Source organism: Prunus avium, chromosome 7, assembly GCF_965620075.1.
Source record: "Prunus avium chromosome 7, drPruAviu1.hap1.1, whole genome shotgun sequence".
Taxonomy (NCBI): domain Eukaryota; kingdom Viridiplantae; phylum Streptophyta; class Magnoliopsida; order Rosales; family Rosaceae; genus Prunus; species Prunus avium.
The window spans coordinates 2,270,199-2,342,287 of record NC_142290.1 but is presented as its reverse complement, the minus strand read 5'-3'; the positions used below and the strand labels follow the sequence as shown (position 1 = coordinate 2,342,287).

General features: G+C 36.8%; 3 protein-coding genes and 1 pseudogene across 3 annotated transcripts; 2 read left to right on the top strand and 2 right to left on the bottom strand.

The window, feature by feature from the left end:
* Positions 1-36,506: 36,506 nt before the first annotated feature.
* Positions 36,507-37,128, top strand: LOC148292810 (uncharacterized; annotated as a pseudogene).
* A 746-nt stretch (positions 37,129-37,874) lies between these two features.
* On the top strand, positions 37,875-38,730 carry LOC110753585 (blue copper protein 1a-like). Its single transcript, XM_021954516.2, has 2 exons — positions 37,875-38,055; positions 38,147-38,730. Exons 1-2 carry the CDS (start codon positions 37,890-37,892, stop codon positions 38,449-38,451), a joined length of 471 nt encoding a protein of 156 aa, XP_021810208.1. The 5' UTR covers positions 37,875-37,889; the 3' UTR covers positions 38,452-38,730.
* A 5,798-nt stretch (positions 38,731-44,528) lies between these two features.
* On the bottom strand, positions 44,529-46,572 carry LOC110773566 (uncharacterized). Its single transcript, XM_021978091.2, has 2 exons — positions 46,423-46,572; positions 44,529-45,051 (listed from the first exon to the last, which is right to left on the bottom strand). The coding sequence occupies exons 1-2, from the start codon at positions 46,514-46,516 to the stop codon at positions 44,702-44,704; spliced, it is 444 nt and encodes a 147-aa protein (XP_021833783.2). The 5' UTR covers positions 46,517-46,572; the 3' UTR covers positions 44,529-44,701.
* An 18,289-nt stretch (positions 46,573-64,861) lies between these two features.
* LOC148292809 (inactive protein RESTRICTED TEV MOVEMENT 2-like) lies at positions 64,862-69,918 on the bottom strand. The gene is made up of 3 exons (XM_088256056.1): positions 69,861-69,918; positions 66,237-66,290; positions 64,862-65,310 (listed from the first exon to the last, which is right to left on the bottom strand). The coding sequence occupies exons 1-3, from the start codon at positions 69,916-69,918 to the stop codon at positions 64,940-64,942; spliced, it is 483 nt and encodes a 160-aa protein (XP_088112182.1). The 3' UTR covers positions 64,862-64,939.
* Between the last annotated feature and the right edge of the window lie 2,171 nt (positions 69,919-72,089).

Below are 72,089 nucleotides of genomic sequence, written 5' to 3'. Positions count from 1 at the left end.
TCTGGTGTCACCTGTCCTTCTCACTCCATTTCACTGTTCTTGCAATTTAACCCTGAATATCACATCACCACCATCATATATGACATGAAAATTGTTGTGTAGATTTAGCTCCACCAAAATGGATTAAGCTGCATCCTCAACTTGTGATACTCGCAAGTGCACGAACCGTTGGTAGTATAGCATATGTAAGTGCGAGGTCGATTCCACAGGGATTGGTGATTGAATGATCCAATTTAGTTTCCCTACACAAAATAGAAACAAAAACAAAGAACATAAAACAAGGAAGAAAGAAATAAGTAACTCAAGCAAATAAGTTCCCAAGTTCAATTAGATTAATTGATTGATTCTAGCTAAAGTATGATTAAGCCATGGTGTGTGGTCATAACCTTGTGTTCCTAATTCCCTAATTTGATCATTTGTTGTCTAACCTAAAATTAAGCATTAGAAACCCATTAAGCATAGAAGAACAATTTAAACAACCAAGCATGTATCTAATCCCTGTTGTCGAATGTCCATACATACTCTTCCTATTCATAGTTCAATTCGAATTAAAGCATGGTGTCTACTCTTAATTCAAACCAAGATAGCTAACATGCAAGCCTAAATGGTGATCAATCATTCAAACTAGCATATTAACTTATAAGCATAATGAATAAGAACAAAAACCATAATTGAAACTTGGAAACTAATTAAACTTGAATACTTAAGAAAGAATGTACATTACAAGAAAAATAAATTACAACTAAGAAAACATTAAAGAAAGCTAGAATTGAGAACTAGAAAGCAAAACTAAGAGAATTTGAGGGAGAGAAGGGAAGGGAGCTCTAGAGAAGTGTTTGAGAGCTCCCCCCCTTGGGGTGTGTTTACAAGCTTAGAGAACCTCCCTATTTATAGGCCTAGGGGAAGTGAAAATCTGAATTATACAATTGAATTTTCTAAACACACTAACTTCACCTAACACACAACACTTAATTCATCAACTTAACCTAACACACAATTGCATTTGAAAACAATTCTTCTTGTCATTAAGCTTAGTGTTGCATCATCCACTTCAACATCTTTCAATTCATTTGGCTGCTGCAAAATTCCACTCAATTATAGGAATTGAATATGCTTCACCTAACTTCCCCACAATCAATAACACCTCATGCATATGTCAAGCATGACAATGCATTGCAGTCTTCTTTTGGGCTCGTTTTGGGCTTGTTTCTCCATCCATAAAATTCTGGAAAAATATGGATCTTGAAGATCTTTGAATTATCTTTCCAAGCATATGCAGCCCAACTCAAGGAAAAATCCGGAAGGCCTTCAAATGTGATTTTTGGCCCAGTAACGCAGATGCTGCCGAATTTGACCTTAAGTTGCCAAAACATGTATAACTTTCTCTAGAAGACTCGGAATCATGAACCGTAAATTTCTACAGAAAATAGACTTCCGTATCTTTCCAATGATGTATGGCTCATCATCTGGTTCTTCTTGAGCAAGTGCAGTCCAATCCGTGAAGTTGACTGATCTGCAGACACCGTTTTGAGCTAACTTGTCTCCAAAATGCAATTAGTGATTCTCAAGCTTATCACACTGAAATAAACACAAAACTTATTAAAAGCACAAATTTAACTCAAAAACATAACCAAATCATAAATTAGAAGGGTACAAAATGATATGTAAATATGCACCGATCAAAAATCACTCTCTGGACGTCAACCCTAAAAACTTTTCATCTTCCTCAACCCCTGTTTCTCCCGCGCTCAAGGATTTCAAAACCTACACAGCAGAACCACAACGGTACGGTCATCACTTTCCAACTCAACGCTAGTTTTGACGTTGTTCAAGGATTGACGTATGTTCCGACCCCAAAAACCCAACCACAAAGATGAAATTATAAAATTCAAGATTCCTTTATTTCGCCTGAATGGGAAACCCAGAAAAATGAAGGTACTGTTTATGTGTTCTTCCTCAAACCAAAAAACGATTAACAGGGGGCACTCTCTCTCCAGTGTTACAATTCTTCCTCAATCAAAGTTGATAAAAAAATGGCATCCTCATTGAACTGAGCAAACAGCTGGTTTGGAGGGGACGTCTGTTTTGGAGGGGACATTTTGGAGGGAGGAGAGAGAAGAAGGCCTCGTTCTAATACAACACTTACACTTACAATTGCTTTTCATACAGCCATTAGATTAGATCCAACGGTGTTCACATGTTATGTTCTCACATAGGCGTTCTCACTAGATCCTCGCCCTTTAGTGAATTGGCCCCACTAATCCTGGGCTTAACCAACACACATATACTAATATCATGGACCCTACAATGGTCCTTAATTGCATTTTGCAAAGGCTTTCTACCTGCACCCCTTACGTTCCAATAGAGAATGTTTAACATAATTATTGCAATTACGGGTATGGTAGGACCAACAGAATGGTCAATTCAAACCCACAACCTCCCCCGATTAAGCGAAGGCATGGCAAGAGGTTCCATCCCCATTTTGAATAATCAATTGGCCTTGACTCATCGCAAGTTTCTATTAGTGTATAAATTAGTGAACTAATTAGTGTTGTCATCTGGGCTATATCACTACTACAAAAAGGGCAAAAGACGACCAGGAAACAACGACGGTAGATCAAAAAACCATCGTCGTTTTTTAAAAGACGACGGTAATAGAAACCCGTCGTAGAAACATAACTTAAACACCTAAAAAACCGGTATACGCATAGATATTTTTAAACCACGACGCACCAAATTAAAAAAGCGTCGACTTATTACAATGGTTTTGTTCTGAGTTAAAATATGAACCTAAAAACAACGACTGCAGCTATGAAATCACCGTCATAGAAAGTAAAGATGACGATCAAAAAATAAGACGCCATGTTAACTCATAAATAAAAACGACCCAATTTTCTTAGTCAGCGACGCATAAATTCAAAGAAATCTACGACGGTTAATTACAAAAAAATTCGCCGATTTAAATTAAGTTACCACGACTGTAAATATAAATTTATCGACTTTTTAATCACAGTATACTACGGCGGTATCCATAACTCTACTATCCGCATAATTGTACTAACCACAACGATTTGTTAAATTAACGACGTACAAATTTTTTACCACTCCGTGGAATTAAAAATACCATCGTATTAATTGACTTTATACGTCTATCATTGTCTATAAACCGTCATCTTAATTTTAATTGCTTTTTAAGATTTATTTATTGGATTTTTTTTCCTACGGCGGTAGATAAACAGTATGACAAGATTTGTGATTACCCACGACGATTTATATAGGAAATCGTCGTCACCATCAAAGGCACACACACATCCACATCCAAAACTTTTGCTTTCAGAAAAATGACGACCGCAACAGAAAGACAATTTTTTAGATGATCTGTGCATGTTCGTGTCTTTCATATACACAAACGCACACACACATCAACATTCAAACTGAAAAATGAAAGCGAGGTGAGACAGAGAGGTGATGTGCCTCCAGAGAGGTGCGACAGAGCCAAGGGCAAGAAGAAGTTGAAACCCTAATTGAAAAATGAAGATGAATGAAAGATAGAAAAACCCTTATTTATAAACTAATCTTTTATACCACGTCAGTTATATTAAATTATCGACGTTTGTATGAAAACATAAACGTCGTTTAAAACTAAAATAAGGTTGTATAAATTAATTAACAACAACGGTATATAAAAAAACGAAGTTGTCATTTTTTGGAAAACTAATTTATTGTGTAATTAAAAAAGTTACACGTCGGTATGCGTAATTAAAACGACGTGCTATATATTTTTCACGTCGTTATTATTGAGTATAAGGTCGTTGGGTAAATTTGAAAATGACGGGATAAATCTTTTTGAAGAAAAATGCGTCGTTTAATTGGAAATAAAAACGTTGTTTTCTTAAAACTAGGTGTCGTGGAAACTATTGTAATAGGGTGGTATAAACCTATAGCGCCATATAATGTCGCATACTAGGACGCATTCTATTAATTGCGTCGTTTTATAAAACGGTATGTTAATATTTTAAACTTTTCGCCTACCTGACCTACACTTGCACTGTTTCCGAACCCGAGAAAAACTTTCAAGCTTCTCTCATTTTTCATTCTCAAAGCGCTGTTTCTGTATCTCCGAGAGAAAACTTTTCATCTTCCTCTCCTCTTCATCTTCGTCTCTGAACTGAAACACCAAACTCCAGGAGAAAACTTTCATTGCACGCAAAGGGTAAGCATTTCTCACTATTTTTGTTCCTGTTTTGCATGCGCATATCATTTTCGTTTTTTAAATCTTTTTACTTTTTTTCTTGCTAAAATCATTTTTCTTTCCAAGTTTGATAAAATTTGCAGACAAAGAAGGAAAGTTCCCAAGTTTGAACACTACTCTGTTTCTTTTACTTCAACTAAATAAGACGACGGTGGCTTCTTATTTACGTGGTTAGATTTATAGACCACGACGGTTCGTCAGTCATCCTAGCATCATGTGAAAGTGTTCTACGTTGTTTTTTAAAATGATCATCTTTTTTTGTATTTGATTTTTTAGGATATATTCATCGCAGGTTTGATTTCTCTGAACAATGATTTTTGTTTTGAAAATCTTTTTAATTTTTATGTTGAAAATCATTTTAATTATTTTTTTGTTGAAAATATTTTACGTTTTTCCAAATTTGTTTTTCTGTTGTAGAGACGACGATATATTATTATTTACGTCGTTTTAATTGCAATACCACGTCAAATGTTTTTAAAAACATCGTTTTAGTAAATGAAAATCCAAAATATTTTCCCCTGAAGGTGTGAATCTGGAATCAACCCTCTGTTTTTTGTAATTATATCATAAGACGTCGGTTGTTTATTATTAACGTCGTTCTAATATTTAATCACGTCGGTGGTTAAGTACCGTCGTGAAAATGTATTATTACGTCGATTGTTATGTTCTTATGTCGTTTGAAATTTTATAATACGTTGGCTTTTATAAATAATCGTCGTGTTTTTTCTTAATTTCACTGAAATATTTTCACTTGCAGGTTTGATTTGTCTGTAACCATGGTTTCTCAATCCCAAAGTAAGGACTCTGGCTTGAAAAAAAATGAATGTAAGGAGCTTAAAGTTGTAAATCCTCAAGCCAAGTCCTCGAAGAAGATGAAGTTTGTTTCATCTGCTGAGATAGAACCAGGCAGCACGACAACATTTTCTAAGGAGCCAAAGTCAAATCGGGGCATAAGCACAATGCCCCGTGTTGTGAAGAGAAAATTTCAGAAAATCAAGCCTGTTGTTGAGTACAATAAAAGGGGGAAACCATGTGGCCCTACACATACTGAGATGCAGTCCTATATTGGTGTGTTGGCACGCTCCAGAGTCCCACTTCTGGACAAGAAACGGGCTGAAATATCCAAGGATATAAAAGAGCAGATTTGGGAAGCCGTTGACATGGCTTTTGTGGTTGGTCATGGGGGCAAGAAACTGGTGTTATCTTCTGCTGCCAAGAAATGGAAGGATTTCAAGTCTACACTAACAAGGCATCATATCCTTCCATTCATCAAGGAGAAGGAGAAATTAAGCCAACCCCCTGAAATATACAAATTCATCCTCATATGGACAACTTTATCTGTTTTTCAAGTGATTAAAATAGGTCAATTAAGACCACCACTTATATTTACCATATTTACTACAACGGTTTGAGAATAGAAGACTATTTCTTATAAAGTTTAGAATTTCATGTTGTCAACTAATTAGCGAAAATTGTTAGGTGTTACACTATTTCAACTACTTTTTTTGGTTGTGTTCGGTAATTTAGAATCACTTCACTGTTTGCTCGTGTACCACACCTTTATCGTCACAGTATTATGAAATTAAATTCAAACCAAGCAAACTATAAGTAAGAATGTGATGTTATTTATTATCCATTCAAACATTTAACGAACATATTGGGAGAACATAGGATTTTTGGTGCACATCATAAGTATATGATATATATTGATGTATCAAGTAGCACTGATTATGACAAGACCCAACCCAAATTCCAATTTGGAATCCGAGCCGAACCCTGTGCATGTCCGACACCTGGCAAGTGCCGGACACAAATGACCTAATTGCCCTTCTAGTCAAATTTAAAAAAAAAACTAGGGTTTGACTTCTGCCGAAAATTCAGCAAAATCTCCCCTGTAATTAGACCAATCCCAAAAATTACACCTGTCAAACATACATATAAATATGTACACCAACTGCAAGCATGCAAATAATTACATTCCAAAAGTTAAACATACGTTCTAGGGCAATATCAAAGCTCTACACCGAATAGATTATGAGTAAAATACAACTACACAAGATCCTACATTGGCAAATGATGTTGGGAAAGGTGTTCTCGGCCCGGTGGTGGTGCACTGACGCACGACTACTGTCTGGGGGCCCAAAACATTGAAAAGGTGAGTGGACAAAAAACAAAGCTTTAGAAAATAGCATATGAACATACTAACCCCTCTGTAAAAACTGTTATAAAACTAAGTCATTTTCTTATTTATACTCGTACTGAAATCAGTGCATTCATATTTATATCTATAGAATCAATCATACACTTAATCAAACATTAAATCCTTGAAAGCATTGAAATCCCGTCAAATCTACCACGTAGGTGTACCCATTTATTATTCCATCAATTCCTTATAATCCGTCAATTCCTCGTGTCACCGTAGCAACACGTCCTCGCAGGTCTCGGGAAATAGAAAGTCACCCAAGCTGCAACCCTCGCAGGATTCAGGGGACATATAGTTGGCCTGATCCGCATCCCTCGCTCCCACGGTCCCAGTACCCCTAGGACTCGCGGGGCCCTAGTCAAGCATGCTGACATATCCGAAGGCAACCATAATTTATTCCGAAGGCAACTTTATTTCTGAGGCAACATTTATTATATCGAAGGCAACCTTAATTAATCTTGGGTACCTATGGTGGTTTCTAAGAAAATATAATTTTAGAAAAGTTAATGAGAAATAAAATGAATTCTTATTTACTTCTGAACTCTACTGCCATTTTATCTGTTAATTAACTAAAATTATGGTATGCCAAAATCTCTAGGCACTCTCAACTCGGCAGCATATAAAATAAAACATATAAAAGCAATAAATCAAGCTATTAAAACTCTGATCAATGAATAACTTATTCCAAATCAAATAATGAGACTAAATTGCATAAATTCATTTATGAAAACAAACGGTCCACTCACAGATACTTTGAGCTAGCTAGACCCTTTGAAGGTCCCTCATGCGGGTCACCTGGTCCCGGGGCGCCTGAATAACCATCATAATATTTTATTAATAAATCTGCTCAATAAAATAATATTGAATTAAAAATCCTGAACCCCGGCTCCTAAAAGTGCGTGCATCACTTTAAAGATCACTCCTATGCCCACATTAGCTTTCCTCTCAATAGGCATGATTTAGGAGTAACTCGGGACTCAAAAGCGATAAAACCCAAAAAGTCAACCCGGGATCCCGTGGGGTCCACGACCTCCAAATTCCGATCCGATCACTCCTAGAGGTTCCAACATGCATAGGACATATGTCCCGAGAGTTTGGTCTCGATCGGACGGTCGGATTGCTCACGATCGCACGATCTAACGGACAAACGATTCTCCGTAATACTAACCCTATGGTTGTCCTTTTCGGAGTATCCAGGACTCTGATTCACGATCCGTCAAATCCTACACGGTCCTGAAATTACCTAGATCAACATACTCCAGTTTGACTACGATCCAATGGTTCAAACGTATTGAACCCGGAAATCGCACACTATGCGAGATCCGTTCGGGGTTCAAATGTTATCCGAATTAAGATCCGCGAATTCCTACGCACTCGTGAGAACATGAGGTTCGTTCTAGGATTGAGAGTGGTCCATGATACCTGGCTCATGGGCCGCCCACGTGCTGCACGTGGGTGTGCATAGTAAATTCCGGCGGCCAGAAATTCTCCAAATCGCCGGCCCGAACTCCTGTCCTAGGTAAAACACCTAATTTGGAACCACTTTTGTTCTTGGACTAGGGCAAAAAGTGGCCAGAAGTGGCTGAAACCAAGCTCTCAAAACTGTCAAAATTTCATTTCAAAATTTAACCCTTCCAACCTCAAAATCTCACAAATCCTATGCAACCATCAGCTAGATTGTGAAAAATAGCTAGGAATCCATATGTATTTTGTCTAATTTGGTGGCTGGAGGAAGAAATCGGCAGCCCTAGCTCTGTTAAAAATCGGCGAAAAACTCGAGTTTTCTGGCCAAACAACGGCGGCAGACGGTTGGGGAAGGTGTCGGGCTTGACGGCGGGTCCTGGCCAGTCAGGTCTGGGCCGGTTCGGTGGCTGTGGCGGTGGATGTGGCGGAGGTTGCAAGGAAGGGGGGTGTCGGGGCTGGTTGGTATCTGGGAGAGAGAGAGAGAGAGAGAGAGAGAGAGAGAGAAAATCAGCTTTAAAAATCTGATTTTCAAAAATTACAATTTTGCCCTTTTACGTAATTTGCTCATATTTTCTTCGTTACACCTCGGATTCGAGTCCACTATGTGTCTACGAACTCTTTTCGTTGCGCTCTACACAACGGTACAAGCGGAATTCCCAAATTCCTTCCCGGTCAAAAGTCAACTTAAAACCTAATAAATTATTTAGGGGTATAATTGTCTTTTTTCTCTATGAAATTATTAATTAAGGTTTGGGTTATTACAGACAATGGCATTTCCTTCTGTGCTTGCAGGTGTGTAGAGATGTCGTGAGGAATGAACTTCAGTATTTCATCTGGTTGACACTTACACCAACCCTCGATGCATGAGCATTGGCTGCATTCAATAGATGTTTGGCACGGATAACGAACAACTAGACCCCTTGCTTCGACTCCAAATTGCACACTTACCACAAGTATTATGGCTGAAAATATCGATAATTGTTAGGTTAAAGTATATAATTTTAATGATGTATCAATGAGATATATACATTTTAAAAATAAGTGAAGTCAACCACGTTGGAGAAAAAAAAATTCTTATATGCAGTTGTATTGTTCAAAGAAGTCAGCCCTTGAGGTTAGCCTAGGTTGTTACGATTAACGTTCGGATTATAGTATGTCAAGAATAAATTTCTCTTTCATTGTAACAAAAATAAAAATTGAGAGAAATATTTTACCATTATATGATACAAGAGAGCACAATGAGAAAAGCTGACTTGAATGAACCTTTCTCCATATCTTTTCAATTTGTTGAAAGCTAGAAAGGATTATAGGTTTGTACGTGCTATAAAACTTAAATTCGAAGTCACTAGCTTTCAAAAAGACTACAAGATATATAGGCGAATTTGAAAACTATTTTCTATTATTGCACATTTTGGTGAGGTTGGATTCAATGAATTGTTCATGCATGAATTTTGTAAACAAATCAATTTATCGAACTATAACGGTAAATATGTTAGCATAATAAGATTGCGATTTGATGCCTTGTATAATTTGGTTCATATTCAAGCTATAAAGCTTAATTTCTAAGTTATTTGTGCTCTCCAATCCTAATATTATACGTAACTTGTTTTTTGTAAATGCATGTGTAGAAAAGGATAGGATAAATAAATTGTGTATCCATGAAAGAAATTATTATTTTAAGAGTTGAATTTGCTCGACCAGAATGGTAACTAAATTAGCAGATTAGGTTTCAAGCCAAAACGATTACGACCTAAATTCAAAGTGTATATATTCTATTATTGGCGTTATTTGTCTGTACAAAAGTATGACTTTTAGCAAATCCATGATGAACACATTGGATTCAAAGAATTTTTCATGTATGGATTTTCTAAAAAACATCAATGTATCGAACTATAATGGTAAATAAATTGGCATAATAAGATTGCGATTTTATTCCTTATATAATTAGTGGCTTAAAATTATTGAAACAGTTTAACTTAATTTCTAAGTTATCAGTGCTTTCCAAATCTACGATTATATGTAACTTATTTTTCACATGTACATGTGTACATAAGGATAAATCCAATAAAATGTGTATTCATGAGTGGATTTTTTTCAGAGATTAATTTGTTGAACAAAACGGTAACTAAATTGACATATTATGTCTCATGCCATAAATAACTTGGCAACCTAAACGAGTACAACTTGCAATTAAAGTATATATGACTCACAGGTTGGCGTTGTTTGCTGGTACATAAGTATGAATTTTAGTAAATCTATGATGAAACCATGCTAGATTGGAATTTAGATTTCTCAATATTATCTTACTAAAACTAAGGCCAGAATCCAATCCCAATATGTTATCGAAATAATGGACCTTGATGGTCTATTTTTTTAAATACAAAACCGCTACGTGGCCGAACTTGTGTACCAACTTTTTATATGCGAAAGAGATACTGGTTTTTTTTTTCAAACAGAGTTATGTGGTGATCAAATAAAATAAAAATGACAACCAAAGCGATACTAGTTTTTTTTAAATTTAAGTCTTTTGTGTAATTCGATGGATCGATGATCCAGGAGGATCTACCAACAAAAATAAACATAATATAATATAATTATAATTAATTATATTATATTATTTAATTATTTAAACCATAAAAACTAATGGTTTATAACGAATTGTTATAAAACATAAAAAGTTGTTGGGGTCTTTTTCCGTTGGAAGGCTCGTTCGGGCTTGTCGATTCTCGGACCGCCTGTTGAGGCCCAAAAAATCCATGGTTGGGCCCGAATAAAATCCTAGCCCAAAATGATATATTATTGGAAAAAGACCCGATTTGAAGTGCACAGAAGTCTGCCATGCACAAGCCACACCCTGCACGCCATGCCAAATAAACTGAGATTAAAATTATGAGGATGCATTTAGCACTGCAAATTCATGCCAATTATCCTATCAAGCGTTATACTCAAAAGCATGCCAAGCGGGAAATTATTATCCCATAGCAAGCTTAAGTGGGCCCAAGCCACTCAAATGGCCGGGGCTTGCTTGAGTGGGTTGTGGTATGGATGGTAACAAGTTGTCATGGGGCCCACCCATGGGTCGGGAAATAGAAGTCTCGGGTCGCTTGGGGGCCTCGGCACTCAAGCCCATTTTCTTAGGCCCAAATGTGGGTAAGCACAAGAGAGGAAATAGCCCATTGCATCAACTAGGGTAGCCCAACCAAAATAACCCATTACTTTAGATAGCCCATAAAACCCAAATATTTGGTGAATTTAGCCCACTTATTAAATGACTTGGTTTTCTATATTAAAAGGCCCATACCATTTGAATAAAAAGAGTCTAAGGCCTTCAGCTCTTGGCTGAAGCAGAAAGCCACGAAAGGCCAAAGGATCCACATAAAAAAGGGGCTGCTGGGAGGTTACACATGGAAGGAGCAAGTTCCAAGTGAAGGCAGTAAAAAGACCAAGGGATATTGGCATGCAAGGGAAGGTGTCGTCCTCTGAACCAGCATGCATACCCACTTTCCTTCCTCCATCAGATATTGGCCATGAAAAGAGGAAGAAAGAAGAGGAAAAGATGGGTGAAAGTAGAAGCTCCTCTCTGAAGCAGCCGCTGGAAGAAGCCTGGAGCACCCAAAATCTCTGATTTTGTGGGATTGGGCAGAACTGATTTTTGCCACCATGAGGTAAGTCAAGAAAGAGGAGAGGAAAGGAAGAGGAAAGCTTAGTTAGATTGGGAAGAAACCATTAGGGTTTCTTGGAGAAGACCCATTCCTAGCAGCTATAAATAGGACCCCTTCTACCCAACACAACACAACCCACAACCTTCAGAGAGCAAGCTTTCTCTCTCACTTGCAAACCCAACAATTTTCGTGCTATCCTTGCCCATTTTCCCTTATTTCCCCTGTTTTGGCAGATTGACAGAAGCTTTGACAGAGTCACTGTCAAGCTGCCGGAAGCTACGAAAATCACCCAAAACTCTCCAACAATCCTCCTTAAAACCTCTCTTCCCTTCCATTAGAACCTCTATCCTTCATAGGAACCCACAACTCTCTCCCTCTCATAAAGTGCTAAACTCATAATAATTTTGCTCCCATGCCACATGCCTCTCATGCCAAGCCCAAAAGTTTATCTGTAAGCATGAAGAAATTATCTGTAAGTTGCTATTGTTTTGGTTGGTGAAGATAACCAAAATACTTCCTAAGGCCTTGCTGCCCTTTCGAAGTATTTTGGGGCTTAATTTTCGAACTCAGACAAAGGGGACAACTTCATCAGCCCAACCCACTTGCGGCCAGAAGAAAAAGACCCCTACACCGCCATAGAGTGGTGGATCAAGCCTTCGTTGCCCCTTTTTCTGAGTTAGTGAGGACTAGGCCCAAAGCATCCCGAAGGAGAAGTATGTACCAGGGGAGTACTATGTTCTTCTTCCAGCGGCTGCGTGTTTTGTGCTGATGTTTTCGGCAGCTTAACGAAGAGTTGAAGATGACTTGTTGTTGTTGAACTGAGATTGTGTGAGCTTGGCATGAGAGCTTGGAGTGTGAGAGCTAAAGACCCACAAGTTTAGCAAATGAGAATGCATGTGCTTAGCTTGGTATGGGATATACTTGAGTTTGGGTATTGATAATTTGTTGTTTGTGGCTATGACTATGGAGATTTAAAAGTTTCAAGAGGAAGATGGGATGAAAAGCTTGAGATTTGAAGGCTATGGTGTTTATAGCTTGAAAGGAAGGAAAAGCTTGGGGTTATGCTTGGTGAGGCTTTATGGATTTAAGAGTTTTAAGAGAAGGAGGATGGGAGGAAAAGCTTGATGTTTGAAGGCTATGGTGTTTATAGCTTGGAAGGGTATGAAGAGGAAGGAAAAGCTTGGAGTTATGCTTGGTGAGACTTTATAGGAAAGATGGAGGATTTCAAGGGTGAGAAAGTAGGAAACATGGTTGTGATGGTTGAGAAATGGCTGGGATGGAACCAGCTTATTTCCAACGGTTGAAAAGGAGTACTGGGGCACGTTATTTTCTAGTAGGTAAAACTAGGCATTGGAAAATGACTATTTCCTATGGGTAAAAGGGAGTGTTGAAATTGGCTTGTTTCCAGCGGGTAATAGGGAGTGTTGGAAAAGGCTTGTTTCCAATGGGTAAAGCTAGGTATTTGGAAAATGACTATTTCCTATGGATAAAAGGAAATGCTTGGAAAATATCTCATTTGCTTACCCACATTGGAGAACTTTAAATAATGGGCTTGGACTTTGGTGCTCCCAAGTAGCTAGCCCAAAGTCCCCATTATCCAAGAGCTTCCGTGGGCCTTGTGGACCTCCGTAACCTTCCACACCACAATCCCTCACGCAAGCCCCGTAACCACATGACTTGGGTTCATGTGAGTTTGATAGGTGATTGACATATGAAAAATGTATTATTGGCTTCGCATGGCATGGACACTATTATTTATTTAATGAATTAATTCCAAAAATACAGCTTGGATTAACGCATGACCAAAATTATATGTTATATCGGGCCTTAAACGTCTTTGGGCTTCCCGTGACTTTTTTGGGCCTCAACAAAATTTAATGGTTTCAAAGTGAGTGAGATTTTAGGCCATTCATTCTTTATGACTTAAAATAATTTACTATTTTAGTTTAGTTAATTTTAGCAACTGAACCTTGTATAAATATGTAAGTTAGTCATTGAAATGAATCAAGCAATTCTGAAAGCATAACTCAAAGCCTTTCCTTAGCTTCTTCCTTTTCGTTTCTCTAATTGTCTTAAAATTTCTCTTGTTCCCTTATTCCTATAAACTAAGAATTCATACTTCTATTGACTAGAAGTTTTGGATCAAGTGGTATCCGAGCACCAGATCCGAGAGGGTGACGGTGGTTTATGGTCTCAACTCGCAACCAAGTAGATTTGAGTAAAATTGGACATAGGAATGACTAATTTGTTTTGACTTCTCAAGTCAAACAAGTATTTTTTGTTGACGACCCGATGCATCGTGATTGGTTGGTAGTGTTATCAATGCCTAATAGAGAATATAATGATGTTATTGGTGATGATGTCTTAGGTGATGTGAGAATTGAGTGTGAGCCATTTACTAGAGGGATGCCAAATGTTGACACATTTGATGAACTGGTGGGTGAGTTTGGGAGTCAAAATATTCAAGATGGGTGTGAAGATATATGGATTGAATGATGCTCATGTAATTTATGAAATTACTTATGCCCTAAACGGCACTACTGTATGACATTAATTTTGTAATAAATTATAATGTGTTTTCTTCACTTTCATTATGCAAGCTTTGGCCACAAAACAATCAGCACATAAAATACTGGTTCAATATTATAAAACGATGGTCCTGATAAAAATGTGAAAAACATACGTCTGTTTTAATAAAATTGTCATTAAAAAATGATGTTTTGGAGCATTCAACGACGGCAATGTATTTACCGACGTCTAAAAGCAACGTAAAAATGAAGAACCATGACGGTATTGTGAACCAGTTATTAACGATATCATGTCGGAGAAGCCTAAAGAGCCGACATGTAATTACAAATAACATGACTCCAATCCCATAATACCGATGTCTAAAAGACGAGATATCTAACATGAACGTTACAAAAGACGACGTCTTAGATCATGAACTCGTCCTTAACAACTCCAAAATCGCCGTCTTAAATTTTACCACGTCACTTGTTATCTCCTAAATGAAGTGGAAAAAGAACAATTCAAGACGTCATTTGAAATCCAGAGGTAAATTTGTCAACGTAAAGGGATATTTGGACGTCGTTCTTTTACAAAAACAACGTTATATGGGAATATCCGCGTCTCTTTTTTATTCTTATGTCGTTAAAAATATTTTCCACAGCGATTGGCTGACAAACTTTGCTGTCTCAGATAGATTAGACAACTGTCATTTTGGTAAAGACGACGTATAAATTTCGAAACACGGTTGTCTTTTACATGATGACAACGTTGTCCATCAAATTCAACGTCGCCTGTAGAAATAAATGTGTCGTAAGCCCTAACATATTTTCCACGTCGTTTATTTTCAGATCATGTCGTTAATATAAATTTATACGGCGATCGACTGAAAATTTGTGCCGTCTAAAATATATTGGACGACGATCGTGTTTTTAAAGATGACGTATAAATTCTGAAACACGGTTATCTTTTATTTGTGGACAACGTTGTTCATTAAATATAACGTTGTCTATAGAAATACATGTGTCGTAAGTAATTACCCTAACCGCTATTTCCACGTCAATATTAATGGAAAAAACGAAGTGGAAAATTTATTTCACGACAGTTATATAAATAGTGGTGACGTAGTATGAATTAATAACGTCGTCTTTTATTTATTTAAAGACGTCATAACTGTATTTAACGTTTCTTGTTTGATCATGTGTCGTGAAAGGTTTATTTAACGGCTGTGAGTTTTAGTTTTCGTCGTGGTATGCGTCTCTTGCGGCCATGTTCTGTTAAAATATGGCATGTGTTGCCTTGTAAACGATGTTTGTTTGTTAAAATAGGTCGTCTATTCTTATCATTGACAATTTTTTTGGCTCATTTTTCAGTACACAGACGTCGGTTGTTATCTGTTAATGACATTGTTTGTTATAACAATGACGGGGATTTATCGTCGTGGTTTTATTTTGGAAAAGATGTCGGTCGATTTCACGACGGTTTGAAAACCAGATACATGACGGTGAATTCCCGTCGTCATTTGCCTTTTTTGTAGTAGTATATGTCTCAGCTGATAGGCTGAGTTGTTATGGTTTAAAATTGTATTGAGTTAGTTAAGTCTCATAAGGCTTAAAACATTGGATAGGTGTCTTGATCACACAACTTGTAATGGATGGTTGAGATTTAGTTTAGGATTGTGTCTATCTCTCTCTCTCCTCCAACGGTTTGTACAGCGTGAGCTCATATGCTTTGATAGTTCTGTGTAAGCAATATAGAAACAGAATACAAAAACGTCTCTGAGATTCTTCTTCCAAAATCTGCCAATTATGATTTTCTCTAACATGGCCTCAGAGCTTGGTTCAATATGAATTTTCTAGGCGTTGTGATTGTGAGAGTGGGCTAGAATCCCTAAGCAAAAACTCGTTGCGTGATTCTTGAGCTCAAATCGGTAATCTAGACTAACACGTTTGGATCCGGAGGAGGAGAACTCAGAGCGCCAATCTTCAATGGCGAAAACTTTGATTTTTGGCAGATTAAGATGAAAACCATCTTTCGATCACATGAGCTATGGGAAATGGTTGAGAATGGGTAGAAAATTCCGATGAAGGAGGAGGCACTCACGGAGGTGGAGAGGAAGCTGTTGCGTGAGCGTGCGGTGAAAGATGCTAGAGCATTAGGCATAATTCAAGGAGCTTGCAACTCAGGAAAGTGCGAAAGCTGCGTGGGATATTTTAAAAGAAGAGTTTGTGGGTGACAAACAAGTAAGATTTGTGAAATTTCAAGGTCTTCGTAGAGATTTTGAGTATACACGTATGAATGATAGTGAGTCACTTTCTGGGTATATTGCTAAACTGTTTGATTTAATTAATCAAATGAGAAGCTATGGTGAGGATCTGAGTAATCAACGAATTGTCCAGAAATTGTTGATTAGCTTACCTAAATCCTATGATAGCATTGCAGCTGTGATAGAGAATACTAAAAATCTGGACACTATTGATGCGCAAGATGTAGTTGCTATTTTGAAAGGTTATGAGCAGAGGCTTGATAGGCATGGTGAGAGTGGTACAGAGAAGGCATTTGCGAGTTTGAATATTGGATCGAAACCTAATCGGTTCAATAGTCAAAACAACCAGAATAAGACTCAGAAACCTAAATGGAAATCATGGAGTAACAAGGCTGAAGGGAGTAACAAGGCTAGTTCTTATGAAGGTAACAATAACGCTAATCCTTATGTGAAGAATGAGGCAAGCAATACTGGGGATAAATGTAAATTTTGTGACAAACTGCACTATGGGGAGTGTTGGCTTAAGAATAAGGTCAAATGTCATAAGTGTAACAAGATCGGGCATATTGCAAGGTATTGTCACACAAACAAGTCAGTGCAGCAACACTACTACAAAAATTGAAATAGACGACGGGGAAACGCCGTTGTCTTTTTCTTTTTCAAACCGTCGTTAAATCGACAGTCATCTTTTTGAAAGTCAAACTACTACGGTAATTCACCGTCGTCTATTATATGTAAAAACGACGGTTTTTAAAAGAATCGTCGTCTATTACATGTAAAGACGACACTTTTTCTGAAAAAACCGTCGTTATTGAATGTAAAGACGACACTTTTTTTTATAGAACCGTCGTCTATTAAATATAAAGACGACACTTTTTCTGAAAAAACCGTCGTCTATTTAATGTAAAGACGACACTTTTTCTGAAAAAACCGTCGTCTATTTAAATGTAAAGACGACACTTTTTCTGAAAAAACCGTTGTCTATTTAAATGTAAACACGACACTTTTTCTGAAAAACCCGTCGTCTATTTAAATGTAAAGATGACACTTTTTCTGAAAAAACCGTCGTTTATTATATCCAAAGACATCTATTAAATCTAAAAAAGACGGTTTTGTTCCAAACAATCGCCGTTTATTATCTGTAAAAATGATGTACTAATTTCATTTTAGATATCCTAAAAAATTATTTCTTTCATAAAACTTGAAGATTCAATTGTAATTACATTGTTTACCAATCTTGATTCCTACTATATCCATACAAAATACCATATTTATAACATTATAACCTATAATTACAAAATACCATATCCAAAGCATTAACCTATGGTTGTTGTATCTTCCACAATTTGTACTTGTTCTCCACATTCAGCTGTCATCTTGGAGTAGTGTTCTAAGTCATCTTGGTCAAATGGATCTTATATTCTTCTAAGTTGTCATCTTGGCCTTTGAGCTGCACTTGATATAAGCTGCAGCAACTATTTGCCATGTCATCTTACCTGAGCAATCAAAAACCACAATAAGATTACATTATCTTGCTGTCATTTTAACTAACAAAAAATATGCATAAACTTATGCAGGAAAAGTTCATTTGTAACACAATACAGAAGAATATTTTGACTAACTTAGAGTTTCTTTTGTGACGTGGATGGCGAGCTCACCAAGAAGGCGCAATGGAGATCTGTCATTGAACCTCAAGCGACATCGAAGACCAAATCTGATGTTCTAGGATTTTCCCATCTCGCAAGGTCTCTAGAACTGTTTTCAAGATCATCTTAACTAACAAAAAATATGCATCATCTATACAAGCATAAGCTTATGCAGGAAAAGTTCATTTGTAACACAATACAGAAGAACATTTTGACTAACTTAGAGTTGCTTCTGTGACGTGGATGGCGAGAGCTCACCAAGAAGGCGTGATGGAGATCTGTCATCGAACCTCAGGTGACATCGAAGACCAGATCTGATGTTCTAGGATTTTCCCATCTCGCAAGGTCTCTAGATATGTTTTCAAGGACATCGTCGTCGTTGACTGTGAATATGGCATCGATGGCGGCTAGTGATGACTGATGCGAAGAACTATGGCGTTGATGGCGTTGCTGCGTCGATGGCGTTGACGGAGTCGCTGCTTCAATGGCGTCGATGGCTGGTAGGTACGTATGAGGAGTAGAAAGGTGAGAGATGGAGTGCTTCAGATAGCTCAGGAGGGTTTCAAGACGAGAGGAGCTCAGGAGGTTTCAAGGAGGGAGAGATAAAGTTTTCAGAGACGAGGGAAAATCTGAAAATTTGTCGAGCTCGAATTCACTTAAGTGGCCTTTTTTTAGCGTGTTTTAAAAGACGACGCTTGTTAATGAGAGATAAGGTTTTCAAAGACGGGGGAAAATTTGAAAATTTGTCGAGCGTGAATTCACTTAAGCGGCCTTTTTTTAGCGTGTTTTAAAATACGACGCTTTTTATAAAAAAATCGTCATCTTTACATATAATAGACGACCCTTTTTAAAAAAAAACCGTCATCTTTACATATAATAGACGACCCTTTTCATAAAAAACCGTCGTTTTTACATAATCCGTCATTCGTTTGTTTTAAAATTAAGTCATTTATTATGATTTACAACGTCTTTAATTTCTTAATGCCGACGTGGTTTGTGGGCTTTATTAATAATATTTTATTCTATTTAATTCGAAATATTCATAATAAATTTAAAATAAATCCAAAAAATGCAACGTCAACTCCTATAAAGTCATTGAGATATTTTCTTCCCCCTTAAGCTTTAAAAAATTAAGTTTGAGTTATACAAATTTAAAATTACCACCAAAAAGAAAAATGTTTTCATGAGTCACAACATCACTTATACTTTAATGGTTTAGGGTTTAGGGTTTAGGGGGATAAAGGTTTATTTTTGGGGTTTAGGGTTTATGGTTAATATATATTAGGCCGTAAAACCATAATCCCTTTTCTAAAATTATTTAAACATATATATATAATTTAGGGTTTATATTTTAGGGTTTAGGGTTTAGGGTTTAGGGTTTAGGGTATAGATGTAATAAGCGTCATGTTTATTTATATTGTTAATGACGGTTTTTTTGTTTTCTGTCGATGATTATCGAAGAGCGCATTTCTAAACCATGATTTCTTTAAAATGACGTTGTACACACATAACAACGTCATAGTTTTTTAAAAAGCGACGTAAAAGGTTTTTCAAACGACGCTATTTTTCAAACCGTCGTCTTTACATATAATAGACAACCCTTTTTATTAAAAAACCGTCGTCTTTACTTCATAATAGACGACCCTTTTTATAAAAAACCGTCATCTTTACATATAATACACGACCCTTTTTTATAAAAAAACTGTCGTCTTTACATATAATAGACGACCCTTTTATAAAAAACCGTCGTCTTTACATATAATAGACGACCCTTTTTATAAAAAAACTGTCGTCTTTACATATAATAGACGACCCTTTCTATAAAAAAATCGTCGTCTTTACATATAATAGACGACCCTTTTTATAAAAAAATCGTCGTCTTTACTTCATAATAGACGACCCTTTTTATATGAAAACCGTCGTCTTTACATATAATAGACGACCCTTTTTATATGAAAACCGTCGTCTTTACTTCATAATAGACGACCATTTTCATATAAAAAGGGTCGTCTTTACTTCATAAAAGACGACCCTTTTTATAAAAAAACCGTCGTCTTTACTTAATAATAGACGACCCTTTTTATAAAAAAAAGGGTCATCTTTACATATAATAGACGACAGTTCTTTCAAAACAACCATGTCTTTACCAAAAAAAGGACACTTGATTTTTGAAAGACGACGCTTGTCATACCTGCTGTCGTTGTTTTTTGGTCAGATTTTAACTCTAAAGAAAAGTTTTTTAATAAGACGACGCTTTTTTATTTGTGTGCGTCGTTATAAAAAAATTCTCAACAGTATCTCCATTTTTTAGTTGTTTAAGTCACTTATCCACGACGGTTTTTTGTTACCGTCGTCTTTTTAAAAACAACGACGGTTTTTTGTTCTACCGTCGTCTTTTTCTGGTCATCTTTTGCCCTTTTTGTAGTAGTGCAAGGGCATTTTGCTAATCAAGTTGAAGAACCTGGAAATCTGTTTTATGCTAATCACTCTGGAGAAGTAATGAGGATAAGTGATGAATGGTATATAGATAGTGGTTGTAGCAACCACATGACATCCAAGGAAGATTTGCTTGTTGATATTGATAGAAGAGTGAAAGCCAAAGTTCAAGTAGGTACTGGAATGTTGGTTGATGTAGCAGGAAAAGGGACTTTGGTCATTGAAACCATGAAAGGCAAACAGTACATAAAAGAAGTCATGCTGGTACCTGGTCTTGTAGAAAACTTGCTTAGTGTGGGACAAATGACAGATCATGGTTATTTTCTCTTATTTGGAGATTGTAAGGTTGACATATTTGATGATAGAACTCTACAACACTTGGTAGTAAGTGTAAGACAGAAAGGGAACAGGTGTTTTCCATTAGTTTTCAATACAAACAAAGAGTTTGCTTTGAAAACCAGTGTGCATGAGTGTTCTAAGCTGTGGCATAAGAGGTTTGGGCATTTAAACTTCACAAGTCTCAAACTGTTACAGAAACAAGAACTTGTACTGGGGCTGCCTGAAATCCAAGAGCATGATGCAGTATGTTATGGTTGTGTAATGGGGAAGAATCATAGAGAGGCATTTCCAAAAGAATCGAAATGGAGAGTGAAGGAGCCACTAGGTTTGATTCATTCAGATATATGTGGTCCTATGCAAACACCAAGTTTGGGAGGGAATAGATACTTTATCACCTTCATTGATGACTATTCAAGAATGTGCTGGGTATATTTCTTGAGAAACAAATCAGAAGCACTTCATGCGTTTAAGAAATTTAAGGTGATGATGGAATTGCAATGTAGATACCATGTAAAGAGGTTGAGGACAGATAAGGGAGGGGAGTTCAATTCACATGAGTTTGTGCAGTTTTGTGAAGAATTGGGAATAGAAAGACAACTTACCATTGCATACTCTCCCCAATAGAATGGCGTGGCAGAGAGGAAGAACATAACAGTTATGGAAATGGCAAAGTGCATGGTTCATGAGAAAGAGCTGCCATACAACCTATGGTGTGAAGCAGTGAACACAGCAGTATATCTGTTAAATCGAAGCCCAACAAAAGCCTTAGAAAATTCTACACCTTTTGAGAGGTTTAGTGGGAGAAAGCCAGGCATTAAACACTTAAAAGTGTTTGGCTCAGTGTGTTATCCTTTAATTCCAGGAGCTGTGAGACATAAGTTGGAAGCAACAAGTGCCATAGGAGTCTTTATTGGTTATGGTATCTGTGAAAAGGGGTATAGGATACTGAATCCTATAACTCAAAAGGTGTTGCTCTCTAGAGATGTGATCTTTGATGAACATGGAAAGTGGGATTGGGAGAAGCACAAAGTCAAGGAAATTTGTATTCCTCTACCTGCAAATGGACATTCAGATATAGATAGAACTACTGATGAATTGGAAACTCATGATCAAGTGATTTTTGATGGTACTCAGTTTGGAAGTGAGATTCCTTTAATTACTGAAGGTGGAGAATCAAGTAGTCTTTCTTCTCAATATGATGACACTCCATTGAGATACAGGAACCTAAGTGAAATTTATGAAAGGAATTATGTTTGCATTGTTGAGCCTAAGTGTTTTGATAAGGCTGCAAAGGATTAGGCATGGAGAAAGGCAATGGAGAATGAAATAAGCATGATAGAAAAGAATCAGACATGGGAGTTGGTGAACAGACCATTTGATAAACCTGTGATTGGAGTAAAATGGGTGTACAAAACCAAACTGAATTTAGATGGCTCGGTTCAAAAGAATAAGGCTAGCCTAGTTGCAAAGGGCTATGGACAAAAGCCTGAGATAGATTATAATGAAACCTTTGCACCTGTGGCAAGGTTAGATACCATACAAACTCCTATTGCATTGGCTGCAAAGAACAACTGGAATCTATACCAATTGGATGTGAAATCTGCTTTCTTGAATGGGGTACTTGAAGAGGAGGTATATGTTGAGTAGCCAGATGGATTTCTTGTGCAAGGAGAGGAAGATAAAGTGTACAAATTGCACACAGCTCTGTATGGATTGAAGTAGGCACCTAGGGCCTGGTATGGAGAGATAGACTCATATCTTGTGCAGTGTGGTTTCAAAAGAAGTACCTGTGAGGCAATTTTGTATGTAAAGTGTAAGGGAAACACATAGTTGGTCATAGTGTCTATATACGTTGATGACATTGTTTACACTGGTAACTCTCAAGAATTATTGTAGGAGTTCAAGTCTGATATGATGCAAAAATATGAGATGACAGACTTGGGTTTATTACATCACTTCCTGGGAATGGGAGTTATACAGAGTGATAATTGCATCTTCTTACATCAGAGGAAGTATGCTTCTACTCTCTTACAAAAATTTGGCCTGTAAGAGTGCAAATCAGTTGGTATTCCCCTTGTTCCAAATGACAAATTGAGGAAGGATGATGATAGTGGAGCTGCAGATGAGGCTCAATATCGAAAACTGGTTGGAAGTTTGCTATACCTTACTGCAACAAGACCAAACATAATGTATGCTGCCTGTTTGTTGTCAAGGTTTCTGCACTGTCCAACCAACAAGCATTATGGAACGGCTAAAAGAGTCCTTAAATATATTCAAGGCACTCTTGACTTTGGTTTGTAATACAAGAAAGGAGAAGGGACAGTTTTAATAGGCTTCTGTGACAGTGATTGGAGTGGTTCAGAAGATGACATGAGAAGTACATCTAGATATGCCTTCACTTTTGGCAGTGGGGTGTTTTCTTGCGCTTCTGTGAAGCAACAATTTGTTGCCTTATCCACAGCAGAAGTCGAGTATATTAGTGCCTCAGAAGCTACTGAAGAGGCTACATGGCTAAGATTTGTGTTGGAGGATTTTGGTGAAATGCAAACTGTTGCCACACCACTGAATTGTGATAACACCTCAGCCATTGCAATCACCAAGAATCCAATCTTTCATCAGAAAACCAAACACATAAATCAGAGGTATCACTACATCAAGGAAGCTCTACAACAAGATGTAATCAGTTTGCTTTACTGTCCCACAAAGGAGCAAGTAGCTGATATTTTCACCAAGGCACTAGCAAGAGAGCAATTTACATATCTCAGGAACCTTCTTGGAGTGAAATCAGTTCACAATTTAAAGAGGAGTGTTAGTGTATAAATTAGTGAACTAATTAGTGTTGTTATCTGGGTTATGTCTCAGCTCATAGGCTGAGTTGTTATGGTTTAAAATTGTATTGAGGTAGTTAAGTCTTATAAGGCTTAAAACATTGGACAGGTGTCTTGATCACACAGCTTGTAACGGATGGTTGAGATTGAGTTTAGGATTGTGTCTATCTCTCTCTCTCCTCCAACGGTTTGTATAGCGTGAGCTCATATGCTCTGATAGTTCTGTGTAAGCAATATAGAAATAGAATACAAAAACGTCTCTGAGATTCTTCTTCCAAAATTTGCCAATTATGATTTTCTCTAACAGTTTCTGGGACCATGGAACATATATCCCCTTCGGAAGAAACCCTCCCCACATTGGCAACATTATTTGTTGATCGAACACCTTCGCCTTCTTTAGAATTCCTTAACCCAGCACTCAAGGAGATGTTGGGAGGTTGATGCCTAAATGTGAGACTGGATTCAACATTGGGCACCACAACCTGCATATTCATCAAACTATATCGTTTGCAGTGTTTCCCCCCGTATTACTATGTGCATGCACATAAGTATGGTGGTGTAAAACTGGAGTAGGCAGCTTGTAAGATATTCTAGTCTTCGACCTAGAGGTTTTGGAAACAGCTACTCATGTCTCACGGAGTTTGGTCTTAGGGCCCGAGACGTCACCATTTTGGGCTGCACTCACCTTAGAGTCGGTGGCGTTGTTGAGAGATTTTTTTGGTCTGCCTATTTTCTTTTTTCCATTACCAATAGCATGCTTCTCTTTTTCATCATTAGCTTCCTTAGTTGAACTATCCAACTGCTTCCCCAACCCTTGCATGAAATCATGATTACCAAAAATAGTCTCAATAACTACAGGCTCATTTCGAGCATTGTTAGAAGCCTCCTTCACAGTCCCTGTGTCATTTTGTCGAAGAATATCAAATCGTGACCATGTTGGGACTTTTACAACAAAAGGTTTTCCTTGTATTTTCTTTCCATTTTCATTGGAAACCACTTTTTTTTAGCCCTTTCTACCAGCACCATGTTCCAAGGGCCATACCCTACTGACGCACCATCAGAGCTATCCATAATATTACCCCGTTCATGATCTTGTACGTCCAATTGCCCAACTCTCCCTTCATTAGCACTAGGATTCGCAGGTAGCCCTCCATTAACTGCATCAATAGAATTATTACTCTTGTCATCCACTTGCTAAGCTCTAGGCCCAGTTTGGGATTGCTGTCACTTTTAAAAAAAGTTGCTTCTGCTGTGCTTTGAAAATAATTAGCTGTAAAGTAAAGCAGCTCCGTGTTTGGTAAACAATATTTTTAAAGTGATATTAGTACAAAAAGCAATATAAAAAACGTTTGGTAAATTTTAATATGAAATTGTTGTAACTGTGAATAATGACTAAAATAGACATGATGTTAAAAGTGTTATGTACTAATCATGTGGTGGTAGTGATGGAGTGGAGGTGGTGGTGGTGATGAAGGTGGGGTTGGTGGTTGTGGTAGTGGTGGTGGTGGTGGTGGAGTGGTGATGAAGATGGTGGTGGTGATGAAGGTGGAGTTGGTGGTTGTGGTACTGGTGGTGGTGGGGATGGCGGTTCTGGAGGTGGTGGTGGTGGTGGATTTGGAGGTTTTGGAGGAGGTGGTGGTGGTGGTGGTTGTGGAGGTGGCGGAGGAGGTGGAGGTGGAGGAGGAGGTGGTGGAGGTGGAAGAGGTGGTGGTTGTGGTGGTGGTGGCGGAGGATGAGGATGAGGAGGATGTGGTGGTGGTGGTGGTGGCGGCGGTGGTTGTGGAGGTAGTGAATGTGGTGGTGCAAGTGGTGGAGTTGGATGTGGAAGTGGAGGTGGTGTCATTTTTTAAAATGAATGATGGTATTTTGGGAATTAAAAAAATTCATTAAATATTCATCTCTGCTTCTTTTGAAAGCAACTTTGAAAAGCAACCCAAAGCCTGCTTTTAAAAGTTGCTGTCAAAAGGCCATTGCTTTTAAAATAATCGGGATATTATCTTTTTACCAAACACCTTAAACTGCTTAACTTTAAAGTGAAGCAGGTTTTTGGCCAAAAAAAGCAATCCCAATGATCCTTGCTATGGCCTATTCGACCACACTTAAAGCATATAAGTGTAAGGTTCTCATATTCTACTCTCACCAGCTTTCCCTCAACCATTAAAAAGAGTTTCAGTAGTTTAAAAGTGTCAATTTCAACGCATACTCTTGCATACATACCTCGGGATTGTGCAATTGTGTGACAATCAACTTTATAAATTGTGCCCAATAGATCTCCAATTGGTTTCACTGTCTTTTTAGTGAAATACTCAACATACAAACCAGAGAGACGTGCCCATATAGTCAGTCTAGATATCTAGGTCAAAATGTGGCCTCCATTTTTGCATCGTAAGGTATTGCCCAGCAATGACCCATGGTCTCCTAGTGAGGACGTAGTTCAAATCCTATTCTAGCAAAAATCTGACAATGAAAAAATCATTGGCCAGATCAATTAGCTGCATTGGCCCCTTAAGTTGCCACCGTTGCTTAATAATGATATAGAATTCCGCCAAGGTTTGTACAACTTTTCCTTAATTTTCTCTGAGAAACGAATTGATAGACCATTTGCCAACTCAGAGACTTCAAAATCTCCATCTTGAATGACCAACTGATCTTCCTCCATAGCAGCAGCGGAAGAATCACCAATATGCTTTTCAAAAATAGCAGAACTCTGGAGCATATCTTTCAAACTAATCGGAGGCACATGTAGGGGTTGCTAAATTTGGTCCAAACTCACCTCATCATTAGGAAGTTGATCATTAGATCTAGGTCGCTTGCAAGAAGCGTTCATGGAAGAAATTCTAGTCGGCCCTTCGCTCTCCGGAGGCTGAAGAGCAGAGAAGAGAAAAGGTGCGCCACTACACGCCACCTTTAGAGCACGTGGAAAAGCCGAGAGAGAAGAACCTGTCTTTGTGGGGCACATTCTAAACCTTAAAGATTTTCAGTAGCGAAAGAGAAGCATCCCAATACCATTAGGCTTTTATAACGCCATAAACCCTGTGAACAGTTCAGAGAGACAGAACAATGATCCACTTCTAGCAACATCGATATTGTTCCCAACTTAACCACTCTTTAATGGGCCATATGTGCAACCAATTCCACATCGGTCACCTTTTTTAATTATTTTTTATATAAAAATTAAAACTGGATATAATCAAAAAATTTAATTCCACAAATTTTTTATTTCGTTTACACAATTTAGGGGTGGACATCTCATTCAAAAAATATGCGTATCAATCGTACTGAACCGATCATTTAGTTTGGTAAATTATAATTTTTTTATTAAAAATTTTACCGATTCGATACGGATCAAAATTATTAGTCAAAGGACTAGAGTGGGAATATCTCTTACCAACGGAAACCCGTACTGAATCGAACTTTAAAATTAATGCATTATTTTATTATTTAGCCGTGTATCAACATGTAAGAGCCCCTCCAGCCATGCATCAAAACCAGGCAAAAGGCCCCTCGGGCTAGCCCATTGCGCCTCCAGCGGAAGAAAAGAAGCCCGGGCAAGTGGTGGGTCCCATGAACCTGGGCAAGCCCAAGGGCAGATCTTGCTTGGGCTAAAGCCCGAAGGCGCTGACGTCATGCGTGACGTCAGCCCTCGCCAATTCAATTTTTTTTTACCGTTGGCGCGTGAATTTCACACGCCAACAGTAAAAAAATTTCACTTCCGCTTGCTGATGTCAGCGCTTGCAGGTCCCAACGGGCAGAAGCCATGTGGCGATTCCCCAGCTCTCCGATCTTTTTTTTTTTCAGAAATCCGGCGATCCTCATTTTTTCCGCCAAAAAAATTGCAAAAAAAATTGAAAAAAATTCAAATGTTTTTAAAAAAATACCAAAAAATTATGTATTTTTTCCCTATAAATACCTATCAATTTAATTCACCTTCCACACCAAATCTTCATACCAACTCTTCTCCTTGCAATATTTTTTCCATTCCACTCACATTTTTCTACAAGTTTCCATTTGTATCAAAAAACAAATGGCCTCTTCTGTCGAAGCCCGAGGCTCTTGGAGTACTATTGAAGATGTTGTGTTGTGTGAGTGTTGGGTGAAAGTTAGTCATTGCCCTATATCCGGCAATGAGATGAAGTTTTCTCAAATGTGGAAAAAAATTCATGAAGAATTTGTTGAAAGATTCGGTTCGAGGCGGACGGAAATGGCCTTAGCCTCCAAGTGGAAAATTTTGAATAAAGAGTTAGGCAAATGGAGGGATGCCTTGGCAAAAGCTAGGGAGAACCATAGAAGCGGTCAAAATCTTACCGATGAGGTAAAATATTTATAATTCTCGTTTTATTCAATTTAATGTATCAATTTTTTTTCTTGCATATTATAATATTTTTTTCTTGCATTTCTAATTTATTTATATTTTGTTGCATAATAATTTTTTTGCTTGCATTTGTAAATGCTTTATATTTTCTTACATATTTATTGTTTTGTTGCATAATCATTTTATTTATTGCATTTATAAAATGTTTTATAATTTGTTGCATAATCAATTATTTTCTTGCATTTCCAAATTATTTATATTTTCTTCTATATTCATTTTTTTGTTGCATTTGCAATTATTTATTTTTAATAGATCGTACAAGCACAAATGTGGTTCGGAGCGACGGGGCAAGGCAAAAAAACTTTCCATAGTCACGAATGTTGGGAAATTGTGAAGAAATGTTCGAGATTCAAAATCATTTGCACTACTCCGCCGGTTATGTTGAATGAGACGCCGCTTCACAATTCGTCAACAACCAATTCGCCATTGGACTCCCCAATGGATCAAGACTCACCACTTCCACGTGCACCAAGACCTATTGGGAGAAAGGCGGCAAAGGCAAAGAGAGGGAGCACTTCGAACAATGAATGTGCACAATTTTTGGAGCAAATGGCTAAGAATAGTGCACTGGGACTTGAGAGAGAGTTGAAACGAGAAGAAGTGGACAAGGCACGACAAGAAGCATTTTCAATTCAAAGGGCAAAGACATAAGAACAAGACATGGAGGATAGAGAGATGAAAATCATGTCCATGGATACCACCCATATGTCTCCAGACACAAAGTCATACTGGAAAATAAAACAAAGGGATGTGATGAGAAGAAAACTTTTTCATGATGACGGACCTAGCAATACGGATTGGTTAAATGATGGAAACCATTAGGTTGGATAAAATGATTTGTCATGTATTAAGAATTGTTGTATTATTTCCCTTTTATTCAATAAAGAAAGCATTAAATAATATGACTAAGTATTAAAAATATTTGCAAATGAAAACAAAGTTTAATTAAAAACAAACCTTATTTTATTGCAAACAACACACAAAATAAAGCATAATTAAGAACAAATAATAATTAAAAACAAAACATAATTCCAAACACACCACACACAAAATAAAGCAATCTTAAAAACAAATCATTAATCTTGTCTTCATCCATTGTGATTGCCTTTCATCTCCCACAAGTGCTCGATCAAGTCAATATGACGCATCTCATGAACATATGAAGATTGCATTTCTTGGTAACGATCAATCATGGGGTTGTTGAATCGACCATCTCGAACTAACGGTTCGTGCTCCAATGGATGTCCATTTGGTCCCATCGGTCTTTCATAAATTCTTGTCAAGGCCGTGTTCATGGGATCCTGTTCGTGCTCCTCTGGAGCTTCATAATCATGCTTATCCTCCACAATCATGTTATGGAGGATGCAAGTCATCATAATGCTTCGCAACACCTCTTCATCATACATCCGAGCAGCGCCCCTAATAATAGCCCAATGAGCTTGCAAGATACCGAAACACCTTTCCATATCTTTCCTGTAACCTTCTTGAAAGGCAGCAAAGCTTTTTTCCTTCTGGGATTGAGGATTCGGAATTGTTTTCACGAATGTCGTCCACCTAGGATAAATTCCGTCGGCAAGGTAGTACGCATCAGAGTATACAGTGTTGTTGATTTGGTACGTGATCTGGGGAGAATGACCTCGCAATACATCATTAAACACTGGGGATTGACCAAGCACATTGAGGTCATTTTGAGATCCGGCCACTCCGAAGAAGGCATGCCAAACCCAAGTGTTTTATGAAGCTATGGCCTCCAGAATTATACTTTTTTGGCCCTTTCGATTCCCATAATCTCATTGTCAAGCTGTTGGGCAATTCTTCCACTGCCAATGCACTGTATAGTGCTGGTTGATTTATTTTGGTATAATTTTAATGCTCATCATAATCTATCAAGTGTTTTATATGCATTGAATTGAATTTTTCAAAAGGTATACCACTTTGCTTCCTGTAAAAACGCCAAGTAGTCAGTCTGGTTTTCCAAAAAGTCAAAAATTGGTTCTATTGTCACTTAAAAACTATTATAGCATTAAACATTATAGATTAGATTTTAAAACAGAAAATAGGATCATTGCATGTGTAACTAATTGATTAGTTACCCATGTACTGATTCACAGTTAATGCGTTGGGATTATTTCCACATTGTGTATTTCGTTCATGGGATAATTTGACTTGACATTCGCTCTCTGGCTTCCTTTAGCACACTCTCTCTAATCTTCATGCACGAGTTAATTCTAAAATGTCATTGATATATTTCTCTGAAGTTTGACGTTTTAAAACAAAACACAAAGAGACAATACTTTAACTCACATGCAATGCCAAGCATACACATGAGTTCAATCCTTTATTATCACATTCTTATCCAAACTGAAGTTGGTTGTTCAATTTTGCGTCATGATTTTCTTGTCCCAATGGCTTTAGCCCATGCTCAGCCTTGGGTTATATTATGTTCTAATCTGAATGTAAACATGTCAAATATTAATTGTCTTATATGTTTTGTATTATGTTACACCCAACACAGTTGATCATACCTAATCATTCAAAGTCTTTTTCTTTCTCCGAGAGCTGCTTCTCTCAGAGTCAACTTCCTCCCTGCACCACCTCTGGGTTTTGGGTTTAGGGTAAGCTCTAAAACTTAATTCTAATGTATCTATGTTAGTTTCTCAGTCGTTCTCATTGTCTCAACCTCTGTCTCTGTATCTCATTCATTCTTGTGTATGTGTGTAGCTAAGCGAGCCCTACAACCCACTTCGTTTTTGTTTTCTCAACATTTATATTTTTGATTTTTTTGTTTTTGTTTCAGTTTCTCTTTTTTACTGTGTCAAAACCATGACCTTGCTCAGGTATGGCGAGTTATATTGGATGTTGGCGCTAAATCTGAACAGATAGAAATGAGTGCAACTTACAAGCGAGATGGACGATCGAGAGATCGATTGAATGTTGGATGCCGATTCTTCCTGTCCTTGGATGCCGATCCTAAATAGAAAGAAGTCGAGACTCGTAAGGTCTATGGAACCGGTGTGGAACCAGCCTAAGACCCTCCGATGCTCAAGTAAGATTGTTGTTTTAAGAGCTCTTGCTGTTGACCATATAGAAGTATAAAAGTCAAGCTGAAAAGTCTTACTTCTGTATTGTAGTGGAAGGGGCCTATTTATAGAGGACATTTTGTGTGCTCTTAGTGCTCATTTTCGATGTGGGACTCGTGGGAGGGCCCTATGAGGTTGACACGAGTCCTTAGATATTTTGGGCGGATACTTCGAGGTTGATTCTCTACAATTGGTAGGGGATGCCGATTGTAGACGAGTTGGGCTCGTAATGGCTGTTCGCAGCTTTGAGACAATGCCATCGGTGGCCGATGCCGATTGTCCGAGGCCTTGGGTACTTGGGCGAGTTTATAAGATCCACGTGTCGTTGTACGAGTGGAGGGTCAGATATGGTACAAACAGTAGTCCCCCAAGTTGCCGATTGAGAAGCTTCTCGGTTGGGGACTTGAATGTGTATTCGGCATTCTGACCCGGACACAATGGTCCCATAGTTGCCGATGGTGGTATGTAGTCCCCCAAGTGCCCAAGGGAGTGAGCTTGGATAAGAGACGGCATGATGTGCCGATGGCCGAAGGCTGAAGCTGATGGCCGAAGCTGATGGACGAAGGCTGATGGCCGAAGGCTGAAGCTGATGGCCGAAGGCTGAAGCTGATGGCTTTGAGAAAAGGCGCTGGAGAAGTGTCTCCTAGAAGGTGCCGTTGGGCATGGCTGAAGGTAATGGCCGAAGGCTGATGGCCGAAGGCTGAAGCTGATGGCCGAAGGCTGATGGCCGAAGGCTGAAGCTGATGGCCGAAGCTGATGGCCGAAGGCTGATGGCCGAAGCTGATGGCTTTGAGAAAAGGCGCTGGAGAAGTGTCTCCTAGAAGGTGCCGTTCGGCATGGCTGAAGGTGATGGCCGAAGGCTGATGGCCGAAGGCTGAAGCTGATGGCCCAAGGCTGATGGCCCAAGGCTGATGGCCGAAGGCCGAAGCTGATGGCCGAAGCTGATGGCCGAAGGCTAATGGCCGAAGGCTAATGGCCGAAGCTGATGGCTTTGAGAAAAGGCGCTGGAGAAGTGTCTCCTAGAAGGTGCCGTTCGGCATGGCTGAAGGTGATGGCCGAAGGCTGATGCTGAATCATTGGGGGGATGTAAAGACATCGCACGCGCCGAATGATGATGGGTGCCGAAGGCCAAAGGCAGATGCCGAATCATTGGGGGGATGTGAAGACATCGCACGCGCCGAATGATGATGGGTGCCGAAGGCCAAAGGCAGATGCCGAATCATTGGGGGGATGTGAAGACATCGCACGCGCCGAATGATGATGGGTGCCGAAGGCCAAAGGCAGATGCCGAATCATTGGGGGGATGTGAAAACATTGCACGCGCCGAATGATGCAACGGTACCGAAGGCCGAAGGCCGATGCCGAATCATTGGGGGGATGTGAAAACATCGCACGCGCCGAATGATGCAAGGGTGCCGAAGGCCGAAGGCCGATTGTAGGAGGTGCCGAGGGCATGGCTCAAAAGGGTGCCGAGAGCACTCGTGAAGGAGAACGACATAGCGTTTTGTGTCGTTTCCCACAGACGGCGCCAATCTGTTTGCGCTAAAACTAGGCAGGTAGTATGTAGGCCAACTTAAAGATGAGGTGGATGTTGAGGGTGAGGACCCTCAGTATGTAAGAGCAATCGGTAAATAAATGGACATGCATACAGAAGACAAATGTACGTGGTTCACCCGAATAATGGGCTACGTCCACAGAGAAGTATGTTCTCATTATAATAATGTGTGTATACATTGTACATAGGGTTAGACCCAAGGGGAAGAGGAAGAATACCGAAGGCCGAAGGCAGATGCCGAAGGCTGTGCTAAAATATGAATATTGGTTTGAATATGTTAGGTTCTTTTTTATTCTTCTCCATAAGGAGGTATATATAAGAGTTTACATGAGTGCTTTACAAGGAATTAGATCTAGTAAGGAATTAGGAAAATATCTCCTAATTATACAATGATTTGACAACTATATAAAATAGGAAAGTAAATCCCTTAATTAACCAAGGAAATAAATCTATAAAATAAGAAAGTAAATCCCTTAATTAATCAAGGAAATAAATCTCCTTGATTAATTAGGAGACTCACTTCAACACTCCTCCTCAAGTTGGTGCATATACGTCACAAATGCCCAACTTGATAAGTGAGTCATGAAATTTGTAGCACCCAAGTCGATAATCCATGCGAATTTTTGAGAACATTAATCCTTTTCCAAGGGTTAACTTTAAGTACCTTAAGATTCGATCAACTGCATTCCTATGAGACACACTGTGCCCATGTGCCATTCTTCTGGAGAGCTCGCATTTCTTCATTCTTGACTTCTTTCCATTTTTTGGTCTTCTAGTGCTTCAATTACACTATTGGGAACAGGTATGTCGGCTAACTGCTTCACAAAGTGTACCCGTGACTCTGATAATCTGTTGAGGGATACATAATTGTTGATGGGATATTTTCCATTTGCATTAAGATCTTCTTCGTAGTGAACTGGAGGTTTACCACGATTCTTCCTTTTTTTTTTAGAATCTGATATGCAGGCTCTGTGCCTTCTGAATGACGTCCTCAGCAGGTGATTGGTGTGGTACTGGAGCTGAAGAATTCTCCAGAGCGGGAACAAACTCCTCAATTTTCTCCTCCTGAGTGTGATGGCAGGGAGATGACTGAAGCGGAAAAAATCTCATAAGATGGTTCAATTTCCTCCTCCTAATTTTGACAGCGTGGAGAGAACTGATCGTTTTCCTCTGGTGACCGGTCGCTGGATTTTGGCAGCCAGTCGGTTTGAAACAGCTTCTTTGGCTACCAATCGCTTTCCACTGGCGACCGGTAGTTTTGAAGCAGATTCTCCGTGTTCAAAGAACTAAGGGGGGGGGGGGGGGGGGCGGGTCGCTTTCCACTGGCGACCGACCATTTGATTTAGGAACTTGATTTGAGGAATTTGATGTATGAATTGGATTTGGATTCGGATTCAGGTTGGAAGGTTGGGATTCAAATTCGGATTCGGATTCGGATTCAGGTTGGAAGGTTGGGATTCGGATTTGGATTCAGATTTGGATTTGGATTCGGATTCAGGTTGGAAGGTTGGGATTCGGATTCGGATTCGGATTTGGATTTGGATACGATATCCATGGCAGCGGAAGGATTTAAAAATAAGAGAAAAAAGATGTGTTTTAGGGTTTCGGGATTCAGGATTCAGGATTCAGGATTCAGAGTGTGTTTAGGGTTTCGGGGTGTGTTTAGGATTTCGGGATTCAGGATTCAGGATTCAGGATTCAGGATTCAGAGTTTCAGGATTCAGGGTTTCGGGATTCAGGATTCAGAGTGTGTTTAGGGTTCGTGTTTCAAGGAATTCGATACGAGGGATTCGGGTTTAGATCTGAATCTGAAACAAGGAATTTGATTTAGGATACGAGGATACGATACGAGGATATGAGGAATGCGATACGATGATACGAGGATTTAGAGAACACAGAAACCCTGTGAACACGGCTAAAGGACACAGAAACCCTGTGAACACGGCTAAAGGACACAGAAACCCTGTGAACACGGCTTAAGAACATAGAAACTTCTCTTCAATTTTCTTCTCCCCCTGAAGAGAAGGGTATGTCAGAGTCAAGAAAGAGGCAAAATCTCCATGATAAAGAGAAACAGATCCTTTTTCACTCCCCCTCCCCCCCTTGAAGAGTAGGGGAGGAGAAATTTTGATATGAGAACTTAGAGACAACCGAGGATCGATTGCTCTGATACCATGCTAAAATATGAATATTGGTTTGAATATGTTAGGTTCTTTTTTATTCTTCTCCATAAGGAGGTATATATAAGAGTTTACATGAGTGCTTTACAAGGAATTAGATCTAGTAAGGAATTAGGAAAATATCTCCTAATTATACAATGATTTGACAACTATATAAAATAGGAAAGTAAATCCCTTAATTAACCAAGGAAATAAATCTATAAAATAAGAAAGTAAATCCCTTAATTAATCAAGGAAATAAATCTCCTTGATTAATTAGGAGACTCACTTCAACAGGCTGAGGGCAGATGCCGAAGGCTGAAGGCAGATGGCCGAAGGCAGATGATCTGGCTGATGGCCGATGATTCGTGGGCTTGTAAATGGGCTCATGGGTAAGCCCATGAGGCCCTAGTAGCCTACCCAACCTCTTTCTTCCTCCCCTCCTTTGAAGGAGAGGGGTCTTCTTTTATAGGGAAGGGAGAGTCCCCTTCTCTTGTGTTTTGTCGATGTGGGACTCCCTTCCCTTTGCTTGGATTAGCTTGGAAATGCTTGGAAATGCTTGGAAATGCTTGGCCAGATATTGTACAAACATTGGACTAATTCATTGATCAAATTTTTCGGGAACTCAGGGATTTTCTCTTAATTGAAATTTTTTACTCTAATTATGATTTTGAGAGTTAGGACTTTCTGCTTCAATTTTGATTTCTGTTTGAGCAATGCAAACTGGGTTGATTTGTGCTTGCTGATGTACACTACACCGTAACTGGGTTTGTTTCTGTTTGGAATTTGGGTGTGTCATTGGTGGTTCGTTCTTTCTATGGTGTAATAATTATGGGGTTTTGGATTTCTTTTAAAGTTCCATTTAGCAAACCAGAAGCGCATCCCAATCCACTGCTGATACTAAATAGTATTTGAGCCATTTGCTTAGATCTCTCACAGTTCCATTAGTGTTGGCTTATTCTCAAACGACTTAAGCTTTTTGAGTTTTGTTAGTAGTTGGACTTTAACATGGTATCAGAGCTTTTGGATTTCAGTTGTTTTCTAAGAATTAGTTGTATAGATGTTCTTGAATTAGTTTGGTTATCTTTTGTTTATTGTATCATGATCACAGCTAACTTGCAGTTATATTTGATTTTTCTGAGAATAACAAGATCAACTTGTTGCAACATTGGGCAGGGGCAATCATTTATATGAAAATCTCCCCTTTTACGCTTATTTGAGTTCACTTGAGTTGTTATTTTAATGCATATTGATCATAAAAGGGAAGAATTTCATGGTTATCAGCGATCTTGGTATTTAAAAAGCGAACGAATATTTTGGCATATGCTATGTTCTTAGTTAGTCATAGTTGTATTACCATATGAGATAAGCTCTTATTGTATTTACTATGTCTTGTTATGCTGCCAGTCTTAGTTGGGTGATGATTCTGGAGCCATTCATCTTTCTTGCAACTTCTGCATTTGTTTGTCAAACCAATGTAACTCAACTATTTCATACTTTCAGTCAAAGAGTATATATCAAGCCTGATTAAATTTCTCCCAAATAATTACGAATACAATTGTCTGAACTGTTCTGTTACTGTTATCTGGTGAAGCCATGCTCAAGTGGTCCTCTGCATCTTGACAAATGTGTAAATATTAATTAATGGTGCTTTGCCTAGGGAGTATCAGCAACACTAGAGGAGCAAGCACGGACTCAGAAAACTGTGTCCTAAAGGCTTTCTCAAGTCCCGGACAAAGATGAGACCTTTAGATGAGACTGAGACTACAGCAGTGTTCGAAAAGCTTTTCAAGTTCACAGGCAACAACCTCAAAAACATCGTCGAGAACCCTTCGCATGAAGGTCCAGACCCAGAATCAGGCCGTTACTGCTTCCGCCTCCACAAAAACAAGGTCTACTATGTTAGCGAATCACTAGTAAAGCGTGCTACAAATATATCTCGGACTCAGTTAGTGTCTCTTGGGACTTGTTTTGGTAGGTTCACTCACGTGGCAGTTTCCACTTAACTGTTCAGTGTTTGAGTTTATTAGCCTCAAATGCTAAACACAAGGTCTGGCTCAAACCTACCTCCGAGATGTCCTTCTTATACGGAAACCATGTTTTGAAAGGTGGTTTGGGGAGGATTACAGAAAATATTGTGCCCGGTGATGGGGTGGTTGTGTTTTCAATGTCAGATGTCCCGTTGGGTTTTGGGATTGCGGCCAAGTCTACCCAGGATTGTAGGAAGTTGGACCCCAATGGAATTGTGGTACTTCACCAGACAGATATTGGAGAGTACTTGAGGATGGAGGATGAGCTTTGAATAACCAGACGAGATTGGACGAGATTCAGGTGGTTTTGACAGATGTGGTGTCTTATTGGGTATGTGGGTTATGAAGTCCATCTGTCAGCTTTTGATCACTATGAGCTTAAGTCCTTTGGGATGTGTATGGCTTTCTCGAATGTTATTTCCATCGGTGCTTGGGAGTTTCTGCTATCAACTCATTGTTAAAAGCTTGGCTTGAATTGAATGGGTACGTGTTTATATAGCTTGGCTTGAATGGGTAGCCAGCCATAAGCTTTGTTGGTGACCAAAGGCTCCTTGTTATGTGGTGATTAGATTTATATTAGGTTACTTTGAGAAAATGTTGAGAATTCATATGTGCTTTTAAGTTGATCAGTTGTTACCCTTTTCCTGAGGTCTCGAATCCCCTCTCTCTCAATAACGCTTGTCTCAAAACACATATCATCTTTAATGAATTTAATTTTTTTTTCATGAAATACATAAACTTCTCTCTAAGGACTAAAGTTGCAAAAGTATATGTAAGCAGGTAATAAAAATCATAATTTAGACATTTTATTTCCAATCCTTTTTATGTTGATCAAAGCATTAGATTTACATATTTTTCCCAGCTCTTTCGTTTCATTCACTCATTAGACATCTGAAGCATAATTAGCCGACCATATTGGCAACATAGTGAATATGTAAGCCGACCACAGGCGGTCGTCAATTTTGTCTCTAATTCTAGGCTTTGGATGAATTTTTCAACTTAAACTACTATAAATAGACCCTATGCGTACCTCAATCTCATCATACTATACCCACTGAGAGCTAATAATAAAAGGTCTTGTCAAAGTTTCCAATGGCATGGAATAAATTTGTCACCCTTATCACCATCCTTGTGGTTCTTCTTCCTACAATCACCGCGGCGAAAGAATTCGTCGTCGGAGATGACAGCGGCTGGAAAACTAATTTTGACTACCAAGCTTGGGCCAAAGACAAAGTATTTCGTGTTGGTGATACACTAGGTATGTACATTTGCAAATTGTATGCATTTAATTATGTAGTTTATGAGAACCAAATTAACTTAATGTGACTGGTTTTACATTTTAATTACAGTGTTCAATTACAAGGCTCCTAATCACAACGTGTTCAAGGTGAACGGAACTGGGTTCAAGGAATGCATTAAGGCAACAGAAAACGAAGCACCACTTTCCAGTGGAAATGACAAAATAGACCTACAGACCTCTGGAAATAAATGGTACATTTGTTCTGTTAAGGATCATTGTGATTTGGGCATGAAGCTCTTCATTACCGTCTCCGACGAGTCGTCTGCTGTTCGTGGCATCACATTGTCTGGTTCATATCAAGCTTTCATGGCCGTCATCATGGCAATCACAGCAATTGCAGCGTTATCCACATAATACAATCAATAATTAATTAAACACCCGCATTTTATAGAGATGTGCGTTACTTCGGTCTGCTTGCATCCGAGTTCATTTTACATTAGAGTAATTTACAATATTACTTTGCAAAAACAAGAAAAAGAACACCCTACGACATTTTATGGTTTCTGAATTTTACGTTCAATAAATAGAATTGCGTAGTGGGGCACTTGAAGTTTTTGTTCTACAACCGTTCGATATAATTGGCTTTTGGGAGCTGCTTTTTATCATGTAAGATGCATTTTTATTGATAGAATTTCAAAGACAATTACTTATGTTTGTTTGTTAGATTCACCATGTGTCCATTCTAGACGTACAATTGAATTTCAAAGAAAAAAAATTAGTACTTTAGTTTTTAGCAAGGCTTCCTCTACAGCGCTTGTAATTCAATGCTCTACTTTTGAAGCCTCTATCATCCGATAGTCCTTATACAAAATTGACGAATAAGAAACAAGTAAATATATATATATATTAATTATGTAAAATGCATAATAGCTAAATGTAAAGGTTCAGGAATCCAAAAACTAGTCAAAACCCCAAAAAGCTCTCTCTCTCTAATACCCCCAAGCCCTCTTTCAACTAGGGGAGGAGGTGGGCACTGCCCCTCCACCCCTCCACCCCTTCTTCTTTCCACTCCTTCTCCTTCCCTATACTGGTATGCCCCTTCTCTCCTCCTTCTCCTCCACCTTTCCCTTTATATGCCCATATCTACATGGATTTTGGGTTTTTATGCCTAGATCTTGTTGGTTTTCCAAGAAATGGCTTTGAAGCAAGTTTGAGTTTAAATTTGTAGTCCCACATTGAAACATTAGAAAACATTTATAATCTTTATAACCCTAGTTTGGCCCACTAGTTTGGTCTAGTTTGGAGTTGTGGGCTTGACCTCGGGTTGACTTGGGTAAATGATTAATTAATAGATATAAACCTTGTTTAATTAATTAATTAATTAACTAAAATTTTGAATTATTTTAAAATTCGAAATTCAAATTTAATTTTTGAAATTTATCAAAAATTGGTTAGAAATCAAAGTCTTGGTGCTAGAACTTTGATTGAAGATAGTTGTATAACTATAAGCATTGACTAGGGGTGAAATTATGTTTCAAGAACTTTGATTTAAGATAGTTGTATAACTACAAGCATTGACTGCACGAACAATCAGTATTTTATTAAACTTCATTATATATTATTGTTGTGATTATTCAATTTTTAGAATTAAATAATAGTATAACTGATTGTTGTTTCGCCAACACATCTGTTTGGATCTGGGATTTGTTTTTTGTTTTTTTTCTTTTCGTTTTGTTTGGTGCAAGGTCTTGGGTAGCTGACGGTGGTGCTCTCTATCTCGATCTAAGCAGGGCGTCAATGTTAGTGGGTTTAGCATCGATTGTTATACTGGTTTGTTTTGTTCTGTTGAAGCAACAACTGTGAAACACCATTGTCGCCATGATATAGTTGTCGTTTTGGGCCACATACACAAGGATTTGGCTCCAATTTAGATTTGGAGTTACAAAAATGGAAGTCTTTTTTTATTTTTTTGGGCTGGGCTGGGCCTGACCAAGGTTTCAAATGTCAAGGCCCAAGTCTACTAGGCCTTTTATAACTTTTTATTACAAATTTCTAGACAACATTAAAAAAAATAACTTAATTCATAACGTGTAAAAAACAATAAGAAGTTTACTAAAACAGGCTAAATATTATTTCATTAGCCAACTTTATTGTTATTTTCATTTATTTTATTCCATTTATTATTTATTATATTTATGGATGGATCATGTCGGGCCTAGACGTCCTTAATAAGTCGGACCAAGTCCAAGTCATAAATGTATAAATATATATAAAACCTAGATCTTCCTTTATCTTTTACCATACTTTTAATTCAATTTTAGTCATTTCATTACAACACAGGTCAAACCTTTCTTTTTTTTTTGTAGCTGTTGGTCCCTTTTTCTGTCAACACTTTTTTTGTGGTTTACTCTAGATTGAGCTGCTCTAGAGAGTAGGAAGGTCATTGGGTTTTCTTTTGCTGATGATTTCTCCTTCAATTTATAGAGAATGAGGTTGGTTAAGTGTTGGGACCAGCAACCAATTTGAAGTACCCACTTGCCATTGATTTTGGTGAGTGGGTTGCTGAAAATACAAGTAAACCCAAAAAAGTTGCTAAGAGGTTTTAATAAGAAATGGCAGAAGTTGTCACTATTAGACTTAAAGAAATCCAAAGTATTAGTCCACTTGCCATTAATTGGTGAGTGACAGCCAAAAGTTGCTGACTAAAAGAAAAAAGAAATGTAGAGATAATGGCCACCATCTCTACTTCTTTCTTTATTCATTCTTTAAGTCCACTTGCATTATTTCTTCTCTTCTTTCAACCTTTTCACATGTGTGTTGAGCTTTGACTTTATTTTAATATTCTTCATCACAAAGAATATTAAAAGTTTTCCATCCATCCCATCATTATTTTATTCTTCTTTGAATCAACTCACTTGTGATGAAGCCCCTCCATTGAAGAAGTGAAACTTGATTAGCAGCTACTAAATTTCTTCTCCGAACATGCCTTGATGCATAATAAACTGGGAATGCTAGATTGATCCAGTTGCTGCAAATTTCGGATATATTGTTCTCCACAAAAGTAGGAACAACATTCATGAAGAACTTAATTCCATTTGAGCAATAGAAAATCTGATTTAGCATGGTTGCAACTAACTGGTCATCACAGACTACGGTCACAAACAAAAATCATGATTCATGCCCTGAAGATTTAATACTTGTGCAAATGATGCCAAATTAGGATATGTCGTAGTAGATATCCAAATGAACAACTTTCACATGAATAACAAATGTTCATTTGAGGACTAGAAGCTAGTCCGAATTGCCATTGTTTTCAGCTTTCATTGTTGCTGGTATGCTTCTTATGTGTTGATGTCGTGAGGATTCCACATTTATCCAAATGATCCTAAATTTGGATATGTTGTAGTAGACATTCTAATGAAAAACTTTCATGAAGAAAGACAATTCATTAGATGAAAAGACCCGACCCAAATTCCACTTTGAAATCTGCATCGAACCCTGTGCGTGTCCGACACCTGGCAGGTGCTGAGCACACTTGACCAAATTGCCCATCTAATGAAATCCAAAGTTTCTTTAGGGTTTGACTTTTGCTAAAAATTCGGCAGAGTCTCCCCTGTAAATTTCTCGTTTCCCAAAACTTTTTCACCTATACAACAAGCAATTTAAATATCCACAACCGTTCAGCATGCACAATAGTAGAATTCATGCAACCAAACATCAAATCTTTATGGCCTCAGGCCTCTTTGTACCAAATAAATCGTTCTGCCATATGAAACTGATCTCAACTTTTAGAACAACATGAATACGTTATCAAATTCCAAAATAACTTAACTGATCAACTTTTCAAACACTTGATCTTATGGCTACACCTAGTAACTCTAGGTTGCCTACGTACCCTTACTAAGGGATCAAGCCATACGTAGTTATTTCAGTAAAACTTATAAGTAATTCAAATCCATCCGCTGAAACTCAATCAAGGGCTATTGATGTTAGAACAATCTCCCATTTATCTTGTGTGCATAATATATATATATAATTAACATATTACTTATCAGTAGGAAAATGATAAAATTAATAAAATAGCATTAACCACATGAAACCTTAATGTCAATACCAACAATTTAAAATAAAATATGTTTCCCTATTTCACATGTAAAAACAAATTCATCACTTACGAGAATAGATATGATTTGTAGAAAATCCGTAAAACTTGGAAACCTTCAATTCTTGTCTCATAAAATCAGAAAATAGGTATTAAAACTTCTACTAAAAAATACCAAGATGAAATCATCAGTTTTAGTTTAAACCTCTTAAAACCAAAATACTCTCCACCTAGGCATATCTTCACTTGTGATCTGTCAATTCCATGATTTTCTATTTATTTCCCACATTATGCCGTCAATTCCTTGTGTCACATAATGTGACACATCCTCACAGGCCTCGGTAACACAAAGTCAACCCGAGTTGCATTCCTCACAGAACTTGGGGGACATGTAGTCAACCCGAGAACGCACATCCTCGCAGAACTCGGGGGACATGTTGTCAGCTCGAGAATGCACATCCTCACTCCACACGGTTCAGGCATCCCTGAAACTTGTGGGGCTTTTTCATGAAGGACAAACTGTTTCAAAGACAACTGGGGGGGTACTCTTGTGGTGGGTTTGAAAACCATAATCCGAAACTTATCATAAACTTTCCCTTATTCCACAAATCCATTTTCCAACTCTTATATCAACATCCCAAAAATCAGTTATCAACTACACTTAAAATATAAACCACATTCTGTTAAGAACTAGTGTTCATGATTCAACATTTTCAAGCCACTGAGTATATATATTAAATTTAAACATATAATATGATATTTAATTACTTTCTCGTCCACACCAAAATCTAGTTGATAAGCCGTTCACAACTTTACACAACCAAACATAGTATAATACCCTTAGAAAGTAAAAGCAATTACCTAATAACTCATAAACATTTGAATAATCCAATATCACCAGTCATATACTTTAATAATACTCATAATAACAATAAATAAATAAATAACAAGATAAACTTTGAATATCAGAATAACACCCAAGAATATCATAAAACACTAAAACATAAATTCATAATCCAAACATAATCAAAATAGTCCACAAATAGTCAAGCCTCGTTTACATGGTCGTTCTAGCACTTTTCGAAAGGTGAAACTACCTCGGAAGACTCACAGTCAACTAAGGGTCAAACTTTCTAAATTGGGTCAACTGGGCCCTCGTTGCCCACGACCTCCCATTTTCGATCTGAGAGTTCCTACGGATTCAACAAGGTTTATTATACCTGTCCTGCACATTTGGTCCGAATCGAACGGTCGGATCGTTCATGATCGCATGATCGGACGATTATCGTTTATCTAAACTTTGAATTATTGAATCGGAGTATCCGGAACTCCGGATCCCGATCCGCGAATTCCTATACAATCCTAGAATTGCCTAGATCAACATAGTTGAAAATGAAGTCGATCCAACAGTCAAAACATATCGAACCTGGATAACGCCTAATATGCGATATTCGATCGACAATCAAACGGTAACCAAATTGAAATCCAAGCATATCGTCCTGCTCGGAACGACATGAGTGTCATTTTAGAACCAAGAGGGACACTCAAACGTTAGTCACCCGTTAAGCTAACGGGTTGTGTTAGTATCATTCGCGAATCACCCGTTAACCCGTTAAGAGCAATGACATTTTTGTAATTTTTCATTCTAAAATAACCTAGCTTTTGTTATTCCCTCTCCCTCACACCGCCACACTCACTCTCTCTGTCTTTCTATCAAGAGATCTAAACAAAAGCTCTCTCTTTCTCCAAGCCAAGCAATCCACGACCTTTCCTCTTCTCTAACCAAAAGGTATGAAAATCTCAAATCATTTGGTCTTTTGCTGAAGATCCATTCCATTTTGATTTTTCTCTTGATTTCCTCAACTTGAAGATCCACGGCTTGTGAAGATAACATTTGAACTTATGCAGCACCTTGATACTCAATATAATATATATAAATCTTAACTAGACTTTATATCCTAATCCTAACCTTGATCCGACATGATGAAAATAGAGGATCTTCTTCACCTATGCAGCACTTTGATACTCTCTCTCTAGATGGGGTGAGAAACTGTTTGAGTGTGTCTTTGCTTTAACGGAAGGGACCACTATATATATGCATTACTCGAATGTCTTGCCCATCAAGGAGCAGCCAAGTGTTCTATTTGCATTAAATTAGGTTGTTTCAATCTATATGGAATTAGGAAGTCTGCTATCTCTTATGTTTTAATTAAAATATCTTTGCAAGAGATAATCCGATAAGCTAGAGTTTTAGCTCTTGATCAAGCTAACTACTTGAGTCCTCATATGGTTAAAATTAAGACAATGAATTGTCTTACAATATAATGCTACTTGATGTGTACCAAAGCATAATGTTTAAGCCGACCATATACTTGCATTAGCAACATAGTGAATATTGTAAGCCGACCATGGGCGGTCTTCAATTTTGTCTCTTATTCGAGGCATATTGGATGAACTTTTCAGCGTCAATATTGATGAGTAATTTTGATCAGCTTATACATACTCTACATCTACAACCCAAATCAATTATAAAAAATAAAAAATCAACACCAAAAAGAAATATTAATTTGGGAATATCAATTTGTATGTTCCATATGCCCCAACAGCCAACCCCATGGAAACTGCTAGCATGACTTCCACAGTAGTCCTCGTAACATTCAACGTTGAGACTAATTTATTCAGGCCAAGTTGATCTGCTTTATGAACTTTCTTAGGCAGAATTATAGAAAGAACACCTGCTTCAAATTTTGTTTTCATATTGCACAGCTTGTACTCTCTTCCTTCAACTGGTATTTCTTTGCTGAAGCGCTTCCATCTTGTTACTGAGGTTCCTTCCAAAACATATTCACGTTCTCCTTCGATCAATATTTTGCCAAACTTGACCTTCACGTTTATTTGGTCCCGTTGGAAGCCTGCAAAAGTTCAAGGGAAACTGAAATCTACTTAATAAAAAGCCGCCCAAGGAATAAGGAAAAATCAATCCGAACTCTTTTTAACCCCCAACCTCCCCACTGACTGAGAAAGATTTTGGTTTTAAATCACGCTATATATACTTATATAATAATAATTCGGGATACAGGAGGGTGAACCAGGAATTTAGATAGGGCTGGGCAAAATTTGTTTTTCTTTCTTCTATATTATAATAGATTCTTCAATTGGTCTAGAGAAATTAGAAACCAAACAAGTTCATTCTTGGCTTTGTGGAATAAAATACAATCAATGGCTGCAGCTTTGTGGAAGTATATGAGTTACGTAGCTTATAAAATTTAAGAAGGGTGGGCTAATATATGTGAGAGTAGGGGTACCTTATCAAATTTGCACCAAATCAGTATTTTACCAAATCTTGCTATGGGCTAGAGCCGGATTCCGAGCCTTTACATTTAGAGTTTAAACATTTACCCCCATTTTGCAAAATCTTGACCATTCTAACCGCTTACAACAAGACACATCATCAAACTTTGAGAAAATTAATTAAAAAATCTAATAACTTCAAATATTGGAAAATTCAATTTAAAACTAAAAAATAACATTAAAAAGTCACATAATCTTCAACCAAAAAAAAAAAAAAAACTGAAATGCAGCTTACCATCCCCACCAACCCCAACACACCCAAGTAGACATACCATCTACCATCTTTTTTCCCACCCAAGCAGCTATACCATCTCTCTCTCTCTCTCTCCATCGCATCTCCTTCTTCCTCCTCACCTTTCGTGAAGAAACCAACAGCCTCCCCCCCCTTCTCACTTTTTGTGGAAAGGAAGGAAGTGGATTTTTCTTTTATGTACAATTAAATAATTATCTAATGAAAAGTAAACTTAAACACTTGTGTTGCTAACATGTCATGTCCTTAAACGGTCAGATTATTAGGATAGTCACGATTTTATGAAATGCTGGTAAATGCACAAAATCTAAATGTAGAGGCTCAGAATTCGCTAGAGCCCACTCCAACCTCTACACAGCTCTGCCAAACAATAAACCGCAAAAAGAAATAAAATCTAATAAAATCTTGATGTTTCAACTGAATTAGCTACAATCTATACTATTGCAAGAAATCAAAGTCTTTAGTGCCTACTTCTTAAATTTAGTAACTTTTCCACGTGTCATAGTATTATTGGTCGGAGATAGCACAACAGTGCTATCCTGGTTGCAAGTAAGTTTTTCTGCAAAGTTAGGGCTTGTGAAATCATGATCCTTAATTACATAGCCAATTAAGAAAAGAAAAAGAAACAAAAAATTTACCTCTGCCCATCCAAAACTTCAAAGGGATGAGGAAATTATATTACCTTGGAGATGAACTCTCAGAGTGTTGCTGGTTTCCCCACTTTGCCATTTGCAAAAGGGTTCGAAATAATCGTAATAATTAGATTTGGTGTCCATGGGAGGATGCCTACATTAATAGCTAGTTTCTTATGGAAGAGAGATATTACTTGTGCTCTAGCTATGAATTAAGTACAGGTCCATTTATACTTTGCCAACAAAACAAACTATATAGACTTTACCAAATGGTAATAGAATCATTCCTTTCTTTCGTTTGCTTTGTTTCGAAAGCTAGGTAGCTCTTTCGCATATATATGGGCCTTCCTTTGCTCACGTTTACACAGCATAAGTGGAAATTATTCTTAACTTCTCTTTCTTATCCAGCACGTAGTATTTTCGATCCACGTTTTATAATATGAGTACATATTTATTGATACTATACTCTAAAATAGAATTTACAAGCAACATGCGTATTTTAGCAAAAAAATTTGGTTTAGGAAATAAAACCTCAAACCTTTATAAAATAAATAAACTAATGGAGAGAAATATCATTAAACAAAGAGCCAATTGATTGGTCAAAAGTGATTTATTATTAGTTTAATGGCTTAAATGCCAATTGTTGCGGCGGTAGCTTGCCGGGTGAGCTGGGTGAGAGGCGCTGGGAGGGTTGCAGGGGTAAGGAGAAAGGTAAAGCGATAGAGTTTTGTTTTTTTTCTTCTTCGTATTTTAATTAAATTTTAAAAAACAATTATTCAAAAATTATTCTAAGTAAAAAAGTGGGCCCTGCACATGACACCTCATAACTTAACAGATTTTCTATGGCGGAGTCACATTGGCTAACTATGCTAAACAAGAGGACCAAATTGGCCAAATTAAAAACACAGGGACTAAATTGGTCAATGGACTAAAACACAGGGACTATTTTAGCATTTAAGCCTAGTTTAATTAACTCAAATTTTAGGAATTTTCAATTTGTTCTATTTAAAATATTAAGGGAAATCAAATTAATTTCCCCTAGAAGGACTAGATCCTGTTCAGTTCCCCAACTACGACTAAAATACAAAATTGAATCACATTCCTACCACAACTAAAATTTTATTGCAATGTACCACCTATATAGCCTTCATCCATAATGAATTTTGTGCCAAACGTAACATGCCATTTGCTTGTGGCTCTTTTTTAATGGTATTTTTTTGAGGTCCAAAATATCAATGTACACTTTTCTTCAAGTGTGCTTGACGAAGAAAAAAAAATCTGTTTTTCAAGCGTGTTGCGCGAAGCACGTACTACTTTTTGGACTAAATTGATGAAGTTAGTCATATATATGGTACATTTGCAAATTCTTTTATTAAGTTGGCCAGTTCACTTAATTTCTCATATGATTAGTTGAGTAATAGGCAAATGGTTGCATATACAACAAGTTACACCTAAGATTTTTATCCTTCTCCGACGTGATATCGTTAATAACTGGCCAGCTCTTTATCCTTCTCCGACGTGATATCGTTAATAACTGTTTCACAATAACGTCGTCTTTTTTCACTTTTAGTTCGCTTTTAGACGTCGGTTAATTCAATGCCGTCGTTGAATGCTCCAAAACGTCATTTTTGATTGACAATTTTATGGCAACAGACGTCTGTTTTTCACAGTTTTATAAGGACCGTCGTTTTATAATACTGAACCAGTATTTTATGTACTGATTGTTTTGTGTCCAAAACCTGCATAATGAAAGTGAAGAAAACACATTACAATTTATTGCAAAATTAATGTCATACAGTAGTGCTGTTTAGGGCATAAATAATTTCATAAATTACAAGAGCATCATTCAATCCATATATCTTCACACCCATCTCGAATATTTTGACTCCCAAACTCACCCACTAGTTCATCAAATGTGTCAACATTTGGCATCCCTCTAGTAAATGGCTCACACTCAATTCTCACATCACCTAAGACATCATCACCAATAACATCATCATTATATTCTCTATTAGGCGCTGATAACACTACCGACCAACCATGATGCATCGGGTCGTCAACAAAAAATACTTGTTTGACTTGAGAAGCCAAAACAAATTGGTCATTCCTATGTCCAATTTTACTCAAATCTACAAGGGTAAATCCAAGTTCGTCGACTACAAGGCCGGAAGTACTATCTATCCAATCGCACCTAAAGACTGGGATTGTAAACTTTTGGTAGTCAAGGTCCCAAATTTCTTGAATGACACCATAAAAACCCATATTTGAGAGAATTGGGTTTTTATCCTTGGCACTAGCAACTTGCATGGTATGTGCAAGTAAATAAACTCCACTATTTTGAACTGTCCGCACATCATCTTGTGCCTTGATGTTAAATTTAACACCTTTAATAAGATAGCTCCTATATAATGGCACTGCCATGTTTGGACCAGCTGCTAGCCACCTTAAATTTTCTGATACCCCATGATTGCCTCCCTCATCAAATTCACTTTGAACCTGCAAATTAATCATATCTTAATTCAATCTAACATAGAAAGAAGAAAATTAAAAGTCCAATATGTTATTGAATAACATATACCTTGAAGTGTAGCCATTGAATGAAAGTGCTATTGTGCTTATCTTGCAGCCACTTTGTTCTCTTTCTAAATTTTGGATAAGCGGCCTTGATGTGGATCATATGTTCCCTACATGACACGAAAAATTCAAGCATTACGGTCCCAAACATATAAGATAAACATAAGGAATAATTTAAAATGGAAACTTAAGGAATAAAACTCATACTCGATATAAGGTAGAACTTCCTCCGTATTCTCCAAGACATATAGATGTGCTTGGTTCAACAGGTCCCGATCAACTAAGCTCACTGTGCAACCTGATAATGGCTTTGAAACTCCTATCTTCTGACTTGATGGCACTCCAATTGTACTAATATCAGATAAATGTTCAGTGCAATATTCTACAGCTTCTTCAGCTATATAACGCTCCGCAATGCAACCTTCGGGATGAGTACGGTTCTGAACATACCCCTTTAGAACTTTCATATATCTTTCGAACGGATACATCCATCTAAAATAAACTGGCCCACATAGACGAACTTCTCTAACAAGATGTACTACTAGATGAACCATGATATCGAAGAATGAAGGTGGAAAGTATTTTTCAAGCAAACACAAAGTAACTACTACATCTTCTTCCAACTTATCTAGCTTGGAAACATCAACCATCTTTGCACATATAGCATTGAAGAAGAAGCACAAACGAGTTATTGCATACCTTGCAGGCTTCTCCAAAACAGAACGAATTGCCACAGGGAGCAATTGTTGCATTAAGGTATGACAATCATGTGATTTAAGACCAAGAAGTCTTGAATCTTGTAAAGATACAAGATTTTTTATATTTGAAGAATAACCTTCAGGGACCTTCATACCATAGAAAGAATTGCAAACCGCTCTCTTCTCTGCTCTTGACAAATTCCAAGGCCCTGGAGGCAAACGAGTACTTCTTTCTCCATACTCGGGTTGCAAATCAGTTTTGACCCCCATGTTCAATAAATCTAACCGAGCAGCAATCCCATCTTTATTTTTTTCAGGGATCTCCAGCAATGTACCAATGATACTATCACAAACATTCTTCTCAATGTGCATAACATCGAGGACATGCCTCACTGGAAGGTATTTCCAATACTCAAGATCAAAGAATTTTGACTTCTTCTTCCAACAAATTCTGTCACCATCATTTTCACCTCCACCTCCCCCTTTTTTCGATCCCCATATGTAATTAATATCTTCAACCATATGCAGCACTTCTTCTCCCCTTAATGGCTCCAAAGGCGTGCCATATTCAGGTTTCCCATTAAAAGCTGCACGTTGCCTTCTATATGGATGATTAATTGGTAACCATTTTCTATGCCCAATGTAACAAATTTTGTGGCCATTTTTCAACCTATGACTAGGTGTATCATCGCCGCATATTGGACAAGCTTTATATCCTTTAACAACACAACCAGATAAGTTTCCATAGGCGGGAAAATCATTAATGGTCCACAGTAATGCAGCTCTGAGTGTAAAATATTCTCCTATGTGTGCATCATACACTCCTCTAATCCCATCCCACAAAGATTTTAAATCATCAATCAAAGGCTCCAAGTAGACGTCTATATCATTTCCGGGTTGTTTAGGACCGGAAATCAATAAAGTCAACATCATGAACTTTCGTTTCATGCACAGCCATGGTGGGAGATTATATGTAACTAAGATAACTGGCCAGCAACTATATCTGCTACTTAGAGAACTGTGGGGATTGAATCCATCAGATGAAAGAGCCAATCTCAAGTTTCTCGGCTCATTACCAAACTCGGGCCATTTATCATCAACAAGTTTCCAAGATGGGGAATCCGCCGGATGAGACATCTGACCGTCAATTGATTTTCTAGCAGCATGCCAAGTCAAATTCTTAGCTATCTCATGTGATTGAAACATCCTTTTAAACCTTGGAATTGGAGGAAAATACCACAACACCTTCGCTGCCACACCCTCTTTCAAGAATCCATCTTTGGTTTCCTTCCACCTTGAGATACCACAAGTAGGACAATTAGTTGAATCTTCATACTCCTTCCTATACAAGATGCAATCATTGGGGCATGCGTGGATTTTCTCATAACTCAGCCCCAATGCACACAAAGTCTTTTTTGCCTCATACAAAGAGGCCGGTATTGTATTTCCTTCTGGAAGCAACTCGCCCTGAAGTATCAATAATTCTGTAAAACATACATCACTCATCCCATGTTTTGCCTTCAAATTATACAACTTCACTAATGCCGATAACTTGGTGTACTTTCTACAACCAGGGTACAATGGTTGATCTCCATCCCCAATCACATTAGCAAACTCATAAGGATCGGATCCAAAATCACCAAAATCATTATCATCCATCTCTATTTCTTCAGACACAAAACTGTACCTACTATGGTCATCATCTTCTTCAACATTTCTACTAGCATTACTAGTTGCAATTGGTTCCCAAGGTTCTCCATGAAATGTCCAATTCTTATAGCTTTGGTCAACTCCATTAAAGTATAAGTGATCCCTTATAATTCCAACCCCAAACAATTTCAAATTCGCACATTTAACACATGGACAACGGATATGCGTTGTAGTTAGAAGATTTTCTACAGAAAATTGCAAAAATGCTTCCACCCCTAACTCATATGCCTTCGATCTTCTATCCGAGTGCATCCATGACTTATCCATCTCCGACACTATATCCTATTATCTATAATAAGGTGAAAAGACAAGCAATGACTATCACTTATAGCAGATTATATAAGGTTTTAATAGCAAATAATAGAGTAAACAGACGACGGTTTTTAAACAACAACAGACGTATTACACATATATAGACGACGGTTTTGAAAAGAAACGTCGTCTAATGCTAGCAAGAAACGACGCCAGCGAACTTGAACCACGACGGTAGTTAAAAACTGCGTCGTGGTATATATTTACAAACGACGGTTTGTTAAAAAAAACCGTCGTCGTATGCATAAAAAGATATCGAAATCCCAGTTTATTTTCAAGAACCCAAAATATATTCAAAACACAACATATATAAGGTGAAAAGACAAGCAATGACTATCACTATAGCAGATTATATAAGGTTTTAATAGCAAATAATATAGTAAACAGACGACGGTTTTTTAACAACAACAGACGTTTTACACATATATAGACGACGGGTTTTAAAAAAACGTCGTCTAATGCTAGCAAGAAACAGACGCCCGCGAACTTGAACCACGACGGTAGTTAAAACAAGCGTCGTGGTATATTTTTATAGACGACGGTTTGTTAAAACAAGCGTCGTCGTATGCATAAAAAAGATTTCGAAATCCCAGTTTATTTTCAAGAACCCAGAATATATTCAGAACACAACATATACATTAATACTAAGCACGAAACCAACATATACTAAGCATGAAAACATTAAATCCATTCCCGATTCATAATAACAGAGAGTATTAAAAGATCCGACAACATTAAACCCTAAACCCGATTCATGAAAATAATAAACATTAAATCCATTAACCCATACCGTCGACAACATTAAAACATCACAAAACCCTTTACCACAGAACTGAATATCATTCAATGAATTTACAAGCATGAGATTAGGGTTTGCACTTACAGGTAGGCAGAGCTCACAGCTTATGACCAACTTGGATTCGACGGAGTTGTAAACTTGGCCAACTTGGATTCGACGGAGAGACCAACTTTGAATTAGAGTTGAAGTGAGAGAGCGGAGCGAAATGTTTTAGGACACAGAAATTTTGGCAACTTGTATAAGAGTTAGAGCGAAATCTGAAAATTTTAGGTCGAGGTGAAATTTTTAGAAAGCGCGCTTTTTTAAAAACATCGACGGAAACAAAAACACAATCGTCGTTAAAAGTTCAACCTAAACATGACGCTTATTTTAAAAATGACGTCGTTGTAAATATACTTACGACGCAAAACCAAAATACCGTCGTTAAACCCTAATAGACAAATATAACCTAAACCCTAAACCCTAATAAATAAAACAACAATTATATATATATATATATTTTTTTAAAAAAATAATTTCTCCAAAGGGATTAGGGTTTTATGTCCTAAAATATCTCGTCCATAAAACCCTAAACCCTAATCCCTTTTCTAAATTTATATAAACCCTAAACCATGAAAGTATAAGTGATGTTGTGACTCATGAAAACATTTCTCTTTTTGGTTTTAATTTTAAATTTGTATAACTCAAACTTAATTTTTTAAAGCTTAAGGGGGAAGAAAATATCTCAATGACTTCATAGGAGTTGACGTTGCATTTTTTGGATTTATTTTCAATTTATTATAATTATTTTGAATTAAATAGAATAAAATATTATTAATAAAACCCACAAACCACGTCGGCGTTAATAAATTAACGACGTTTTAAATTATAATAAACGACATAATTTTTAAACAAACGTCGTTTAAAGTTAAAACCATGGCCATTTTTACACAGAAAACGACGTACAAACCATTTTCCACAACCTAAACGTGTATATGTAATTAATACACGTCGGTATATTACAAAAAACGACGTGTTAAATAATATACCATGACGCGAGAGATTAATTTATCGACTTATTATTTTGGAGCATACTACGACGGTACCTACAACACTACTGTCGTGTTTATTTACCACGTCCTAAGTTCAAATTACTGTCGTATTTTTTCAATTTATACGTCTGCCTTCTCTGTAAACCGCCGTCTTATTTTTATAGCTTTTTAAAATTAATTAATTTTTCTTTTATTTTGGTAATATCTTTCTTAACATAAAACAAAATTTAATTCTCAATCCTCAACAACATTTTCATCTTAAAAGGCAAATCTCTTCGTGTTAAATATTGATCAATATTTACACAATATATGTACACAAATTTGGCAAATACATCGTGGTTTCTTTTCTGCCTTCACCCTCAGCTTGTTCAACTGTTTCTTCCTCTCATATGCAAGCTGGGCCCTCTCCTTCCTCTTGTTCTCAAGCTCCTGCACAGCCACAGATGAATATCTAATAATTTCATAAAATCAAAATCAACAAAGTGTGAAAAGCTCACTCCTCGATTCCTGGTTACATTGTAGTCCCCTTTTCCACAGTGATCAACTTCAATCCTCCTGTGTAGCAGGGGGGAACCAGCCTTAGATCCTGTTGTGGGTTGTGCGTCTGCAAACCCATGCAGGTTCTAAAGCTGGTTCCACCCTTGCTACACAGGAGGATGTAGCAAACCCATGCTTGGTCTTGTGAGGAATCATTCTGCAAACCCATTTGCTTTCAGAAAGACAATTTCTTGTGAGGAATCATTCCGCAACCCTAATTGAAAACTGAGAGTTAAAAAACGCGTGAAAAAATCATATTTAAACAAATTATATAAGTACAACGTCGGTTCTAATATACATAGCGACGTCATATTTTAATAATCAACGTCCGTTTAGATAAACAAGCGCCGTCATAACTACATCGGAAATCCAAAAGTCACTTGGCGAGTATTAAAAAGAGAACGACGTCGTTTTCAGAACCCCAAAGTAACCACGTCGGTTTATTAAAATTCAGTCGTTCGGCAGTTGTGATAACTACGTCAGTTATGAATTATTTACCGTCATTATAAATTTATAATACGACGGTTTGTAAACCCTTTTACGTCGCTTGGTAAAAACTATGACGTTGTTATGTGTGTACAACGTCATTTTAAAGAAACCAAGGTTTAGAAATGCGCTCTTCATAAATCATCGACGGAAAACAATAAAACCGTCGTTAAATATGACATCTATACCCTAAACCCTAAACCCTAAACCCTAAACCCTAAACCATAAAATATAAACCATAAATTATATATATATTTTTAAATAATTATAGAAAAGGATTTATGGTTTTAGGGCCTAATATATATTAACCATAAACCCTAAACCCCAAAAATAAACCTTCATCCCCCTAAACCCTAAACCCTAGACCCTAAACCCTAAACCCTAAACCATTAAAGTATAAGTGATGTTGTGACTCGTGAAAACATTTTTCTTTTTGGTGGTAATTTTAAATTTGTATAACTCAAACTTAATTTTTTAAAGCTTAAGGGGGAAGAAAATATCTCAATGACTTCATAGGAGTTGACGTTGCATTTTTTGGATTTATTTTCAATTTATTATGAATATTTGAATGAAATGGAATAAAATATTATGAATAAAACCCACAAACCACGTCGGCGTTAATAAATTAACGACGTTTTAAATTATTATAAACGACTTAATTTTAAAACAAAACGTCGTTTAAATTCTAAACCATGACCATTTTTGCACATAAAACGACGTACAAAATATTTTCCACGACCACAACTCTTAACTTCTCGCCGTCTAATATCAAAAAAACAACGTCGTCTATAGAACCAAGAGCGTCGTTTGAAAAACCTCTTACGTCGCTTTTTTAAAAACTGTGACGCTGTTATGTGTATACAATGTCTTTTTGAACAAACTACGGTTTTTCACAACATGAAAACCTCAACAAATTTACAGGGACGTTGATTTCAACAAAAACTTGGGAATTCTAACCAATTTTGTACAAAAACTTGTCTAATTCTAACAAAATTTGTACATTTTATAAAAATGTTTAAGTATGCTAAAATTCCTCTACTCCATATGAACACACACAAACTCTGCCCATTCTTTCCTAACTTCTTCAATGGCAGCTTGGGGGTATGGCGCTTGATCCTTTCCTTTGGCAAACTGCAGTCCATAAACAAAGATTAATCTCACAGACGACGCTATTATTCATTCACCGACATAGTATATATATTCAACGACGGTATTTTTAATTTACCGTCGTTGATAATATAAAAACCCACATAAAAATAAATCTGAAAATTGTCTTCTTACCATCTTCTCAAATTCCAGGGAAGTATCCTTTATGATGTCTCTCATAAAGCGCATGACATAATACCCGCATTCTACACTGCTTGGTTGCTTTGGAGTGCCGGGCAGAGTTTTCCAGAGAGGTGTTTTACGGCCTACTCTGCCTATGTGTGTATTATACATTTTTAGAGCAGAGTTCACAATGTTTTTCCCGTCCTCATCCACAAACCGATTTCCAGGCAGTGGATCCAGAAAATATACGGTTTCCTTCTTTGCTCTTACAATGATCAAGACCCAATGACGGCTGCACAAAATAAATATAAAGGTTAAATAGTGTTATATGCAGAGCATCATACAAACAAAATCCTGTTTTTTGTTTTGGAGACTAACCCTGGATTGTAAGGCATCAGGAAAATCTGTTCACCATCTGTTTTTTGAAGACGATTGGCTACGAGACGTGATCTTTCAGTTAATGAACCAGCGTCAACACTAACTAGAGCAGGGTCTATAAAGCCAACCATATTCACCATATTTGCAGCTTTCAGATGATCAAACAGGCACCTAAATATATGAATTGAAACCATGAGTGTTTTTTTTTTTAAACAAAAGGAGAGTGTCAAATGAATATTTGATAAGGACAAACCTCATATATATTGCAACGACAGTAGCCCCAATTTCTTCCATGCCAGCAAATTGGGTAATATCTTCATGCAAGACGAAGGTGTTACGATCTATGCCAAACACCTCCTTCTCAATCATAAAGCTCATAGCCTTCTCCTGAGGCTTTAGTGTCGATTCAACATAACTACAAAGGGATTGTAAAGAAGATGGCAACTCCAGCTTTGTATAATCTGGTACTTCAGTACTCTGTTTGAACAAATAAAGCAACATAAGTGACGTGGTAAATAAATAACAACGACGGTTTAAATAACAAAACGTCGTCTTAAAATGAGTTACACGACGGTAACAAAATACCGTCGTAATGAATACTTTATTACATCGTTTAAATAAAACCGACGTCTAATTCAAATGCAAAATTCATAATTAATGAATTTACCTTTTCAATTTTCTTTTCTCCAACACTGGATTGCTGTTTTAATAAATAAAGAGATATATATATAAGAAAGATTGTACAATAATTTAAACATTCAATTAAAACAAACGACGGTTGAAAGAAAATATAGACGTCTGAAACTTGAAAAAGAAATGAAAAAGGCAAAGTTAAGAGAATTTACCTTTTCATCTTTCTTTTCTTCAATCTTTTCACGATCCCCAGATTTCTGTTATAAGAAATAAACTCAATATATATAAGACATAGTACAAAAAGGGCAAAAAAAAAAAAGTAAAACAATTAAATTAAACCGTCGTGGTAATAATAACAAACGACGGTATTTAATAATTACAGACGTGTATATTTAATCACACGACGGTAAATAATAAACGTCGTCGTATTTCATATACTACGACGGTATCTAAGCTTGTACAACAATTTAAACATTCAATTAAATAATTGCAGACGTGTAACATTCATTAAACGTCGTGGTAATTCCTTTATTGAAAAAAAAAAATTGAAAAAAGCAAAGTTATGAGAATTTACCTGTTCAACTATCTCAAGTATCTTTCCTTCTACTCTCTTTTCAACTTCCCCTTATTTCTGTTATAAGAAATAAAGAAATATATAAATGACATTGTAGAAAAATTAAAACAAATAAATAAACCGTCGTGGTAAACATTAACAGACGACGGTAAATATAAACAGAGAAACAGAAAATTCAAAGTTCAAAGACGTTACCATTTCCTCCTGCTGTTCCCCATTCTTGGCAGTATCCTCCTCATATTGTAGGGCTCTAACATCAAGTGCCCCAGAACAGCTTGCTTTGTCAGACATTGGATTTTTGGGACTTTGCCCTTGGATTTGGGACAATGTATTCAGTTTCAGCAGGCTTGGATCAAAATTGGGGATGATTTTTGAAAGCTGACTCAGCAAATTTTCCCTCTCAGCTTCTACCAATTGCTTCGTCCTAGCCTCCATCTTTAAACTCTCTTCCCTTGATCTAGCCTCCATTTTCAAAGTCTCTTCTTGAAGGACAAGTCTTACACTTTCCTTCAATTGATCAGCAAACCTAACCTTCTGTTGTCTAGGTAAGTTGAAGTATTGCTTAGGGGAAACCCCAGCCCCTACACCTCTAACTCTTCCTGGATGCTCGGGACCCAAAGCCATTGTCAAAACATCATTGGATCCTGACAGAGAAATTGTGCCTTCAGAGACTTGCTTTTGCAAATCATCCTAACAAAAAGACATAATAAAAAGTCAGAATAAGGAAACAAACGACGGTTATTTATAAAAAATAGACGTAATATAATATTTCACACGACTCAATAACATAACAATCGACGTAATATAATATTTAAGACGACGCTAACTAAATACCGACGTTATTAATATATTAACACGACGTCAATAATAATACACCGACGTCTTATGTTATAATTACAAAAAACAGAGCATGGATTCCAGATTCAGACCTTTAACGTCGCCTTTTAAAATATTTCGACGTAGTAAAACTTTTCACACGACGGAAAAATATAACAGCAGACGTAATAAAATTTTTAAAACAGAGTGAGTAGGCTTACAATTAATTTTGCTTTCTCTGCAGTCTTTGGATCCGGGATGTTACCATGTTTGTCTTCTCTTGCTTTTTTCCATAAGGTAGATCGATCAATATCTACCCCAGGCATGATTTCCTTCAAGTCCTCCTTAAAACCAACATATCCTTTTCGAGACAATCGATGATTGTACTCGAGTTTCTCCCTCCTCTGTGATTGTTCTTCATGCACACCCTCAAATTCTTTAGATAACCTTGAAGCTACAAAGGCATCCCATTGAGCTTTCTCTATGAATTTGTATGTTTCAGGGGGCTGCCTTAATCTATCCTGCTCCTTGATGAATGGAAGGATATGAAACCTCGTTAGTGTGGACTTGAAATCTTTCCATTTCTTGGCGGCAGAAGATAGCACCATTTGCTTGCCCCCTTTACCAACCACAAAAGCCATGTCAACGGCTTCCCAAATCTGCTCTTTTATATCCTTGGATATTTGAACCCATTTCTTGTCCACAAGTGGGACTCTGGAGCGTGCCAACACACCAATGTAGGACTGCATCTCATTATGTGCACGGCCATAAGGTTTCCCTTCTTCATTGTACTCAACAACAGGCTTGATTTTCTGAATTTTTCTCTGCACAACACGGGGCATTGTGCTCATACCCCGACCTGACTTTGCCTCCTCATAAATAGTTGCCGTGCTGGCTGGTTCTGTCTCAGAAGATGAAAGAAGCTTCATCTTCTTCGAGGCCTTGGTTTGAGGATTTACAACTCTAAGCTCCTTCTTCGAGGATTCATTTTTTTTCAAACCAGACTCCTTACTTTGGGATTGAGAAACCATGGTTACAGACAAATTAAACCTGCAAGTGAAAATATATCAGTGAAATTAAGAAAAACCACGACGATTATTTATAAACTACGACGTATTATAATATTTCAAACGACGTAAGAACAAAACAAACGACGTAATAATAAATTTACACGACGGTAATTAATCACCGACGTGATAAAATATTACAACGACGTCAATAATAAACAACCGACGTCTTATGATATAATAAAAACAGAGTATTAAATATTACAACGACGTTAATAATAAAGATTCGCCGTGGTATTGAAAATAAAACGACGTAAATATTAATATACCGTCGTCTATACCACAAAAACAAATTAGGAACAACGTAAAATATTTTCAGCAGAAAAATAATTAAAAAGATTTTCGAAACAAAAACCATTGTTCAGAGAAATCAAACATGCGATGAAAGCTTGGAAACTTAAAATGATATCCTTAAAAATCAAAAACAAAAAAAGGATATCATTTTAAAAAACAACGACGAACACTTTCACACGACGCTAGGGTGACTGACGAACCGTCGTGGTCTATAAATCTAACCACGTAAATAATAAGCCACCGTCGTCTTATTTAGTTGAAGTAAAAGAACCAGAGTAGTGTTCAAACTTGGAAACTTTTCGTCTTTGTCTGCAAATTTTATCAAACTTGGAAAGAAAAAATGTAAAAAGATTTAAAAAAAAGAAAATGATATGCGCATGCAAAACAGGAACAAAAATCCTTCCAGAAATGCTTACCCTTTGCTTGCGATGAAAGCTTTCTTCTGGAGTTTGGTGTTTCAGTTCAGAGATGAAGACGAAGAGGAGATAAGCTTGAAAGTTTGAAACAGTTCTTGGAGAATGAAAAATGAGAAAAGCTTGAAAGTTTTTCTCGGGTTTGGAACCAATGCAAGTATGGGTCAGGAAGGCGAAAAGTTTAAAATAATAAAAAAAAACCTTTTCATAACAACGACGCTATTAATAGTATGCGCCCTAGTATGATACATTATACGGCGCTATTGTTAACACTGCCCTATAATATTACTTTCAACGACGGTATGTTTTAAAGAAACGACGTTTTGAAATCGAATTACACGACGCATGTTTCTTCAAAAAAGATGAATCGTCATTTTCCAATTTACCAAACGACCTTATATTCAATAATAACGACGTTAAAAATTAATACCACGTCGTTTTAATTACTCATACCGACGTGCAATTTTTTTAATTACACAATAAATTAATTTTCCAAAAAATTACAACGTCGTTTTTATATAGTGTCGTTGTTAAATAATTTATACGACCTTATTTTAAATTTAAAGGACGTGTATGTTATATATAAACGTCTATATTTTAAAACACCGACGTGGTATATAAGATTTGTTTATAAATAATGGGTTTTCTGTCTTTCTGTCGTCTTCATTTTTCAATTAGGGTTTCAACTTTTTCTCAATTCTCTGGAGGCACATCACCTCTCTGTCTCATCTCGCTTTCATTTTTCAGTTTGGATGTTGATGTGTGGGCGCGTTTGTGTATCTGAAAGACACAAACACGCACACATCATCTAAATATTGTCTTTCTGCACAGAAGGAGAACAAGGTCTGCATCAGCCCTCTTTCTCAGCTCCTCCATGATGGGGTTCTCTGGGTTGATCTCCATGGTCTTCTTGCTCGACATGTACCCAGCCGCTCTGTTATCCCTCAAGGCCTGAGCCTTCATGATTCTTTCCATGTTGGCAGTCCAGCACGGTCAGACGGTCAGACACCACAACCTTCTCCACTCTGTCACCCAAAACATCCTTCACAACCTTGCAGAGTCCCTCAAACTTCTCCTTCAACTCTTCCTTCTTCTTTGCCTCGTCTTCACTCTCATCAAGCTTGAGACCTTCCTTGGCGGCTGAGACAAGCTTCTTGCCCTCAAACTCCTTGTGAGAGTAATTGGCACATCATCCACTTCTAAAACATTGCCTTTGTTCATTCTGGTTCGATTATGATGAGGAACAGAGTTCATTCTGGTAATGATAGACGAATAATTGCATAAAATTTGTACGTCGTTAATTTAACAAACCGTCGTGGTTAGTACAATTATGCGACAGTAGAGTTATGGATACTGTCGTAGTATATTATAATTAAAAAGTCGATAAATTTATATTTACAGTCGTGGTAACTTAATTTAAAGCGGCGATTTTTTTTGTAATTAACCGTCGTAGATTCCTTTGAATTTATGCGTCGCTGACTAAGAAAATTGGGTCGTGTTTATTAATTAATTAACACGGCGTCTTATTTTTATATCGTCGTCTTTACTTTCTACGGCGGTGATTTCATAGATGCAGTCGTTGTTTTTAGGTTCAGATTTTAACTCTGAAAATACCTTTGTAATAAGATGACGCTTTTTTAATTTGGTGCGTCGTGGTTTCAAAATATCTATACGTGTGCCGTTTTTTAGGTGTTTAAAGTATGTTTCTACGACGGGTTTCTATTACCGTCGTCTTTTAAAAAACAACGACGGTTTTTTGATCTACCGTCGTTGTTTACTGGTCGTCTTTTGCCCTTTTTGTAGTAGTGGCTCCAACAAAATCAATGAATACGGTGCTTTAAGAAAGCACTTAAATTTCAATAATTTAATTGAATGATCAAATGATATCGGATTCAAGTGATTTTTTTGTAGAGATGTTCTTTGAATGAATATCTACAAAATATATGGTTTGGATTAGTGAAATACAAGGCGAAGTGGGTTCTATAAGGGTGCCCTCAAATAATCCCTCAACGGAAGCTCTCTCTCTCTCTCTCTCTCTCTCTCTCTCTCTCTCTCTCTCTCTCTCTCTCTCTATATATATATATATATATATATCATATTTAAATTATGAGGTGCATAGGTATTTCGTTCCCCCTTTACTCTCCTAACGTCATCGAGCTAAATGACTTCGTAACCTTTTCATAGCATAGTAAAATGAAGGTTATGCACTAACGCTCTCAGAAACCCGAAGACAAACTTCTACAAGCTAGGGGCCAACCTTGCCTTTAAGAGGGTAGGGGCACGTCGGACCCCTGACGAATAATACGTACTTAGGAAGTTCACAAATTTTTTTTTCCTTATGTTCCCTTTCTATATTGATGAAGAGGTTGTTGAAGAATATAAATCACACATCGGAAACTTGACAAAATAAAATACAAGATATAATGAATGGTTTGACTACTAATATCATCGAGGCCTTTTGTGATAAAACCCCACACTTGCTAGGCTTTGTAGGTTGTTAAGTTGGGGATAATATCAGTGTTGTTAGTAGTGGGTCGCTGACCTGTCTCTCTGAAATTTAACATCGTATCAGAGCTAGGTTGATTGACTGGGCCTGAATTAGGCCTTTACCCTTACCCAATATGTGGTGTTCACATGTTGGGTTTGAATGTTTATCCATACCCCTTACCCAATATGTGGTGTTCACATGTTGGGCTTGAATGTTTGACTCCGATGTTGACTTCGTCTCTCTGAAATTTAACAATGGTGACCTCCCAACCCAACCTCATCTTCATAATCTCATCCTCATATCCAACCCAACCCTATTCATATTGCTACACAGAAAATGTAGATGGACGGTTTGGTTTATTTTTCTTTTCAATTTATATTTTACTTTAATTTTTCATTATTTATTAATATTTTAGGCAAGATGGCTTGTTTTAACCCTCAAATTGATAGCCAAATTGACGGAATGTGATCGAAGCACTCAATATGGACGAATGAAAGAGTTGGAGGACCTCATAACCTCAAAAAACACATTTGTGGACGAAATTGAAAATCATGTATAAATTCAAGGATTACTTATGTTAAAAACCCTTCATGAATATGTATTCCTAATAGTGATATGACGTTTTTTTTTTTGGAGAATGATATGGCTTCTATAGATTGTTAATGTAGGAAAATTTTGCAGCAAAAATGAAAATTGATTGTGTAATGATGAAGACTCCTGGGCACTCAATATCAAGTCCAAGTGTTGAATCCCCAAAAATCACTTGTATAAATTTTTTTTTTATATATATATGAAAATTGTTGAAGGGGTCTAGTGGAGTGGAAAATTGCCTTGACTTATAGACCATTGTTTTCAAGTTCAAATTCCCATGACACCTTGAAATAGTGTGTGAGAAACCCCCCTCCTTCTTAGGGATGGAGGGAGCTAAGGCTTGGGGTGTCCTATGCCCCCTCTCAATGTTATTGAGACCTTGGTTTGCTTAATGCAATTACATATCCTTTATCAAATTTCAAAGTGCCCTTTTCTTGTTTTTATGCTTTTCTTCTCTCTCTACCCATTCTTAATCTCTTTTTATCTTATTTTGACTCTGATTGCATTAATAAACTATAATTCGAATTTTCTTAGTGTGTATATTTAACGAAGTACATTTATTATCTTTTGCTAGTATTGATGAGTAGATAGTTAATGTGATATGTAAATCAGGGTCGTCCCTGAGATTTTGAGGGCCCTGTGCGAAACTTAAATTGGGGCCTCACATAATCTAATACAAAAATACTATAAAAAAAAAAAATTGCCATAACTTAATGTTATAAACAATTTTTTTATAACTAAAAGTCACCATCAATAAATATGTAATGACAATTAGAAATCAAATTCATAAAAATTTAAATGTGTCCATTTGATAAATTTAAATGTTTGGTACAAAAATAACCTCCTTGTGCCTGCCCCTATAAGGTCCCTTGCTGCCTCAAATAAGCAATCTCTGGTTAATAGGAAAAAAAAATTGGCAATCACAAATTAAAGAGTAGCATAACTATTTGATTTTGAGTGGTCTTTATGAATTTAGGAATTATGAATTTCTCTTTTTGGTGTTGAAATTCCTGAAATTGAAAGAATAACAAAAATGGTCAAAGGACTGAAAAAAGAACCAAAAGAAAGATTGATGAATGATGATGATTACTTTACCAGAAAATCAGAGTTTAAGAGAAAGAAAAACCATGAAGTGTTTTTGGTTTTGAAGTAAAAAGTGTTTGGGGAATATATATACTCTTCTTGTTGTTAGCTTCGATGTTTCGCTTTTTTTCTTTAAAAGGCTTTCTATTTTTTTTTATTGATATTTATAATAATTATGTAAAGTTTGTGGTTATAAAGCAAAAATAATATGAAAAAAGCCAAATGGACTGACTTCAGCGAGAATTGAACTCTGGCGCTTCCGACAAGTGAACATGCGCTGGAGCCAACTCCACTAGACACGCTCTTGTGCAAGTATTTTGCACGCTATACTATATATACAATTCCTATAATATTAATATATACAATATAAAGAATTTTTTTTTGGGGCCCTCAAGAATCGGAGGCCCTGTGCGGTGGCGCCACTTGCACCACCCCAGGGCCGCCCCTGATGTAAATTAATAGAGTATAGTAATCAAATTTAGCAATGTTGGATCAAGTAAAAAATTAATTCAAATGTCACAGGAAAGAAAAATATATTTCAATATATAAGGTGACCCCTCTGTAAAAGGTTTATGGCTCCGCCACTGCTCCCTGCTGTAGTTACTATAGCTTGTATTAAAAAAAATATATATGAAAATTGATTGGCATAACTTTTAGATTATGAGAGGACCCACAGCCATGGAACCCTCAAAGAAAAAGAACCATAAACGAAGGCCATATTATAAAATTACCCGTTTGTATAAAGCATGTACATGCAACTAGAAATGCATATGAATATTGACAAAGGCACTAGACTCATACGAGTTTGAATTGATTAGTGCTTCTCAATAGCGTGCTTAGATGGCAAGCATTTGAAGGTTACGTAACCTCCAACAGCCACGCCCACAACAACAGCTACTACAATTCTCAGGATCGCCATTTTACTAGTTTTCAGCCTCAAAAGCAAGCTTTTGTTGACAACTGAATCAGATGCGTCATTTGAAGGTTTCTTTTTTGGCAGCCTTATTGAAAGAACGCCATTACCAAACCTTGCATGAAGATCGTTGGTGTCATAAACATCACAAGGCACTTTGAATTCTTGGCGGAAACGACTCCATCTGGTTCCATCCACAGGACGCTGGCCTTCAATCTTTATGGTCTCTTTCTCGTCATTCAAGCATACATTGAATTGCGCAATCTTGAAACCTAATACGTACCGACGCAAATTATACAACAAGAAATCATTACCTTCCAAAACTAGTTATAAGTAACTCAATTTCTTCAGAGAAAGATTTATTTTGTGCTTTCCTCACAAAAGTGAACTTTATATAACAAGAGTGAACTTTATATAGACTCACTAGATGATATTTTGTGCTTTCCTCGATTCTCCTCTAATGAAGCTTTATTCTTTAGATTCAAAAGTTGATTTTTTTATTTGTAAATTGCAAGCTATAGTACTGTATTTTCTTCTCTTTCTTTTGGACAAGATGATAATGAAACTACTCTAATCTACACGTTGAGGGATTCGAACTCGGGTGGTGGGTACATTATCCGACTCAACTAACCTAACCAATAGAAGAAGTCAGTCGTCTCAGGTTACTTTACTTGAGGGTTTTTTAGAAACGTTAGCTTTCGATTGACCTTTCATTGATGGTATGTCAAAGCTGAGCACGTAAGGTGATGGTTTTGTTCATCTAAATTCCCCAATTTAAAATGGATGACCGAACTTTGTTAAAGAAAAATAGTATGAACAATGGTTTTAAATTATATAAAATAAAATAATAAAAAAAGTATGAGAATCTCGGAAAAAGAATATTTTTTTATCAATAAACGCATTTTTTTTTAAATTTTATAAATTGGGGATCACTGAATTGAATTTGGAACTTCTTTTAACACAACCGATAGAAATACTATTAAATTACACATGTTTGGCGATTAATATACGTAACCATAATTTCCACTATCACCAACTTTCCAAGCTTATATATTCAGATACTTTTGTTCCTTTTATCATAGCATTTTCGAGCATATTGTCCTTATAAAGCAATGCATCACGTCCGGACCATAATAAAAGGAACTATAAACAATAAACACAAGGATATCTAGAAAAAAAAATTAAAATAGGAAATTACCATGGAGAGGAATTTGGTATGTATCGTATTGTTCCTCTCTTTGGAACTTGCAGTCACTACTACAAAAAACACTTTGCGCGACGAATGATTTTTGGTCGCGCAAGTTCTGCCGCGCAAAACTCGTAAAGAATGGGTTTGCGCGACGGCGAAAATTCTTCGTCGCACAAAGCCATTTTGCGCGACGAAGGATAACAACTTGCGCGACGAACCATGACAATTTTGCGCGACGAAAATAACAACTTTGCGCGACGAATCCTGAAAACTTTACGCGACGGACAATAACAACTTTGTGCGACGAATATTAATTACTTTACGCGACGAATATTATATACTTTGCGCGACGAATATTATATACTTTGCGCGACGAAAGTTAATGTCGCGCAAGTGTACTTTTGCGTGACGAATGTTAACGTCGCGCAAAGGTTTGCGCGACGAAATATTCATTTTTTAAAATTTTTGTTTTTTGAAAATTTTAAACTAAAATAAACTAATTTAATAGTTTGCGCGACGAAATATTTTGTCGCGCAAGGTTTTTGACATTTTTTATTATTATTTCTCTTATATCAATTTCATTATATTAATTTTTTAAAATTTAATTTAATTGTATGATTTTATTTTTCTTAATTACTTTAATTTAAATTGACATATTCAAAATAAAATTACATAAGAAAAATAGTGGTCAAATTATCCAATATACATAATATTCAAAATGTACACTTAAATTAACAAAGTACAATAATAAAATCTACAAGCCTCTTATATCAAATCCTCAACTTTAGCCATCAAAGCCTCAACAATTCCCTACAAAAAAAAAAAATATATATTGTCAAATAACAAAACAATAACATAAAATAATGACAAATAATTGGCATAAACTCAAAACTAACTCCAAAAATACATATTAATGAAAAAAATTTAAAATTTACAGAGAAGTGAGTGTGAGAGAATTAGAGAAGATAGTGAGAGAGAGATGAGAGAGTGAGTGAGAGTGAGAGATGATGAAAAGAGAGATGAGAGAGTGAGTGAGAGAGAGAGAGAGAGATAGTGAAGAGAGAGATGAGAGATTAAGTGAGAGGAGTGAGTGTGAGAGAAATGGTAGGATTTGGGGAGTGGGAAAGAGAGAAATGGTAGGATTTAGAAGACATTGAGAAAATGGTGGAGGAGTTATTTTGCTTTTAAAGAACGTATCACTTTACGCGACGAAACAATATATTGGTCGCGCAAAGTGTTTAAAAAAAAATTTAAATGCCCGCCAAATTTTTTCAGTTTTGCGAAACGAATTTCTAGTCGCCCAAACTTTTGCGCGACCAAAATATTCTCGCGTCCCATTTTTGGTGCCCACCTAATTTTTAGAGTATACTTTGCGCGAAGAATATTTATATATTGGTCGCGCAAAGTCGAAATTTTTTTTTTAACAATCCCATTTTTTGTGCCCGCCAAATTTTTAGAATATATACTTTGCGCGATGAATCATTATATATTGGTCGCGCAAAGTCGAAATTTTTTATTTATTTTAAAAATCCCATTTTTGGTGCCCGCCAAATTTTTAGAGTATACTTTGCACAACGAATAATTATATATTGGTCGCGCAAAGTCGAAATTTTTTTTTAATTTTAAAAATCCCATTTTTGGTGCCCGCCAAAGTTTTAGAGTATACTTTGCGCGATGAATAATTATATATTGGTCGCGTAAAGTCGAAATTTTTTATTTATTTTAAAAAACCCATTTTTGGTGCCCGCCAAATTTTTAGAGTATACTTTGCGCGATGAATATTTATATATTGGTCGCGCAAAGTCAAAAAAAAAAAAAATTTTAAAATTCCCATTTTTGGTACACGCCCAAATTTTGAGAGTATACTTTGCGCGACGAAATACCAATTGGTCACGCAAAGTCTTAAAAAATATTTAAAGCTAGTAATAAATACATATACTATTCAATTTCTTAAGTGTTATACGTACAAAATAAATAAATTTAAAGCTACTCAACGATCCAACCGTCAAACTTGTTTGTTTATACTTCGAGATCATATACACCAAAATTCAGAAAAAATAAACATTAAGAGATCAATTAATGGGACAAAACATTTCGACGGTTATAAACAAAAAATCATGATTTAACGGTTATTTCAACCCTGATTTTGATGATTTTTTACAGCTACACTCCTTGATGCAATATGAATACAATGACTGCATTCGATCGTCAATTTAAAATATTTACACTAGTAGATACCACAAAATCGTATGTTATATTTAATAAAAGTATAAATAAACGCTTATTTGTTAGTGAATATATTGTTTTCATGGCATACGCATTCTACGAAACTAGTTTCAACGATCCAACCGTCAAATTTGTTTGTTTACACTTCGAGATAATATACGCCAAAAATCGGAAAAAATAAACATTCAGAGATTAAGTAATAGGACAAAACTTTTCGACGGTTATAAACGAAAAATCACGATTTAACGGTTATTTCAACTCTGATTTTCATGATTTTTTACAGCTACACTCCTTGACCCTATATGAATACAATGAACCACTTCGATCGTCAATTTAAAATATTTACACTAGTGTATATTTAACAAAAGTATAAATAAACTCTTAATTGTTAGTGAATATATTGTTTTAATAGCATATGTATTCTATGAAACCAGTTTCAACGATCCAACCGTCAAACTTGTTTGTTTATACTTCGAGATCGTATACCCCAAAAATCAGAAAAAATAAACATTCAGAGATCATGTAAAGGGACAAAACTTTTCGATGGTTATAAACAAAAATCACGATTAAACGGTTATTTTAACTCCGATTTTGATGATTTTTTATATCTACACTCCTTGACCCTATATGAATACAATGACTCAATTTGATCTTCAATTGAAAATATTTACACTAGTGGATACTACAAAATCTTATATTGTATTTAATGAAAGTTTATAAACTCTTAATTGTTAGTAAATATATTGTTTTGATGGCATACGCATTCTACGAAACTAGTTTCAACGATCCAACCGTCAAACTTGTTTGTTTATACTTCGAGATCATATACGCCAAAAATCGGAAAAAATAAACATTCAGAGATCAAGTAATAGGACAAAACTTTTCGACGGTTATAAACGAAAAATCATGATTTAACGATTATTTCAATTTCGATTTTGATGATTTTTTACAGCTACATTCCTTGACCCTATATGAATACAATGAACCAATTTGATCGTCAATTTAAAATATATATTTTCTAACAAAAACCCAATCCGAACTAGAATAATATATTTTTCTAACAAAATAATTTTTTTATTTTAGTATAGACTTTGCGAGACGAAGATTATTATTTCGTCGCGCAAAGGCATCCAAAAAATTTTTAAAATAATTTTTTATGTATTTATTTTTGTAAATACTTTGCGAGACGAATCACTATTCGTCGCGCAAAACTCTGTGCACCGAATTCTATTATTCGTCGCGCAAAGTTACTTTTCGCGACGATTTGTTTTTCGTTGCGCAAAATTGAGTCGCGTAAGACTTTGAGCGACGATGAATTGTATTTGTCGCACAAAGTCACTTTGCGCGATGAATTTTGTTTCGTCGCACAAAGTTTGGTCGCGCAAGGGGTTTTTTTTAGTAGTGAGTAAGGCATGAAATCCTCATAAGAACGTATAATGCTAACGACTTCACCGTTGGAATCCATGGCAACCGCTTAAGTTGCTCTCTCTCTCTCTCTCTCTCTCTCTCTCTCTCTCTCTCTCTCATATATATATATATAGCCGGAACGGATGGAATTACAGGTTTCGTGTAGGTTGGTCCAAAAGAGAATATTTCTTAGCATGTTTCATATTCCTAACTTGTCTTTCTTTTCTGCCTTTGCATTTCTTTAAAACAAGGCATGCGGAGAAACTTAGCTGATGCCCTTTTAACACAATATACTAAAATAGAAGTAAGTGACATAACCCCAGGGCCGTCCCTGAGATTTTGAGGGCCCTGTGCGAAACTTAAATTGGGGCCTCACATAATCTAATACAAAAATACTATAAAAAAAATAAAATTGCCATAACTTAATGTTATAAACAATTTTTTTATAACTAAAAGTCACCATCAATAAATATGTAATGACAATTAGAAATCAAATTCATAAAAATTTAAATGTGTCCATTTGATAAATTTAAATGTTTGGTACAAAAATAACCTCCTTGTGCCTGCCCCTATAAGGTCCCTTGCTGCCTCAAATAAGCAATCTCTGGTTAATAGGAAAAAAAAATTGGCAATCACAAATTAAAGAGTAGCATAACTATTTGATTTTGAGTGGTCTTTATGAATTTAGGAATTATGAATTTCTCTTTTTGGTGTTGAAATTCCTGAAATTGAAAGAATAACAAAAATGGTCAAAGGACTGAAAAAAGAACCAAAAGAAAGATTGATGAATGATGATGATTACTTTACCAGAAAATCAGAGTTTAAGAGAAAGAAAAACCATGAAGTGTTTTTGGTTTTGAAGTAAAAAGTGTTTGGGGAATATATATACTCTTCTTGTTGTTAGCTTCGATGTTTCCCTTTTTTTCTTTAAAAGGCTTTCTATTTTTTTTTATTGATATTTATAATAATTATGTAAAGTTTGTGGTTATAAAGCAAAAATAATATGAAAAAAGCCAAATGGACTGACTTCAGCGAGAATTGAACTCTGGCGCTTCCGACAAGTGAACATGCGCTGGAGCCAACTCCACTAGACACGCTCTTGTGCAAGTATTTTGCACGCTATACTATATATACAATTCCTATAATATTAATATATACAATATAAAGAATTTTTTTTTGGGGCCCTCAAGAATCGGAGGCCCTGTGCGGTGGCGCCACTTGCACCACCCCAGGGCCGCCCCTGCATAACCCCTCCCATCTACTACAAATCTAAAAACTAATGATCAATATAATTGAGTAGTATTGTCAAGACTGGTTCTGAGATTTTGAGCCTGAGATTTTGAGGCCTGGGCTGTGCGAAACTTAAATTGGAGCCCTCACATAATCTAATATGAAAATACTAAAAATAAATTTGCCATGACTTAATGTCATAAAATAATTTTTTTATAACTAAAATTTATCATCAATTAGCATGTAAATAACAACCACAACTCAAATTCATAAATTTTTTAATGTTTTCATTTGATAAAGTTAAATATTAATATGTTCGGTAAAAAAATTAAGAGTTCAAGAGAAAGAAGAGGGCATGAATTTTTTTTTGGTTTTGTTTTGAATAAAAATATATACGAATAGAATGACATCACTAAGACTCGAACTTTGGCCTTGTCTTGTACCAAGGGATATGCGCTAGAAACAAGATCCACCAAATACACTTTTTGTGTCAATGTATTGTACGCTGGAGTATATATAAAGTTTTTATAAAATTAATTTATATAATATAAAGTAAAAAAAATTTGGCGGTCCTCAAAAATCGAGGGCCTGTGGAGTGGTGCTACTTGCACCATGCCTGGGCCGCCCTTGGTACTTGTAAACTTCCAACGATAAATAATTTGTATAAGACTACTCTTTTACTTATGGGTCATGCTAGGGAGACCATCTTTAGATACCAACTTGTATACCATCTCTATAATAGAGATGGAGCCCATCAATACAATGGGTCCCACCTATATTGTAGAGATAGTACACAAGTTCGTCTCTAAAGTTCGTCTCCCTAGCATTTTCCTTTAGTTATTCATCAAAATCTCCTACGCATTTATATATAATGAAAAAGCCCGTCAATATCACTCAGTAATGCCAAATCAAAGAAATAAACATTTGTGTAGGCAATTTGCAATCATAAAGCTTTTAGAGTTTTTAATTGTAGAGGTCCATAAACTTTACCTCGAGTTT

Excerpts from the sequence above, each read along its gene's own strand:
- LOC110753585 (XM_021954516.2), top strand. The coding sequence starts at position 37,890 with ATGGCATGGAATAAATTTGTCACCCTTATCACCATCCTTGTGGTTCTT. Across the intron at positions 38,056-38,146 it reads TCGTGTTGGTGATACACTAG|TGTTCAATTACAAGGCTCCT; the intron begins GTATGTACATTT and ends TTTTAATTACAG.
- LOC110773566 (XM_021978091.2), bottom strand. The coding sequence starts at position 46,516 with ATGGACACCAAATCTAATTATTACGATTATTTCGAACCCTTTTGCAAA. Across the intron at positions 45,052-46,422 it reads TCTGAGAGTTCATCTCCAAG|GCTTCCAACGGGACCAAATA; the intron begins GTAATATAATTT and ends GAACTTTTGCAG.
- LOC148292809 (XM_088256056.1), bottom strand. The coding sequence starts at position 69,918 with ATGGATTCCAACGGTGAAGTCGTTAGCATTATACGTTCTTATGAGGAT. Across the intron at positions 66,291-69,860 it reads TTATGAGGATTTCATGCCTT|ACTGCAAGTTCCAAAGAGAG; the intron begins ACTCACTACTAA and ends TTTGTAGTAGTG. Across the intron at positions 65,311-66,236 it reads ATACCAAATTCCTCTCCATG|GTTTCAAGATTGCGCAATTC; the intron begins GTAATTTCCTAT and ends GGTACGTATTAG.